General features: G+C 33.0%; 2 protein-coding genes and 2 pseudogenes across 2 annotated transcripts; 3 read left to right on the forward strand and 1 right to left on the reverse strand.

Annotated features, from left to right (window-relative positions):
- Nucleotides 1–5,182: 5,182 nt before the first annotated feature.
- On the reverse strand, nucleotides 5,183–9,489 carry LOC128174286 (uncharacterized; annotated as a pseudogene).
- A 7,317-nt stretch (nucleotides 9,490–16,806) lies between these two features.
- Nucleotides 16,807–35,471, forward strand: LOC128170609 (uncharacterized). The gene is made up of 5 exons (XM_052836388.1): nucleotides 16,807–16,844; nucleotides 18,627–18,722; nucleotides 23,758–24,351; nucleotides 26,408–26,446; nucleotides 32,795–35,471. The coding sequence occupies exons 3-5, from the start codon at nucleotides 23,781–23,783 to the stop codon at nucleotides 35,053–35,055; spliced, it is 2,871 nt and encodes a 956-aa protein (XP_052692348.1). The 5' UTR covers nucleotides 16,807–16,844; nucleotides 18,627–18,722; nucleotides 23,758–23,780; the 3' UTR covers nucleotides 35,056–35,471.
- A 17,801-nt stretch (nucleotides 35,472–53,272) lies between these two features.
- LOC128174287 (uncharacterized) lies at nucleotides 53,273–57,782 on the forward strand (annotated as a pseudogene).
- A 12,364-nt stretch (nucleotides 57,783–70,146) lies between these two features.
- Nucleotides 70,147–71,223, forward strand: LOC128170623 (P2Y purinoceptor 1-like). The gene has a single exon (XM_052836399.1). It carries the CDS (start codon nucleotides 70,282–70,284, stop codon nucleotides 71,221–71,223), a length of 942 nt encoding a protein of 313 aa, XP_052692359.1. The 5' UTR covers nucleotides 70,147–70,281.
- Nucleotides 71,224–72,089: the final 866 nt, after the last annotated feature.

The following is a 72,089-nucleotide window of genomic DNA, read 5'->3' on the forward strand; positions in this document are numbered from 1 at the left end:
AAGATATTCACAACAGTATAAATTTAACAATTTTACCAGAAAAAAAACATGACATCTATGACTAAATTCTAAAATGAAACGGTCTTACTTAAAATTATCAATAAAAAGAAATTAACTAAACTCCCAAATTGTGTTTCAAAATGTTATTAAGAAATTAGGCGTGAAGGAAATTTTAAATTTGAGCTTGAGTTTTAACACTAGGCATGGCCACGTGAGGTGATTGTAAAATGCTCTAAAATCCAAAGTCTAAAATTTGTCATTGACAAACACTTGTTTGTTTAAAAACGGGTATACAGATTAAAAGTCATGTAGCCACTTTTCATTTCACTCTTTCAGATATATATCTTAACATCTCATGTTAATAACAAACACGTTGGTTACAATCTGTTGAATACATCCTATGGTATCGATAATAAGCTGTTATCATAAAAATACGTTGTTTTTTTTATTCTAAATAAGTCGCCATTATTTAACTATATCTTTAAATAAAACGCAACTTACGTTCAGGGTTAAGTTTATCGGAATTCTAGGTCTGAAGGGAAGAGAATCTAAATTGTACAAGCAAGTCAAATGATATATTTCAATAAAAAAAAAACATTCAAAGGCATGAATGTTTTACGTGAGCTTATCGCTGCACTTTAAGACCTCTTGCGTGAGCCGACACTATAAGCCAAACTCGATTATTAAATTATTATACATTGATTTGTGTCAGGTGCATATGCTAGTTCTACACCTGACCAAAAAGGCCTTTAGTGTGAAAGCAGACCGATAAAATAAGTAAGAAATCTCGATTTCTTTATTAAATTAATAGCAATATAAATTCATGGTTTACGGTTCACAAGATTCGCATGCTGATTTAACTAATATGGTCCATGCATATTCATTTATTAGCCATGCCGAAACTTAAATTGAATTTACTGTAGCTTTTATGTTGATTAATATTTTACAACTTCACGTAAGGGACTGTAAATGGTGGAATAAAGTTGAGTTATAATTTCATGGTACACTCGATTAAAAGAAATTTAAAAAAAGATCAGATTGTTTAGATTTTCCTAACATTTTTCATTAAGAGTTTCTTTGCTTAAAATAAAGTATTATACGTTTCCTACATATGACATGAGATAAAAACTATTTGTTATTAATATACGTATAACTAGAAGCTCAAAAATTATAATTGAGTATTCAAATAAAAATAATGTATTTCCTTACCTCTGTTTTGAGTGTCAATTTCTTGCGAATTTGACATGTTAATTTTTTGGCTGATTCAGTTACATGTAAAGATATTTTTTGTCACTCGATATTTAACAGAAAATAGCAATGTGTACTTGTGACCTGCAGCTAATCCCTAATCAAGGAGATAAACAAAGTTTTACATCAAAGTATAGCGAACAAAAATATAAAATCAGTAAAGCACCGGAAAAAATATTGCAAAAACGAATAAAATTTGCATGTTTCATTACAATTTGCATAATTGCTGCGAAATGCGTCAACATACCTTTGTAAAAGAATAAACAGTGCATTCCTCATCAATAACAAACTTATTTATCCAACAATTATTTATATATAAAAAAGGAGACTGATTTTAAATGCCGAACTCAAACATAGCAATCTAACTGAAAGAATTCACAAGAAAATGTGTATCTCAATTTAATCACTGCTTTATTGAATTTGACTCCTTTGATGTGTTCTTCTATCCCTGGATCAGCGACCCTTCTGTAAAACACTTATCGCCTGAGATGAATCCAAATACTAATGTACTAGATGCAGTAAACAAATATGTTAGAAATAAATGCAATATTTTCATTCTGGATGACCCCGTGTCTACGTATGGAACAAATATCTTACTGTAAGAAAGGCTAAATATCCTATTTTTTTTTCTTTTCTAATTCTTCTTAGATGCTAGGGGCCCGTTTTACAAAAGTTCGTAACTCATTTACGGAATTGGTCGTAAGACTAAACCTGCGGTTAAGGGCGTTTTATAAAAAATTGAGACTTGCAGATTACGACGAAAATCGGTTGTAAGTCTACAGCCACACAGCAGCTACCCTGAGCCCCATGTTTTGTTTTAATCATTAAAAAAATCGTTGTTACTCTGGATTATAACATTATTTAACATGGGGCCTTTTCAATGTATTAAATGATAGAGAGAAAGAAAAAGCTAAACGAGTTTTTCGTGATAAAAAAAAATTCTTAGATAATCTTAACAATAGATACATTATTCTTCCTTAAAACTACGGCCAACCGGAAGTTACCATCAGTCCTAAGTTTTGTCCTAATCATTCAATGTCTCGTTGGTACAATTGATTATAAATTAAAACATAGGGTCTTCTTCTATTTTTAATGTATTCAAAAATAGAGTGAAACAAAACTGTGATACGAGTGTTTCGAGATAGGAACAATTTTAAGATTACCTTAAAAAGGAAAGATAATGAACGATACCGACTTCTAAGTCTTCTTTCACCTGTTTGCCCGAAATCTATCAACCTTTAATTTTTGCGAAAAATATTACAATCATATTATAGAGTATTAGGCTGTTCTTGAAAAGGTGCAAAACGATGATACGTAATAACTGTCCCATATTTGTTCAATTGCAAGATAGGTTAATAAATATGTGTTTATAGATAAACTAAAACAAGGTGGTTATTATAAATGTTTAATTAAAATAAAATAGAAAAAATATACCATGGTCTAAAGGCACTTTCAATTTGGGGCATTAAAATGGAAAAAAAAAAAAACCCACAACAATTTCACTCACTGCTCGTGTTCCAGCTAACACACGTTCCTGCTTTTTAAAAAAAACTGTTTCGGTTATTTTGTTCTCAACAATAAAACATGGATAACCTTTCAATCATACAATTGTTTTATTAAATTATTTTTAATGTTTAATTTCTAAATATTAACAAAGAAGAACAGATAGATCCAATATGAACAGGCAATGGTGGGGGGGGGGGGGGTAATTGCAGTGACTGTTACATGTACAACAACAACGACGACAACAACAACTCGTCCCTTTAAACTCTGTTCGTGTGTTTTCACAATCTCTTAACGTAAATAGACCTTTTCATAATTTCACGTTTCTTAATATGTGGATTTTCTCAGTTTTTTCATTAAGTTGCCAGAGCAAAATAAAATAATAAGACACATACATGTATATACCCCCTGCCATAGCGACTCTTTATTACGTGAAAGTGACATGATATATGATTAAAGATGGAGTTGAATGTTTTTCTTAAATATACAGTCAGTTTCTTAACTGTGTCAGTAGACATTTTTTAACATTTTATACATCATTTAAACGCTTTATGATCTTTATGGTCGCACCCTTCAGTAAGAACCTGTACACTATACACTACATTACTGTTCTGACTCCGCCCTATCTTCAAAATCCGAAAGGTAAAATTGCGTTATTATGAATTGAACACACGCACTTAATTATTTTATAGTTTTCTTTAGTTAACTGCTAAATAAGTTATCTTAAGTATTATGTTTTCCTAACTAGATATTTTACTTAGTTGAGGGGTACAATTATGACTTTAAGACAAAATATTGGAATTCTTAATTCTATTGACACGCACATAATAAATTCTCTGGAGATATGTACGGACAGAAATAAAAATGATTGAAGTTTGTACACATATTATACCAAATGTGTGATTTTCATTTTAAACATACTAGTAATATGGGTGTGGCCACTTGTGAGCAGATGCCTCGGCTTATTCCCAAAGGTTCTTTAAAATCTGATTTCCATCTGTGTTTATAACTTGTAAAGTAAAGACATGGGACAAATATACCATGAACATATTTAGCAAAATCCATCCAACCTCGCGATTTTTTTATGGAAACTAAAGTTCAGCTCAGTTTTAACCCTAATACATCTTTCTACATGGTCTCCGATGGAAATCCTTCCTTTGTTTCTATCCTTGTAAGCTTGATTCTCTCTCTTTTTCTTTGATAAAGCTGTCAAACTTAAGGATATGCCCCTGTTTCTCTTGGCGTCGCCATTGTTGTTGATAGACCTGTCTCATTATTTATTTAAGGTGAGGTTATTTAAATCGTTTAAATTTTGTTACAGCAAGTTAAAAAGATTTAGGTATTGTTTCCCTTGTATTTTTGTTATGCGATTGACTAAGATATATTCATTTATGTGGAATTCCTATATATCTTTAAATAGAGTAATGAAGAAATATATCAGATCTTGGTAATGTTATCCACTTAAAGTACCCCATGTTATCCTTAAAAGTAAATCCCTTATTTGCACACCTAGGAAGAGCTGGAAAGGGACGAACGCCTAAAAAGTATATTTATTAAGAACTTACAAATAACAAAGAACAAAATTCTTTAGGTCAATGTAAAAAGTTAAAAATCAATACACGGATGATAAAAAAAATAGTGCTAATAGACAATCTTCATTTACAGATTCAACGGATAAGATTCCCCAAAGTTTGATAATACAGTTATTAATTTAAAAAAAACAAAAAAACTTGTACATGTATTTGTCAAAAATATACCTTATAAGGTTTTACAAATCGGTAAACGTAAGCCCATGGCGGGACAATTTAATAAAACGATTTCAGTTACTATCACCTGGCTCTAGGTAAAAGTAAAAGTATTAGCGATAAAGCGACGCTGTTTTAGATGTAGTTAACAGTTATGCGACTTAAATGTAGTTCCTATTGAGCTAACAGTCAAACTAAATAGCAAAACAGTTAGGGTTTGACTTTTTTTAACGATTAATGATTGTTTCTATGAAACGGAATTTTAAAGATTAAATTTATGATTATTTTTTGTATTATAAGAGTGTTTTTGTAGACCAAATTTTTATAGACCAGAGAGAAAGCACAAGACTTATTTCGCTGAAAATCATCCTGAAGATGCCCTTTTATTCTATAATGAAAGTTCTTTAATAAGTAAACCTCTATAATTTAGTAGCGAGTCGATAAAATATGAAGTGTTTTATTGTGTTTTATATATAGGTCTTCAACAATAAAAAAAAAATGCAGCTATTTCATGACATTTATATTTACTGTAACTTTCCATTTTCACATGTTTTGAAAGATCGTGACATTTATTGTTCAATAGTACACGTATAACCTGACCAAGCCGTTTATTCCTAGGTAAACGTCACGCAATTTTGAACAAAAATTGATATTTAGGTATAAAATTAAAATTCTAAACTTAGTTCTTAACCTACAATCCAATCCACTTGGTAATTTTCTATGGTAGCCGAAAGTGACGAGTGTTCCCCAACCTTCCACCAAGCAGCCTGCTGGTTTCCGTTTGTTGACGTCAAAGTAAATTTCCAATAGGCAGGGGACTTAAACCGCCTCGGAATCCCCCCACTTCCGTTTTCATCGCCGATATACCTTACATACTGTACTGCGACTTCAGAGCTTGGAATGGATATGTTATCGGCCTCTATAATGCTTTAAGAATCTTCTTCTTCGTAAACTACTAAACGAAGCAAATATCCACGTTGTAGAGAAGAAATCAGGTTAGCTTTAGATCCATATGTAGCAATGCCAGAGCTAGAAGTGGTAAGTAGCTTTGACCAGGATCTAGATTCAACAATCCACGTGATGGATTCTTTGTCATTCGACGTCATTTTGTTAATAGTGCTTCCAATATTGTACCTCACTGTTTCGACATCACCTGTTGTTGATGCAATTTGCTAGACCCAATACACATCAGTTGGAAATCCATATGCAGCATTTTTTGAATATTGTCCTAAAAGTTGAGCAGAAACCTGACCATTCCTTACATAAAGATTATCTGCTTCCGTTATATACGAATTGATTTTAACTCGGACTCTTTTGCCTGCCAAAACAGCTTCATCAAGCAGGTCTAAAGAACCAGACATTTTTTGTCCAAATCTGTCATGACTATAAATCCGTGTCCAGCAACCATCCACAAGCCACTCCATGTTGTCACTATGGCCATAACTTACCCGGCGGCTACTGTGCTCCCCAACTAGCCATTCAGAATTTTGAATTTTGCCTGTATTTGACCATATCGTTAACAGCCAGAAAACATGTAGATTAAAACCTATTTTCAATTGTCCAAGACGCCATGGGAATTATCCGTATACAGACGAGCTATCACTTGACACTTCAGCTTTTGTAATTTTGGTTATAATTCCATCACTTAGGCATAAAATTTGAACACTAGCGCCATGGTATACTGCGTGCACCAACTCCTACTTTGCACACATATCTTCACGCCTGTATACTGTTTCTGACCGGTCTGTGATCTGGATTTAGATTTAAAACGTCAATGTTTTTAAATTCAAACTCCGATAGTGAAAAAGAAAATGCCATTAGAGTTTTCATTTTTTAAACATGCATAATATCGAAGTTTACCCTGATACGTACCTTACATACCATACGACATCAGATGTTGATGTTTCTCGGCCCTTATTGGTATGTTCACCACCAGACCATTTAGAAATATGGACGGTGCCAGTTGTACATACTTTCAAAAACTCCCAGTGTATATCGCTTTCGAAGTCGTCATATACACGACTAAGTTGGAAAATTGCTTGAACACAAACATTTTCATTTTCAGTCAAGGTGGCTGACTGTATCTATGTTAAATATTTATTATCGTTCAATGAAATTCTGATCTCATCTCCAGCTACAAGACGATCGACAAGGTCTCGTTTACTTCCAGATATTTCTGTTCCGTCAGCACCAGTTTTAGCGATGGCTGTCCATCCTCCATTGCATCCTATATTATTTTATCCCCGATTAGTAGTAATTTTTTGACATGTTTAAGGTGCATTGTTTTAATAAAAACATGTAAAAAGAAAATGCCTTTAAGACCCATTATTTTAGAGACCATCTGTATAAAAGAAAGCTAAGAACACGAACCAAGGATTGATATTTGACATACGTTCGTTTCGGCTGGGCGTGTTAATTTTAGAAAAATATTTCATTGTGAATAAGCTACGTAATATGATATCGTGTGCAACATAATAAAACATGTGGATGTCCCTGACCCTTCAGGCAGTCACGTTCCGGCAGCTTTTCGCAAAAAAAAAATATTTATACTGTTTTGCATTAGCAAAGCGTTGCTGTTTCAATGGTCTACATTCATTTGAATCACCTGATATATAACTCGGGAAAATATCTGAAAAATAATTGTCCTTTTCAAAAACATCATTCGTAACCTAAGAACAGCACACATGCCGTATATCAGGGGTTTTTTTCGCGTGTATTCAATTTCATCTTTGTTCGCAATGATTTCTGAATCGCGGAAAATTTGATGCAAAGGTTTGTTTTTATAATATAGTTCTTTCTTTCCTGATAAAGTAAACAGTTATGGAAGAGTACAATGATCTGTGTTCAGTTCGTTTAGAGTAGAAATTGCGGGATCGGAGGACAAGCAGCAAATAACAGGCATGTAAGCCTCGTATTTTAATTGACAAGGTAAATAAATCGGTCGCTTTTCTTGCGTCAACCGATGCCTTATTATACTTGAGCTACTGCTATATGTAACGGTACATTATTTATTTCTCTAAGACTGTTTGCGTCTTTAAAAATATTTATCGGTAATTTTGTTAGCATTAAGAAAATCGCGTGAATAGATTAATTGTCCGAATGTTTCATTATAAAGAGCGGCAATTAGATACTTTTACTATCTGACTTCAGAGGTTTAAACAATCTTCAATTATATTTTCAGTATGACAGTAGGTTTTTATGGACCAGAGGTAAACAAGTTTGATCTTTTTTCATCTTAATTGAAAGAAATGCAAGTATTTAAAAAAGCAAGAGAACTTATAAAAAGCGATACAATAAAGCATTAGTACTTCACTCCTTTTTCCATAACATGTTTTGTTGTCGAAAATCAAAGTCGATGATGTCTTATTTCATTCTAAAAATCGAACGGAAGACCTCTTCGTTGCTCGCAACGAGATCGTCTCTAGTTACTATCTATTATTATTCGAAACCCGTGATTTAAAAATATTATTGATCATAAATTCTGGGGAATGCAAAACATGTTAGAATTTTGCAGCGTCAGTTGACCAACAGATAAAAGGGGTTGCGTGACATTACATATACAGTATGCGTATACAGAATTTGGGTGGTTACCGTTGGGGTGGGTGACCTGCAGTGTGACTTGGGGTCACAAAGTATACAACGTTTACAAAATACATCAATGAAATTACCTCTTAATGACATCATTTACCCTCGATAAAAAATCAACTAACAAACAGACTATAACCAGGTATAGTCATGGAATGGGGATAGTAATTGAAAACACAGCTACAGTAGATTTTATACATACATCTAGTATTTTTGATTTTCAAATCGGTAAGAAAGTGATAGTTTAAATGAATTTAAATTTTAAATCATTATAGCAATGATATGAAGATAAAATTTGTGTGTTTGTGTGCATAGGTAAAAATCTTCTTTACGCGATATGTGACACATTAGTTATACCTCTACATGTAGCTATGTTTAAAACTAAGAACGTTGTGGTTTTCAAATTTCTTAGAATTTCATATATTTTGATTTTAAAATGTCACAAGTCAAATTTACAAGCACCGGTTGAGCTGAACCCAGCATACCCACTGAGCAAACTCCGAGCGGCATATTACATCAGACCCCGATTCCAGAAGCAGAAGCAGATTCCTATATTGCATCTAAAAATGATCAAACGACTCTACATGTGTATGTGAAATATAGAAGGGATAAGCTTAAGAGTGGTAAGAAAAAGATGGATGTGAAATACAGATTCAGAGCAGACGGTAACTTTACAAAAAAGAAACGGAACTCGGGCGTAACCATATTCTAATCTTCATTATTTTAATGTAAATCTGTCAGTAGACACACACACATGCTACATCATTTTATCCCCGATTTGTAATAATTATTTTTGAAATGTTCAAAGTGAATTCTTTTAATATAAATATGTAAAGAGAAAATGCCTTTAACGACCCATTATCTTAAAAACCATATGTATAAAAGAACACGAACAAAATATTTTTGACATACGTTTTGGCTGGGCGTGTTCATTATAGATAAAACATTTCATTGTGAATAGGCTACGTAATATGATATCGTGTGCAGCATAATAAAATATGTGGGTGCCCCTGACCCTTCAGGCAGCCACGTTCCGCCAGCTTTTTGCAAAAAAAAATGTTTTGTATTAGCAAGTCATTGATGTTTTAATAGTCTACATACCTTCGAATCAACTGATATATATCAGGGGAAAATATCTCAAAAATAGTTGTCCTTTTGAAAGACATCACTTGTAACCTAAGAACAGCACACAGTTTTTCCCGCGTGTATCCAATTTCCGCTTAGTTCGCGACGATTTCTGAGTCGCGGGAAATATATCAGCATGAATTTGATGCAAAGGTTTGTTTTTATAATATAGTTATTTCTTTCCTTATCAAGAAAACATACTTGGAAGAGTATAATGAACTGTGTTCAGTAAATTTAGAGTAGAAATTGCGGAATCGGAGGACAGGCGACAGATAACAGGCATGTTAGCCTCGTAGTTTGTTTAATTATCCATTGACAAGCTAATTACGACGGTCGCTTTTCTTGCGTAAACCGATGTCTAATTATACTTGAGCTTCTGGTATATCTAACGGTACATGATTTATTTCTCTAAGACTGTTTGCATCTTTAAAAAAAATTATCGGTAATTATTTAACATTAAGAAAATCGTGTAAATGGTTTAATTGTCCGAATGTTTCATTATAAAGAGCGGCAATTAGATAATTGTACCATCTTACTTCACAGGTTTAAACAATCTTGAATTATATTTTCACTATGACTTTGAAATAGTGAAAATTTGATTCGTGTACATTTTATATACCGTTCTAGGTTATGAATCGAGGAAAAAACCTGACGCGGAAAAACCCTATATTCGGTATGTATGCAAGGTCTGTGTCTGTATGCTTTTAAAAAATCAAAATAAATAAATAAATTAAAAAAATATAATAATATTGAATCAGTAACATGTACTCAAGGTCATATAAAAAAGAAATTACGACTATAAGTTTTGGTGAAAAGATAAGAGTATATACATTTTACATCATATGGAGCATTTGATTATTAATATTGATATTTTTAATATTGCAAGGCAAATTTAAACAAGCACTCGCCCAAACATCAAATAAGACTTGGTCATTAAAGGGGAGAATGATCACTGCCTAAATTCACAAAAGATAAATGTCAACTAGGAACAAACGGACTCCTCTTGAACTTAACTGCTATGTAGCTAAGTAAAAACTCTACCCAACCCAAAAGCTACACCGATGCATTTTTGAGGTCAAAAGCACCGTTTAAAAGGGAAGAAATACAACTCAAACCAGAACCAAAAGAGCCCGAGAAAGAATAGATATCAATTGAAAGCTAAATAAATAGGCATTATCCCGCATATTTCTCTTTCATCACCGGTATCCCTATAACTCCTATATAAGCCGCAAACCTCTTAAAACAGTTTTATGTATTTCGCTGTAGAGGTTTCAGCTGTGTTGACGCACATCTTGCTTCGCATTATTACTCCGTTGCCACGAAATTAACAAGTTTTATGCAATTTTCAAGCAAAGAGACTGCTTACTTAAAATGAGGTCATTATATTATATTAAAGAGGCATGGTCAAAATTAGGGTCAAAACATATTTTTTTCGATTTAAATGTCTTTAATGCTTCAGTAAGGCATATATTTTCTTGTGACCAAAAGCGCTAAAGCTCGCCCGAGCTCGAAAATTACGGTTAGAAAAGCGTCGTGATTTTTCAAGGTTTCTTTTAATATCTCTTTCCTCGATAGTATTTTGTTAAAATATTTAGAACAGATAATCTTTATAAAGTCAAGAGCTTTCCTGCGACCTCAAAGAAAAGGGGCTGATCCTTCAAATTAGGGGCTGAGGGGGCTCTTAAGTCTTTTAATGATAACTTTTTACCGTGAAATATTTTGTGATACGTTTATGAAGCAATTATGTTCATTTTAAAGTTATTCACCTACATATGACAATCATTTACTCCTATGTTACGTAATTAGGGATTTTAAGGGGCCAAAAGTCCAAAACTTTGATGCTCAATATCTCAAAATGCAGGAAAAGTTTGATAAGCAATATTAAACAAAAGATGGTCAAAATATTGAGCTTAACAATCTGCAACCATAATTTCTTTGTTATACGGTTCCTAACAGGAGTTACAGGGTTGGCCCCTAAAGCGACTCTCTCAAGATATTTCGAGAACGGTACAAAATTTGTAAACTCTTGTTGAATAAAATGTGTTTGAATTGACAAAAGCTTTCATTTGAAATCATGAAATAGGGGTAGCCCTTCAAATGAGGGGCTGAGCGGGGCCCTAAAGTCTTTTAATGATAACTTTTTACCGTGAAATATTTTGTGATACATTATAGAAGCAATTAGGTTCATTCTTACGTTATTCACCTATACATGGCAACTATTTACTCCTATGTTACGTAATTAGGGATTTTAAGGGGACAGAAGTCAAAAACTTTGATGCACAATATTTCAAAATGCAGGCAAATTTTGAAAAGCAATATTGAACAAAAGATGGTCAAAATATTGAGCTTAACAATCTGCAACCATATTCCATATTTTGTTTTTGTTATGCGGTCCTTAAAAGGAGTTACAGGGTCGGCCCCTCAAACAACCCTCTCCAGATATCTCGAGAACGGTACATAATTTGTAAACACTTGTTAAACAAAATGTGTTTGAATTGACAAGAACATTTTTATGACATCAAAAAGGGGCTGGCCCTTCCAATTAGAGGCTGAGGGGCTCTAAAGTCTTTAAGTGATAACTTTTTACCGTGAAATATTTTGTGATACGTTATAGAAGCAATTATGTTCATTCTAACGTTATTCACCTATACTAGACAATCATTTACTCCTATGTTACGTAATTAGGGATTTTAAGAGGCCAGAAGTCCAACACTTTCATCCTCAATATCTCAAATGGAGGACAATTCTTGTTTGGACCTAACCACAAATCATCACCGCTGACAAGACTTAGATCTTGAAAATAACAGATAAATTCGGTGCACTTTATGCTGAACCATTAATTTTCAAGGAAACGTATTCATAAATACCGTGAAAATAGTCAGATTTTAAATAGTACGAATAGTTAAGATATTTTTTGTAGTCGTATGTATTCCTACGCCAGAGTTCAATTAAGTCTACTTCAACCGAACGCTCGGCTCTTTCCGCAAATCTCAGACGAACAAAAAGTATCTCTTGGTAGTCAGAGATTCACGAAGACAGCCGAGCGTCTGGTTGAACGAGACTCATGTGTACAATTTTTAGAAATTTTTCGATTACTGATACATAGTTTGATGGAATTAATTCTACCTTTAAATATAACACAACATGATTCATATGGGGTTCTCTTGAAATTCTTGTCGTAAAAGTTCGAGAATTCATATTATAACATGTGCGTAATTCAAATGCATATTAGAAACTACTTACCATGCAAAAAAACATATCGTTGATTTTAAAATTAATAATAATCGATAAAATAAACTCCCGTCAGGCCAAAAGTCCAACATTTTGATCACCCATATCTCAGAAAGGAAAACTATTTTGAAATGCAGAGCAGACGAAAAGTTGTTCAAAATGATGTTTTTAACAATATACAACCTTCAAAATTTCGTCAAAAGGCCCCTCTTAAGAAATAAGGCATCGGCCCCTTAAACCTTCTTTCTTATATATCTCTAGAACAGTAACGAATTTCTAAACACGTGTTGACAAAATGTGTTCAGAATTAAATGTCCTTTCATTTGAATCCAAGAAAAAAGGACTGGCCCCTTAAATTAGGGGATCAAAGCGCTCTAAAATCTTTTATCTATAGCCCTTTAATGAAAGCCATTTTGTGAAAGGTTAGTAAAGCTATATTAGGTATGATACGTTTATATGTCCTAACAATATAATGATTTTCTCTTGCGTTACCAAATTATGGTTTTTAGGGACCAAAGGTAAACAAGTTTGATCTGTTTTCATCTTAATTGAAAGAAATGCAAGTATTTAAAAAAGTAAGAGAACTTATAAAAAGCGATACAATAACGCATTAGTACTTCACTCCTTTTTCCATAACATGTTTTGTTGTCGAAAATCAAAGTCGATGATGTCTTATTTCATTCTAAAAATCGAACGGAAGACCTCTTCGTTGCTCGCAACGAGATCGTCTCTAGTTACTATCTATTATTATTCGAAACCCGTGATTTAAAAATATTATTGATCATAAATTCTGGGGAATGCAAAACATGTTAGAATTTTGCAGCGTCAGTTGACCAACAGATAAAAGGGGTTGCGTGACATTACATATACAGTATGCGTATACAGAATTTGGGTGGTTACCGTTGGGGTGGGTGACCTGCAGTGTGACTTGGGGTCACAAAGTATACAACGTTTACAAAATACATCAATGAAATTACCTCTTAATGACATCATTTACCCTCGATAAAAAATCAATTAACAAACAGACTATAATCAGGTATAGTCATGGAATGGGGATAGTAATTGAAAACACGGCTACAGTAGATTTTATACATACATCTAGTATTTTTGCTTTTCAAATCGGTAAAAAAGTGATAGTTTAAATGAATTTAAATTTTAAATCATTATAGCCATGATATGAAGATAAGATTTGTGTGTTTGTGTGCATAAGTAAAAATCTTCTTTACGCGATATGTGACACATTAGTTATACCTCTACACGTAGCTATGTTTAAAACTAAGAACGTTGTGCTTTTCAAATTTCTTAGAATTTTATATATTTTGATTTTAAAATGTCACTATTCAAATTTACTAGCACCGGTTGAGCTGAACCCAGCATACCCACTGAGCAAACTCCGGGCGGGATATTACATCAGACCCCGATTCCAGAAGCAGATTCCTATATTGCATCTATAAATGATCAAACGTCTCAACATGTGTTTTTGAAATATAGAAGGGATAAGCTTAAGAGTGGGAAGAAAAAGATTGGTGTGAAATACAGATTCAGAGCAGACGCTAACTTTACAAAAAAGAAAGAGAACTCGGGCGTAACCATATTTTAATCTTCATTATTTTAATGTATATCTGTCGGTAGACACACAAACATGCTACATCATTTTATCCCCGATTTGTAATAATTATTTTTGAAATGTTCAAAATGCATTCTTTTAATATAAACATGTAAAGAGAAAACGCCTTTAACGACCCATTATCTTAAAAACCATCTGTATAGAAGAACACGAACAAAATATTTTTTGACACACGGTTGTTTTGGCTGGGCGTGATCATTTTAGATAAAACATTTCATTGTGAATAGGCTACGTAATATGATATCGTGTGCAGCATAAAAAAACATGTGGGTGCCCCTGTCCCTTCAGGCAGCCACGTTCCGCCAGCTTTTTGCAAAAAAAAAAATGTTTTGTATTAGCAAGTCATTGATGTTTTAATAGTCTACATACCTTCGAATCAACTGATATATATCAGGGGAAAATATCTCAAAAATAGTCCTTTTGAAAGACATCACTTGTAACCTAAGAACAGCACACAGTTTTTCCCGCGTGTATCCAATTTCCGCTTTGTTCGCGATGATTTCTGAGTCGCGGGAAATATATCAGCATAAATTTGATGCAAAGGTTTGTTTTTATAATATAGTTATTTCTTTCCTTATCAAGAAAACATACTTGGAAGAGTATAATGAACTGTGTTCAGTAAATTTAGAGTAGAAATTGCGGAATCGGAGGACAGGCGACAGATAACAGGCATGTTAGCCTCGTAGTTTGTTTAATTATCCATTGACAAGCTAATTAAAACGGTCGCTTTTCTTGCGTAAACCGATGTCTAATTATACTTGAGCTTCTGGTATATCTAACGGTACATGATTTATTTCTCTAAGACTGTTTGCGTCTTTAAAAACAAATATCGGTAATTATTTAACATTAAGAAAATCGTGTAAATGGTTTAATTGTCCGAATGTTTCATTATAAAGAGCGGCAATTAGATAATTTTACCATCTTACTTCACAGGTTTAAACAATCTTGAATTATATTTTCACTATGACTTTGAAATAGTGAAAATTTGATTCGTGTACATTTTATATACCGTTCTAGGTTATAAATCGAGGAAAAAACATGACGCAGAAAAACCCTACTGGCACTGTACCAGTTATCGGCTAAAATTTAACGTTTTCTTTTCGTAATTCCTCATTTCTTGATATTTTTGGATAAAACTTGACATACTTTCAAAAGTGAACTCCTTATTTATCAATATGTTAGTTTTATCATTATTTAGAACCCAAAACATCTTTTGTTTGTGCTTTTTAGCGCGCCCCGATTTTGCCGAGTTTTTACGATTTACTGTACCAGTTATCGGCTTCGTGATAATAACATATAGTAAAGTCCGTGTTCATGTCGATTTTATACTCTGCTAAATATAAGTTTGAATTATGCCCCTTGTGGGGTCAGACTAAAGTAGTCGGGGTCATGATACATTATAAACAAAACTCATAAAAATATTCGTTTATTACCAGACGGTAATACACAAAATCGTAGACTATTCAAAGCATAATTATGCAATCAGGCGTTCAATTGCGCTTCGAATCTCTCGGAAATTTGTGAATTCCTTTTGTTTATACATGTTAAATGTATTGATTTTATATGTGAAATCAAAGAAGGGATATAATAACGTATCACAAAGAGGTCATATGCAATTTTTAACTTATTTCGTCACTTTCCCCATAGCTGAAAGTGCAAAGATGTAAACTCAGCGGTAAACAATGATCGTTTAAGCTCATGTATAAAACAAATTCAAGAAAGTTTTCAAGCAAATTTATTTTTCTTTATTCGAATAAGGCGACTGAATTAAAATATATTGGATTGTTACGTGCTTTAAACCCGAACTCTCAGTTTAGCCGATAACTGGTCTTAGCCGATAACTGGTACAGTACCAGTATATTTGGTATGTATGCAAGGTCTGTGTCTGTATGCTTTTAAAAAATCAAAATAAATAAATAAATTTAAAAAAAAATAATATTGAATCAGTAACATGTACTCAAGGTCATATAAAAAAGAAATTACGACTATAAGTTTTGGTTAAAAGATGAGAGTATATAAATTTTACATCATATGGAGCATTTGATTATTAATATTGATATCTTTAATATCGCAAGGCAAATATAAACAAACACTCGCCCAAACATCAAATAAGACTTGGTCATTAAAGGGGAGAATGATCACTGCCTAAATTCACAAAAGATAAATGTCAACTAGGAACAAACGGACTCCTCTTGAACTTAACTGCTATGTAGCTAAGTAAAAACTCTACCCAACCCAAAAACTACACCGATGCATTTTTTAGGTCAAAAGCACCGTTTAAAAGGGAAGAAATACAACACAAACCAAAACCAAAAGAGCCTGAAAAAGAATAGATATCAATTAAAAGCTAAATAAATAGGCATTATCCGGCATATTTCTCTTTCATCACCGGTATCCCTATAACTCCTTTATAAGCCGCAAACCTCTTAAAACAGTTTTATGTATTTCGCTGTAGAGGTTTCAGCTGTGTTGACGCACATATTGCTTCGCATTATTACTCCGTTGCCACAAAATTAAAAAAAATTATGCAATTTTCAAGCAAAGAGACTGCTTACTTAAAATGAGGTCAATGCATTATTTTCAAACAGAATATGCACACAAAATAAAAAAACCCCATACAATTCAAAGACCACGAAGGTATAACAATGCGTCGGTTACAAGATTCAGTTGTGCAGTCAGGTGTAACGAATTCATAGGGTCTATATATATGTACCTGGGTTACGAGATGTGTTCAGCTTTAAGCCGGCATCCTATGTATATTGTTGTTATTTTCCAGCAAGGTACGTTTAGATTTGCTTAGAATTTTATTTAAAATGTTTGATTTTTATTTTTTATCAACATTTTTTCCTTCGTTCTTCCATCGTTTGTTGTTATCTTCAAGCAAATTACCTTTAGATACGTTCAGAATTTTATTCAAAATGTTTGATTTCATTTTTTTCAAATCAACAACTGTTGTTTTTCTTATCTAAACAAATAGTCAGATTTTAAATAGTACGAATAGTTTAGATATTTTTTGTAGTCGTACAGTGCTGCTATCCTGAAAGTTGACAAGGATAGGATAGGATGCAGGATGCACGATACATGATAGAAATATAAAAGTTAAGTTCTATCCTATCCTATCCTATCCTATCCTGCATCCTGTAGCCAATCAGATTCGAGTATAAATTCCAGAGTTATTTTGCGAAACGAAAATTGGCTAAACAATGTATTTTCAATGTCAATTTAATACGTTTTACAAGTTAAACCATTTAAGAATAATAATTATTTCAAGAACGCGGTGCATAATTAATGCGCGCTAAAATGTCGGCGCTACATCTTTGTCAATTCGTACGCAAGTACAGAGTTACTGCGAGAATTCGTTGCAACATTTGACAACGTCGGAAATAGATTTCTGTATTTACTTCATTTAAAGTATGTAAATTAAAAAAAGCTTGAATTTATAAACGACTAATTTGGCATTTTAAAAGATAAACATGTATACAAGAATCAGACATTGATTCACGTTTAATATAATTTCTTCGATGCCCAATAACAGGGACGCATATTTCTGTCCGATATTAACCTGAACATATCGAATTAATAAATGTTAGCAAGCTATAAATGCTTAAGAATTTATACTTTAAAAATAACTCAGAGTGGTTTAACTATAAACGATATAAACTTCCTAAAGGAATTATTATCGCCGAACGAATCGCTCGAATAATGAGAATTACGCTCAGTTATATGTGATAAGAAAATAATTTGATAAAAATATGTGACTAAACAGTTCCTCAATAAGTGCATCGAAGTTATTTATCTTTTTTTATGCATAAATATAATTAAATCAAAAATCGAATCGCTTACCTGTTTGTTTACGTTATGGTCTCCATCCCCCGTACGATTTAATTTTACCGTAGCACAGGTAAGTAAGTTATCCCGCTCGATGAATATTCGGTTTTAAGATTTAATTTTTCATTTTGAGTACTACATTAATTGATAAAATCATTTTATTTTTAAATTTCGTTTCATTTAACTTTCATTCCTATATTTTGAAAGTATGGGATAGGATAGGATAGGATAGAGCTTATTTGCAGGAAAGGATGCAGGATACAGGATATAGGATAGGATAGGATAGGATAGTTTTGTCAACTTTCACGATAGCAGCACTGTATGTATTCCTACGCCAGATTTCAATTTAGTCTCCTTCAACCAAACGCTCGGCTCTTTCGGCAAATCTCAGACGAACAAAAAGTATCTCTTGGTAGTCAGAGATTCACGAAGACAGCCGAGCGTCTGGTTGAACGAGACTCATGTGTACAATTTTTAGAAATATTTCGATTACTGATACATAGTTTGATGGAATTAATTCTACCTTTAAATATAACACAACATGATTCATATAGGGTTCTCTTGACATTCTTGTCGGAAAAGTTCGAGAATTCATATTATAACATGTGCGTAATTCAAATGCATATTAAAAACTACTTACCATGCAAAATAACATATCGTTGATTTTAAAATTAATAATAATCAATCGATAAAATAAACTCCCGCGATTAAAAAAAAACCTCCAAAATTTTCAGACGGAACCATACACACGACCGGGTGTACAGGCTTCAATAGGAACGATTGAAATCGACACCGTCACCGTGTGTACAAACACGCAAGACTCAATTACGGTAAGTGTACACAAGGCATATTTAAATTAATTTCACTTCATACAGTAAAGATAGATTTTGTTATTGTTCTTATGCTTCATAAGAGTCTACCTTTTTTTTTTTTTTTTTTTTTTTTTTTTTTTTTTTTTTTTTTTTTTTTTTACAAAGAATGAGGTAAAAGTGATGGTTATCTGATGAATACGAAAAACATCTTGATTTTTTTAATATTGTTAAAATGGCGACATGGAAAAAAACTTACAGGTCTTTCAAAAGTGATTTTGATTTTAAAAAATACGTTACAATGGACATACCCAAACCTCATAGATCTATATTAACACAATTGAGGTGTGGTGTTCTTCCTATCAGAATAGAAACAGGGCGATTTAGGGGGGGGGGGGGGGAGAAAGTAAACGATATGCAATGTTTTATATGTTCTGTAGAAGCAATAGAAGACGAATTTCATTTTTTATTACATTGTACATCTTATTCAAAACTTAGAATCGAATTCTTTACTAGTATTGGCTTTAATAATCGATCACTAAAGATGTCAGACTCAGACTGCACTGGTTTTCTCTTATTTAACTTTCCTAGACAAACGGCAAAATTTGTATATTCAGCTTTTATGTGCAGACAATTTATCCTGTATAAAAATAACAATGCGTAAACTTATTATTTGTATATTCATTTTTATAAAGTGACATATAGGTCCGATGGGCCGGGTGTTTATTCACTAAGGTATTATATCATATACATGTATCTTTATTTGTTTATAAAACACATGTCACTATAATAAATCATTTACTTACTTACTTACTTACATTATTTTAGAATGATACAATACACAATATTTTTTTTTTCTGTTACTATTATCGACACGCATAACATCTATTACTAATATTTGTTTGTCGTTTGGAGTTTACAACCAATATTCATTCAATTGGAGACAATTTATGTCTTGACCTAGAAAAAAAAATTAGGTCAACTTATGCACAAAACATTGCTCTGCTGCAATCAGACGCTAGGTACTTGTAAACTAAGTGATTGTCAATTATTTATGACAAATGTTGAAACTGTAATGAAGACATAAAGAAGAAAGGAAGAAGGTTAAACTTTTTACCTCATTTATTCTTGAACTGTTTCATACGAAGTATAAGAATATATAAAGTTAGCATTTTCTTATTTTGAAACAAATTTTACTGTGTCCTAAGTACATGTAATCATCAACGCTAACAAGTGTTTTGAAAAAAAATCATACTAACTGAAATATGACTGTCTATTTGGTAAAGAGAATCGAAAATAGAGCTTACTGTTGCCCAAAAGTATTACGGGGAAGAGCTGTTATAGAATTCAGTTCCGGTTACATTACGGGGAAACATAGATTAATGAATACTTTATAATGTGTCTTTAAATTTGTCTTTTAATTAATAGTCTTTTAATCAAAATTGATCTTTTCAATGAGTATGCACACACGACAACTGTCTTGCTATTTTGATAGACATTAGAAAGAAACGATTTTTTTTCCCAAAATGATATCTGTAAAAATGAAAATTGTAAACAATTATTTCTTATTTCTTTTTCTTTTCATTTTAAGGAAATAGCAAAACGCAAAAACAGTATCGATATACATGTATAAGTACATAATCCGTCATCATTTTTGCAATGGGTTTATATACATGACATTTTTTATTTCATTCAACCCACCAGCCCCCCCCCCCCCCCCCCCCCCAATGCAAGTACCTCATCTATTATTAGAACATATTTGTGTGTGAAAGCGGGGTTTATTCACAATTTACTATAATTAAAACAAACATATAATCCATCTCTGTCTTCAACTGTTGGATCATGCTATTCGTGGCGGTCAATGTTTGTTGTTCAAAATAATTTTAATAGATATTAAACAAACACTTGTATACGTTCGTGGGGGATATTAATTCATGTGCAAGGGTTACCAACGAAAATTGGTCCGCAACGAACAATGATGATTCCTCAGAACTAGATCTTTTTTTCTATTATACTCTGTCTCAAGATACCCTTGATTCACATTTTGCTTAATTACTCGATATTTATGAATATCTCATGGTTCAAACGATATTTATTTATAAGTATGAACAATTGCCAAGAATCTTCCATAAACACATATTGTAATACTCGGCTAAAAATGTGAGGTCTACGTGGATTTTGTATTGCAGTAGACCCGGATGATAACGTTGAAAAACTGTGCGAGTGTTCCAAGTGACTTCGGAATGGAGAAAAAATGTAAACATTTCCCATCATAATCCCTTTAAGAAATCTGTTTTGTTTCAGTAATTGTTTACGAGTAAAAAATGATACAGTGTCAATGAAGATATTATGGAAATTTTCCATAATATCGATCTTAATTGCACTTCTTTCACACACACACACACACACACACACACACACACACACACACACACACACACACACACACACAGAGGCACACAAACAGATATATATATATATATATATATATATATATATATATATATATATATATATATATATATATATTAGGGGCCAAGGCACTTGTAAACTCTATTACAAATAACTAAAAAACGATAAAGATTTTGTAATGCATTGTAGAAGCAAAGTTTTTGATCGAAACAATATCAGTTTGTAAAACTTATTGCCACACCCATTGATGACGTAATTAGAAATTTTAGGGGACTAAAATCTTTAATCTTTAATGTGCTGTATGTGAAAAAACAAAACTCTTTGTCCAGCATTTGAAAGGATAATAACAATCGTTTACATTATCTGAATGGGAGGGGTTGAGTGGAAATTCTGAAATTTCATTGATATTTTAATGGTATCGTTTAAAAATTGAACGGAAGACCTCCTCGTTACTCGTAACGAGATCGTATCTAGTTAGTTATCTGTTCCATTACAAATAAAATTCTATTTATTCTAAATACCTGATAAATCATCTAAAAATCGGTGTCATCGGGAACACATGCTACTTGTGTTTACATCAAATAAAGCGTCTTTTGAGCGCTTTATTTGCAGATTCACGACCATACAATTCGTTGTACATATATGAGAGATTCGTGGTTATATTTTTTTTTTGTAACGAAATATTAAATCAACCGTATTTTCTTGCTGAAACCCCTGTTTTTGGTTTATATTCCCCATATATCATTCCTTCATATCTCATTATCACTTCATTAACATATTAAAGCCATATGGTTAGCGCTAACTGTGTGAACAATTTTTACCGTTTTAATGGAGTCACTTTCTACTAGATAAACTGTATTATACTATAATTTGCTAAAACATGGCAATTAAAACATAAGCCGGTATCCTTAAACAAAATAAGGACCTTTTCTCATGGGTGCCATCTATTATATTCGTCAAAATATCACAGGTACTTGAGGACAGGATCGAACCCCCCCCCCCCCCCCCCCAGTACATAGACCCCCGGGACTTTATTTTTTTATTATTAAATTATCATCTTATGACATATTTCTAATCTAATTCATACATTCATTGCCCGAAATTACCGAAAACAAATATTTTTAAAAAATCAGACCCTCCACATATATAATACAAGAAGGTTGCTAACTTCGTCTGCCAGCCGAGAGGCACTGCCGATGATTATTTGTTGAAATGTACTATCAAACTACATCTACCAGTAAAAACGGTGACGTCATGTCGTTACCTGATAATTCCCTTCACTGAATATCTGCAAGTCATGCCTGTGTAAATACATTTTAAGGCAAAGAGGACAATTTTTACCGACTAGTTGCAAGTTTTAAACCGATCCATTTAAAATCAACGGAAGTGAGGTTTTCTTTCGCAAGGAAGATAACTCCGAGAGATTAACGAAATTGCATGGCAAACTCGAAAAACGTACAATCCATAAGAAGTATGAATTCTAGTCAAGCCGCGAAGAACTGAAACTTTTTTATCTTCTTGGGGACTGGACAATCTAAAAGAAGGCACTCATACTGAGTGAATTACAATAGAAGATATAAAAGAGAAAATAAAAAAAAATGTTACGAGTTATCTTCCTTGCGATAAACCTTTACTTCCGTTGGTTCTAGATGGACAAATTTAGCAACCTTTTTGTAATATATGTTCAGAAGGTCTCATTTTTTAAAAATGTTTGTTTTATGTTATTTTGGGCAATGGATGAATAAATTAGATTAGAAATATGTCATAAAAGGATAATTTAATAAAAAAAGAAAAATAGAGTCCTGGGGGTCTATATATTGGGGCGGGTTATGGGGGGTCGATCCTGTCCTAGGCACGTGTGAAAATATATATATTGGACCAGTTCCGATTAGACCCAACCTGACACCAAAATAAACCCAAACTATGCCCCGGGTTTACTTGGGGTTTATTGCTGGTCTGAAAATATGTGTTTACTTGTGGTTTACTTTAGGAATAAGAAATCATTCGTCAAGCCTAATAGGTGATAATTTTGGTTGGGGCGTGATTAAATCCAATTTTAAAGCTCGAAGGGCTTTAAAATAGATTTGATCACGCCCCACTGAACTTATCACATCATTATATTGAAAGAGTGATTCTTTCTTACTTAAAATTATATAATTTTAAACCATTGACGATTAAATATTTTGAATTTAATAAGCAAAGCCCGCTGGCGCCTCAATTTGGCGTCATTTTAAGCTATGGGTTATATAGTACAAAATCTGTACGTAGTGTTATCACAGGCAAATACACTGTATAATGTAAATATTTTTGGTTTACTCAGGGTTTAACCAGAATTTGTTTTTGGGGTCAGCTGTACCCACTGATGTGACGCAGACCAGTGTTTTATCTTACCATCTTACTGCCTGTAATTCCTGCGCCTTGTATATTCTTAATACACATGTAGTCTGTTTCATGGGTCTACTTCTGATCGGGGTTTACTCACTGGGTTTATTTTGGGTTTACTTGGGGTTTTCTCTGGACATGCTCTATAACAACAGAGTAAACCCCGAAAGTAAACCCAAAGTTCAGATCGGTACTGTATCTCTTAATCGGATTTTTCAATTAAAGAATGTATTGCTTATTTTTTTAAATTTTTTTTTTGTAGGTTCATATATATATTGACAGAAGATGTCTTTATCAAAATATGTATCGACCCGAGAGAAAACGAATTTCGCCCGCTTAGCCATGATTGTATTTGGTCCTTGCACTGATGTGCTGCGTGATGTACTAATGAAAGAGATACAGCCCACAGACTTGCGCAATAAACTAAAATTATTTATTTCCAATCACCCTAAAAACATGATACCACCTATCAACCAACAACAAGTGCAGCTAGTTTATACTTGCGATTATTCAACATTTGACATCACATTGTTATGCACGCTATTACGTAATGTATCTAGAATCCAATCGCATTCGACTAGACGGGGAAATAAACCAAGACGAGGATATAGCAGTGTATCAGCAAACATTGAACGCCTTCGTGAAATAAGAAACAAATACTGCGCCCATTCAGCGAATGGTTCTCTTTCAGACTTTGATTTTAATGAAATATACAACGAAATTCATCAAATAGTGCAGAAACTTGAGGATTACTTAGGAACCTCAACAATTCATCAAAACAAAGTGTCCAATCTTAGATATTGTGTATTGGACCCAGCTATTGAACAGGCAGTTGACAAACTGCAGGAGACTGTTTGTCATCTCGAAACTCAGACTCATGTTTTACAAGGTTTGTAAAATGCGTGTAATGAACATCTCAGAACATCGCATACCTATTTTTTTAAGCTCTTTTATTAATTTTTTTTTTCAAAGTGCGTTAAATTTTGGTCCAAATGAACGCACCTTTAATTTTTTTTTCAGAATGCATTATAAGTGTAGACCAATATTTTTTTTACATCATGAATCAACGCATTTTGAGAAAATATTTTTTTTTTAACATTTAGATGCATAGTTGTGTTTCTATATAAAATATTGATTGATATTTCTATTTCATTGAACCGACGCAGCAATATTCTTTCATCAAGGGAAATAATAGCGTCAGATGATATTGACAAGGACGTTTCTCATGCGCTAAGCTATACTATATGAGCTTTATTAGAGATCAGACACAAATGTATAGTTTTATGGAACAATTCTTTGAAGGGGATTATCGCACCTGCGTTGCCATTGAAAAGAAAAACAAAAAAGATTCAATAGGGCACAGATACAGTTCATATTTCTTCCCTTTTCCAACTGTTTGGGTTATAAAGCGATGATTGTTCAAATGAATTTAAAACCACGTAAAAATTTAAACAAAGAATTCTAGATTCGTTTTTTTTTTCTTAAGCAAGCTAGGAATGTATTAATAAACGTTAAAACGTTGATCTAACCAAGTTCATGAAGTCTAAATATAAGGTCGCTAGCTCTTGATTTAATTCAGTCGTTATCTAAATATTAGTTTTTATGTTGAGTAAAGAAGATCTTTTAGAATCAAATTATGAAAACAAAATTATAAAATGGATCTTTACAATAATGTATTCATCTTTGAAATCTCATTTGTTTTTTCAAAAAAGGTATTTTTATACACAACGAAAATAATTAACGAAGAAGGATATGCTTTATTGACATTCATATGTCCATGTTAAAATTTAAAGGCATTTGATTTAGATTTACCGCTTTAAAAAAATCGCATGCCTATACTTAAATACTTAGTCATGTGTCACATTATCTTCAAAGTAGGTAAATGGCAAATATCCATTCCTAAGGAATAAGGAATAATATTACTACCAATTTTATCTGAAAGTAAAAAAATGACATTTTTTTCAAAGTGCGTTTATGTCGTCGATAATTACGCATTTTTATTTTTTTTATTTTTTTCAAAGTGCGTTAAGATTGTCCTAGATTTAATTCACTTTGAATTTTTTTTTCAAAGTGCGTTGTAACATAACGTTACCCTTATTCAAACATAATTGTGACGTCAGAGTTCACGTCTGTTTTGTTTTGCCTTGCTCTTTAAAACCTGTCCTGATTATTAGAACTACGCATTTTTTAACATTATAATCACCTCGTTCTCGCAGTTATACATTTCATCTGGTTCTCAAAAGTTTAACTTTGATTTTTGCAATAATATGAGAACCCTATTTCCAATGCTTGGAAAAGCATTGTGGTTCGATATTTACTGTCGCCGAAAAGTTCTGACAGATCAATGTGCAAGAAAACCATTGTGACGTCACTCGAATGTATTGTTAAAGGGCGATAACTTATGTAATGGAATGTATATATCCGTGTACGTAATGGAATGTATATATCCGTGTACGTTTTGTTAGCAGTATATATTAAACATAGTTAGGAATTGTTTTTATTTTCAAATGTACAAAACTAGACCGTTTTAAAAGCATTACAATTTCGATAATCTGTTGTGTTGTTTTGATGTTGGGTTATTTTCAATATTGCATGAAATATGTTGGTTAATATTTTAGTAAATCTTGTGTTTCTGTTTCGGCAGTCAAGATTGTTTACAGACGGCAAATAACAAACGAGAAAATGAGATATTACAAATCTTGATAACTAATTCCCAAAGTATTGTAAATAATCATCAGTTAAACTCTTTATTAATAAACAGAAGAAAAGGGAATCTTTACGCCTGTATTATATTTTATATTATTTGTTGAATGTAAACGTATACATTGATTAAGTGGTATAAGGTAGTTTTGAATTGATATAATGAGCTTTGGTTATTATCATTTTTTTATTATTTATTTTAGGGAGAATAGTTGTGTTGGAAAAAACAACAGTGCCTTTACATTTGATAGGTAAGCTTTTCTATCGTTACAATTAATTTCTTTAAGAATTGTGAACAGAAAATCCAGGTGAGAAATACCATACACATGTATGGTGACACTGACAAAACTTTTAGACCAGCTGAATCATTCAGGTGACCTATTCAATGGGTATCAGCCTAGTCGTGTACGTCGTCATGTGTTGAAAATTGTAAATTCTGTATAGTTCATTCTAAATATCTGAAAGAAAAAGTGAAAACATGGTTCTGTAAATTATGAAGCTGTACTCCAAATATGTAAATTCCAGGGTAAGAACTTAATTACAATGGTTTTCTAGGTGTACTCGCTTTGCTGAGGTACCGGGGAATAAAGGATCTTCGGGGACTTCGAAATAAAACCAAAAAATAAAGTCAAAATATAATGTTTATTAACTTAAATTGCAAATGTCAAAATTCACAATAAAAACAGTTCTTAAAATTGACAAAGAAAAGAACATAAAATAAATATATATTTACCTTCGAAATAAAACCAAATATTAAAATAGGGCCGAAATATAATGTTTATCTATTTTCATTGCAAATGTCAAAAGGTGACAAATTGCGTTTGGCTTTTGATTTTATTTCGTCGATAATTACAAAGTCACGCCCATAAAGTTAATCCCTACACATAAAATATAATTGGTTATTTAAATACTTATTGGCGTGGATAAAAGTGAAACGTACAGGTAACAATCATTATAATTAGCGTTAATAACCACTGTTCAAATTATGTAATTAAAACGCTCACAGGTGCCAGGTAAGATGTCAAAACAGGTTGAATTATGTAATTAAAATACTAAGTGGTCCCGTGAACCTTATTTAAAGCTGCTTGGTCCGATTTTTTGTTATTACAGTATTATTTTTTTCCCATACAAACCAATTATCTTAGAAAGTTATGGACAATTTACACGAAAAGCTATTTACACGAACAAAATCGGTCTCCTTTCAAAGTTAAAAATATTCAAAGTAAATAAAAATAATTTCTTTTTAGGCAAACGAAAAAACAGACCAAAGTGCATCACGGGAATTTTTAGAAAAGGAAACCGTTTGGTTTCGTCCCCCTAATGATTGGGGTTATTCAACCCGCATGCTATGCATCGATTGTAAAGAAACTTAACATCAGAAATATTAGCATACAAAACGTATACATGTTTATTTGTAACTTGTCTGATTATTTCGACCTTTATTTAATGCGATGTCAAAGTCGTAATACAACCATACCTGTCTCGTCGTCAGGGGTAAAATTTAACATGAGGCGAAATAACGCGGTACCCCTTTATGTCGTTTGTTTGTTAGCAAATTTTGTACGTATTTTTCTTCATTGAAATTTGGCTTAATTGACTAGAAAAAACTACTGCAATGTCTATTATTTTACATATACTAGGCATAACCATCGTTTAAGAGCGTGCATAAAATTTGATATAAAATCAAGCAGCTTTATCAATTGACGTTAATTTGAGATTTTCAGAAATAAGTATTTAAAGATTTCGAAAAGTAATAATAGCTAATTATTAAGTAAAATCATTATTGCGACATTTGAATATTTTACTTTTTTTTCGAATCTTTTTCATTTTAAAAACGTATGTACGAAATAATTTATCTACAAATTTAGAACATACTCTATTAAAATAGCATTTGATATGAATGATATATACACAAAAATATAGGGTAAGTGATATAAAAGAATATAAACAAAATATAAATATATCCACGGAGCATACAATCCTGTGACAGTTGTGCAGTTTTAATGTACAGACAGTTGATAAATATGTTTGTCTGTTGAGTAAATACTTACTGCATATATAGGGGAAAAACCCAGATAACTGTTTATATAATGTCAAAATGTAGTTTATGGGATTAGATCATATATATTGTGCTCACTTCGTTATTACTTCACAATTCATTTAAGTTATCTTTTCCTGTACGTTTTAGGATTTGCGTTGGAAAAAAGGTATTGACATTAATAACATTAAATAATTTTAAAAGTAATTCTGACACATTTTTTAATCATTCATTAATCACCGTTTCAAGATGAACTACTGGAACTCCTTATACAGCCAATTCGTCGGACAAGGAAGAACTCAAAGACTAATTATCTAAGCAAATGGCATTCTAAACATTGGAGTTAAGGGGAATTTGTTCCATGATTTTATAATGAAACAACAATAGAAGAAACAATATTTAAGATTTTATAATAATTAGATGATATCCAACACAAGCGCGGGGATTAACACTTAACACATTAATATGATACAATGCTTAATATGTTGAACCATATTTTTAGCCTTGATAAATCCCTGAGACTGCTGTTCAAATTTGGATGATTTTAAAATTTACACACGTACATGATCGGTCATCAGAATAAGCATCGTAAAGCAAAGCTATGAGTAATGTATCAACTCCTTCGGCGCATTCCAAACGGCAGATATACCATTTACTGATTTAAGTACATCACTGGCTATCTAGTTACCAAAACATTTACAAAAGTCGCTTATACATACTATTATGTGTCGACATACCAACTATTTTCGTCCACGGTCGCCTCTCTTTGGATGGTTATGTCCAGTTGCATATTCCAGCGATCTCGCATGAAAACTAGATTTATTAGGGGTTTTTCTGCACAGTGAATAATATCACAAGCTATCGCATGTATTTTCCTTTCGTTTTCAATTCAGCAGGTTTTGATTTTAACTCACTATTTGTGTTTAATCCATTAACTTTAGCTTAATAGCTCTGCGTCAGCTGTAGGCGCATCCATTTTGAATATTGTTGCTGCTGTTTTCTTGTATTCATACGCACCGCTTCATTTACATTATTTACAAAAGTTTTTCGGTCATTTTTATCTTTGATGCGTCGATCAATAGAAAAATTGTTATCTTCATTTCTTAAATCAATATATTAAACTCCTAAGGCTACATGTGCAGAAAACACTAGTACTACAATTACATGTAGGTTGGGTATGTTCTGACCAGGGCCACGGAATAATAAAAAAATGGTAATTTTTTAAAACTTATTAGAAAAACATATTTCCGGGTAAATTATATAGTAAGTAAATTTTAATTCAAAATCAACGCAAACTCTCTCTCTTTCTCTCTATCTCATTATCATTTTGTTTTTATTTCTCAATATCTATATAACCTCCTACATCGATAGAAAACACATTTACATGTTCTGACCATGGCAGCGGATTTTTGTTCACTAGCAATTTATATTTACATCATCCAGTGTCTTTGTCTGTGATAACACTACGTATCGATTTTGCACTATATAACCCATTATACAAATGACGCCAAATTGAGGCGCCGACGGGGTTTGCTTATTTATAGTTAAAGATTTAATTGTACGATGGCTTAAAATTATATAAATATAAGAAATAAAAAGAATCATTCTTTGAATATTATGAGGTGATAATTTTGGTCGGGGCGTGATCAAATCTATCATAAAGCCCTTCGGGCTTTATTGGATTTGATCACGCCCCGACCAAAATTATCACCTCATAATACTCAAAGAATGATTCCTTATTCCTTATATAAAATTATCGTTCATATTCTCAACTTTGCAGTAAAAAGGGGTTATGAAAATCAGATATTACTGAAATTGATTATGAGAATAAATCATCAGTTTAAATTCAATTTAAGAGCCCACCCTTTTTAAACCTTTATTTTGCTATTAATGGGAAATTAAAAAAGGTATAACCAAGAACTGGGTTAAAAACAAAAACGTGCTCTATCATAACATGGCTGCTTATAAATTCTACATTTTGACTGATTTACTGGTTTAAGTGTACACCTATATGTTTAGATTTGTAAAAAATGCTTAACACCATGGACCACGTTTGATCTTAGTTTGTATTATATTGTTAGTTTTTTTTTTACTAAGAATCATACGATTCATATATTTAAGATAGAGTACATATATATGTAGACAATTTTACTCTATAAATCACTCTATATTGTATGTTTTATATCTGTTTTTGAAACATTAGGGGGTAGCGATGTTCCCTAACTCTAAAAGACTACATGCACTGAAGGCTTTCACAAAGAAAGTGTCCGCTCTCACCTGAGATTTACTACCCGGTGAATCTCGAGTCTTCAGTTGTTAGGATAATTATTTAAGTATCAATAAATTATTAACTAAAACACATGATTTCTAAAGTTACAATAACAGTGTGTCTTGAAATATAGCTCTGTTGAGTGGGAAAATTGACTTATAGTTCAAAATATAACACATTTGATTTCAATTGTCGAACTAAGAAAATAATATTGAACAAGGGCACCGCTTAGCGACATGAGTAATTGTGTGAGGCATGCACTTTTTAGGAATATAAAGTTATGTAAATAAGGAGACAACATTCTACCAACCCTCCATTACTACAAAAACTACTCTTCTTTACCAATACTAGATTTAAATCCAAAACAAAATATCAAGTTGTTGATTTTAACTGCTTACTTTCACTTTGGTTCCCTAGAAAAGAAGCGGAATAAGTAATTGTCAAGTCGTACATAAAATATGTTTAACTGTTTTTAACGAAAAAAGTGCTCAACTAATTGACTTGAAAATTAATAGGATCTGTCCTTTCACCATGACAAATAAGTGTACGAAGTTTTATGAATATCCGTGCAAGTGTTTTCTTTTAAACGTGCTTCCCAGCTGAACACACTGTATACACAAGCACACGCACAGCAGCGATGTTACAAGTTGCGCGATGAGATAAAAAACACCCAGTTAAATCTTACACAGGGGATTTTGGGGGCATACACAGGGGGGTACAGTGGCTTACAGGGCATGACAGGGGGTGACAGTGGCACACATGGGATGTGTACTAGGGCTGACAGGGGATTACATGGTGTACACGGGCTAACATTGGGTGCACAGGAGATGACAGGGAAAACACAGGGGGTGACAGGGGAAGACATTTTCATACGGACAGGTTTTTTTTTAGAGCCAGTAGTAGATTGTATATCAATTTTTTAAGCGAGTAACAGTTTATTAGCATTTTTTATCCAAAAATTTAAAAAAAAATATTTACAATTTTTGTTTTGATTTTCATATGGTTTTTTTTTTACCAAAACTATTACTAAGTTTATATGGGCATCTTTGAAATGTATTTATAGATAACTGATAATTGTATTATGCATAATTAATACCAAATACTTAGCCTGTTCAAAGCTTAAACGGTGTTTCTTGTTTCTATTAAAAAATAAAAAAATGATATAAAATAACTTTAACCGAACTGAACTGAATAACTATAGGTGTCATTTTTGTATAATCATTTCTCAAAAATGATTCTTCATCAATTCCTTAAATAGTGCAAAGGTGTGTCAAGCCACATTAACCCTTCTACAATTAATTCAAAAATTTATGGCTCAAGAGATAAACTAAATACACTGGTACGATATGAATAAAGCTTTCTACCTAACTTGTGAAAGTCATGGCTTGGTGAGGGGTTCAGCCGCTAGTCCTGGACTAATACGACCTTATAGTGAAAATGTATTAAATCTTAGAATATCTTGTTCTCTTTATCCACAACAGGGATTGATAAAGTACATGTATAGTCATGCGCGAATTTAGAGTGGGGGGGGGGGGGTCCGGACTCCCCTGTAAAATTTAAATTTCTTTCAATTAAATAAAAATAATAAAAATATGCCTCGGACACCCCCTGGCAAACTGAAATAACCGTCGGAATCCCCCGCCTCCTGGAACAATTTTCTGGATCCGCGCATGATGGTTAAAATATTCATAAAACCTTCTACCTAAATGGTGAAATCCATGACCACTGGCTCAGGGGTTCAGTGTGCATGTGGCCAATATGACCACAAAGTGAAATTACTGCATTTTTCAACAATTTTCTTTGCAATTTCACAGTCGTGCGAGATAAACTGTATTGTTATTTGTTCATATTAGAGTATTTGTTTACTGTTTTTAAATTGCACATGTATGATTAACTACTGACGAAGGTATAACAGTTTTTTTTTTATCAAACGGTCACAATGTTTGGTAGCTGAGGCGAGAATAAAACTATTTTATCTTCTTCCGATTCTTGCTCTTCGAATGCCCAAATATAGACCAATTGACAGGACGATTTAAGGGATGTGTTAATCAGGAGGCCGCCAGGGCATGTAGGCCTCTTATGTTATTCTTTACAACTTTTTTCAGACATGATCATATTCTATCTTGATTCATACAAACTCGTTACTCATGCGTTGCTACCAAAGCAACTGTTTGTCGTAACTATCAGAATAATCAAGAGTAAACTCATTCTGCCCTACATTGCTTTCTTTTTTATTAATTTTTCGGTAACCTTGCATTTCACCTTAAACATAAAAAAGTATATTATTTTTAGAGAATTGGAACAGGCAAATTTCTAAATGGAAAGATGACGACAAAATGTTTTTAAAAACGCATAACTTTACAGCAATGCTAAAAAAAGTTAGAGACCAGCCGTACGTGACATTCGTTGGAGCTCCGGGTTCAGGTAAAACGGCAACAGCTCGTCACATCGCCCTAATACTGCAACAGGAGGGGTACCAATGCTTACCAATAACCGAATCAAGCAAAATTGAGGAATATTGTGATCCAGAAAATCCACAAGTGTTTGTAATAGATGATGTGGTAGGCTTCTTGGGGTTTGATTGGAGTTCTTTTTCTACTTTGAGAAAATATAAAGAAACACTTATCAATCCGTCAATGCCAAAAACAAAAGTTCTTATGACGTGTCGAGAAGTCGTGTATAGAAATAAACAAGCATCAAACTCTTTTTTAACTAAAGAGGAAAATGTAGTTTTACTACAAAGTACGGAAAATGCCTTAAATGAAAACGATAAACGTGAATTACTGTCACGGTATCAGTTAGGAAAAGATATCATATGCAAAGTTGAGCTGGGATCAACATCACCTATGCTTCCATTGTTATGCAAGCTCTTTTCAAAAAAGGACAAGTCTAAAGGATACCGTCCATCATTTTTTACATCACCCGTCCCTTGTATTTTAGAAGCTTTAGATGAAATGAAAGCAACAAACGATGTCCATTATGCGTCATTGGTTTTGTTGATGGCCTGGCAAAGCCCACTCTCGATAGATTCGTTAGAAGATTCAAAAAGTTCTGAAAAAGAAGATTTTGAGGAGAAAAAAAGAGAATTTCTAAAGGCATGTAAAGTTAGCAGTTTGACAGAGAACTTTATATTCGTTGATGCTTTGTCAGAAATGGAAGGAACATACACCGTAAAGAATGACAAACAAATCAATTTTATTCACGATTCCATGTTTGAAATTATAGCATATCATTTCGGTCGAGATTTTCCAGAGGTGATATTGAAGAACTTGAATAATGATTATATTGCAAATTATATCCAGATAGACTCGAGCAACAGTAGAAAAAGGAAAAGAGATAGCGAAGAAGAAACAGATCAAACCGTTAAAGAAAACGATTCAGTTACGGAACAAAAATATGTTAATGATTTGTGTATAAAGTTGAAGGAGTCGCAATGCCCAATGCTTGCTGAACATTGGCATAGAGCCGCATTTGTGGGGGATTTGTTTGCAGCTTTTGGAAATGTATCGATGAAACACCCATATGTATTTCAGCCTTTCATAAGGATGATTGAAGACCATCCGTATGCCATGCTTGATTTAATATTTCTTGCGAGCTTGGAAAATGATAATTTTGTGTATATCACAGTATTTGGTTCCCTTTTAAAGAATTTGAAACCGAATCATGCACATGCTTTGTTAACTGGGTCCATGAGGATCAATAAAGGTGTTCTTTTCGGCGTTAAGGGGATCAGCTTTGTTATTTACTATGGACATCACCAAATTCTTCAGTGCATAATAGATCGAGTTATCAGAGAGAAAAAAAACCTCGATGATCTATTTGAAAATGAATATACAGAAGGATTTGAAATGGATGATAATGATGAAGATTGTGAAGATCCAGACAGTAACACAAATGTAACAGACAGAGATTGTGATACCGATAGCAATTTAGAAACTACCTTTTACTTGAAACAAGTTTCAATGGAACAAATCCGGCTGGTTTGTCTTGGATGTCATAGCGGTGATCTAACCACTGTGCAGATATTGCTAAGACATGTTGATATAAATGCACTAAACATTACAGACAATACATATAAAGAAAACAATCCATTGGCTATAGCAATAAAGCTTGGTCATTTGAAAATCGCAATGGAATTACTAAAAATTAAGGCTGATGTTGATTCGAACATTTTCGAATATTCACCACTTATTGGTGCTTGCAAATATGGACACATTAGTATAGTTGAGGAGTTGATAAAGAATGAAACTGATGTTAATTTAAAATGTAAGAGTCTGAACGGAGGTTGCATAACACCACTTATAATGGCATGTCAAAGAGGACAACTTCGTGTAGTTGAAGAGCTAATAAAATCAGGAGCCGATGTCAATCTAGCTGGAAAAGAAACACCTCTTACAGCCGCATGTCTGAACGGACATTTAGATATTGTTGAAATCCTTCTTGCAGCGAAAGCTGATATTAATTTAGGAAATGAAGAGAAGAAAACACCCCTTGAAATAGCGCGTGAAAGAGGACATTTAGACGTAATAAACAGGTTAACAATAGTTCACTAACTTACTCACGGGTAATTGTGTACATAATCGCAAATATTACCCGTTTATGTAAAGTTTTGTGATGTGCTATATTCAGACGCTAAAAGCAAATAATATCGAACTTAATGGACGATAAAATTTACAAGTCACGGTTACAAATAATGGGAATGAGACGTGATTCTATGAATGTAAGCTGTAGTTTAAGGAACTTTTTTTTTAACAAAGGTGTGTCTTGTTACGTAACTTTTCAAATGTACACGTTAAAAAACGTGGTAGGTTTAAGAACAAGCGTTATATTTTTAGTCAATAATGTATGTTCTGTTATATATATTAGCATTTTTTCGAACATGGAAATCTATTTTTGGTCAGATTTTGTTTCAAAAAAAAGAAACTTACCTGCACAACAATTTTTACATTATTTACATTCAATGTCTATTTAACCGGATTTTTCAACTGAAAAATTCGGTTATTAAAATGGCAGGCGGGCGGATAACTACACCTACAGTTTTCAAGAAAGAATGTTGTTCTTTTGCAGATATTTGTACACGTATCAATGTATAATTGTGCATATTCTAGGATTTAGATTTTTGATAATTTATAAAAAAAAAAAAAAAAAATACCAGCTTTTAAACTTTAAAAATATTTCATATACAGTACCTCTATTGTACGAATAACTCCTACAGTTTTCAAGATAGGAAGCTGTTCTTTTGCAGATCAATTGTACACATATAAGAGTTGTGCATATTGCTAGGATTTTTATTTCTGATAATTTATGTAAAATATACCAGCTGTTTAACTTAGTCGTTTTCTCGCAGAATATTACATATATGGTATCCATATTGTACGGATAACTCCTCCTACATTGTTTAAGATAGGAGAGTGTTGTTTTGCAAATCAAATGAACAAATATTACAAATGTGCATATTGCTATGATTTGTGATAATTCATGAAAAAAATACCAACTGTTGAACTTACTAATTTTTTGGCAAAATATTGCATACATGTTTATTTTAAGACAAAAGTTCATTTTCTATTATACAAATTAGCATTTCTTCAAACTTAGAAAATATATTTTTTGTGTCAAGTTTTATTAGAAAGAACCCCACATGCACAACAGTTTTTACATGTATTTACATTCAATATACCGTATATCAGATTTTTTCCGCGTCATGATTTTTCCGCGAGTCAGAGCCTAAAACGGTATATAACATTTACGCGAATCAAATATTCACTATTTCAAAGTCACATTGTAAATATAATTCAGAATTGTTTAAACCTGTGAGGTAAGAGGTGAAACGTATCTATATTGTCGCCTTTTGTAATAAAAAATTCGGACAATGAAACCATTTACACGATTTCCTTAATGTGAAATAATTACCGATAATTATTTTAAGAGACGCAAACGGTCATAAATAAATAGATCCTGTACCTTAAGATATACCTGTAGCTCAGATATAATTAGAGATCGGTTTACACAAGGAGAACGACCGTTTTAAATAGCTTGTCAATAGATTATTAAATAAACAACAAAGCTTACAAATCTATTACCTAGCGCTTGTCCTTCGATCCCGCAATTTGTACCTCTTACTAAACTAAACTAACTAAACATAGTTCACCTGACTTTTACTTACCTGTTTACTTTAACAGGAAAAAGAGAACTCTATTACATAAACAAAACTCTGTATCAAATTTACGCTGATTTATTTTCCGCGATTCGGAAATCGTCGCGTACAAAGCGGAAATTGGATACACGCGGAAAAAAAACTGATTTACGGTATTTTCAAATAATATTTTCACTGAAAATCTCGACGTTAAATGTTCAGTAAAACAAGTCATATTAAATCAGACGTATGAGTACATTATAAATTCATACAGCGATTATTATTGTTAGATTAAATCAGACCGTCAAATTAACCAACTGTTTAGATATGTATATTTAACAAACCATTATTTTATCTATTCTTTCCAGGCTGTGTTTGGACACTACATATTAAGCGGCACAAGCGCATTAGATAGCATATTGTATAGCTGTCCAAGCAACGAGGGTTATTCGGAAATTATTAAAACATTTACTTTTTACTTGAAATGTTACCAAATCAGAATGAACGTAAAGAAAGAAATATTTTGTGATATTACTTTGCTCAATTATTTGTTTAGGTTTCTTCAATGTTGATGCCAAGTTCTACGCAAACTTGTCAGTGAGAAAGAGAAATATTTGTGTTGTCGCAATAGTTTCTGAACAACCCTCGTAATATTCAAATCCATGACAAAGACAGTCTATGATCGCGTTTAAGCGACAATACAATAATACTCGATACTCATAAATGAATAAATATCCATTGATTGACTGTTTTTCGATATTAATGCTCAATATTTTTTTAATACACAGTCCGGTGTGTTAAAGAACAGACAGTATCCAAAAGATAAACAATTACTACCTAAATATATAATGACCATACCAGTTAATATATGTATACAATATGTTTTGAAATAGTTTCCAACATTGCAATTGCAGGTGGAAAAATTTCAAACGCATATTTTAAATTTAAAATAAATGACGTTATTCACATGCATTAACGTTACTTTAAAACTGTTTACTAACACTTAATAAACTACGATATAAGTTATATATCAACATATTTTTATATTCGAGAAAATAACTATGCTTATGAAATGCTATAGATAAGAAAAGAGGACACACATATAAAACTCAAAAAGAGATTGAACATTTTAATTTCACGTGTGTTTTGTTATTGTTTTATAATAATTGTTTATTGTGTGAACGATAGTCTTAGTTTTATTTTATCTTATTTTATCACAGTAGTTGAATTTTTGAAAACACTAAATGTATTTTTCTTATCATAATCTCTTGTTATTGTATGAAAATATTTTACTTAGTTATCTAAATCTGAACAGCTAAATGTCACTGCTCGTTAGAAGATTGTTTTATCTTTTAGAACCGTGAACTGTGTAAAATCAAATGACTTTTTCTCCTTCTTTTCAATTGTACATTCCAACGAATCATTATTACATCGCATATGACACAACTTATTGTAAAAATATACTTTATCATTAAATGCGAACATGAAGTGTTTATATTTACATATAAGCGATTGATTTTAAAAAGAGTGACAAATAAGATTTGTATAACTGTAAATGGATTTAAATCATACATTTATATTTACATATACTAAGTATTATTTTCTCTAAATCTTACGGAAACATATAGTTAATTCATAGCTCTATAGAAGCAGCCAAACTGAAATCTACTCGCCCCGTTTATCGATTGGTCGAAATCTACAACGGCTGAAACTGACAAGATACTGACAGGAATAAAATGGAAACGCCCTGTTTATCGATTAGTCGAAGCCACCAGCAACCTACGAAAAATCACGGACTGCACAAAATAATCATGATGATGTCAGACTCAAAGTGTCACAGGAGACAATTTGACTGTCTCTTTTAGCTAACGTACTTGTGTACATGAACAGTAATTAAGTGAACTTTACTAGCTTTTCATAATCAATTTATTACTTAGTTAAGAGAAAGATGTTAATATAAATAATAAAATGCTTTCTTTGATGATTCATGCAGGTTAAGGCCCTGTCACAAGCTGCGTCCCCACGGCGTGTTCACGGCGTTGTAAAATTCATGGAATCGCCGTAGGGTAGCAAGGAAAATTTAGAAAAAAATGTACAGTTTTATTGGAAAATTTTACAAGTGGAGATGTCACGGCGTCCTGACGGCGACCGAGGCGTTCTTACGGAGCTCCCACGGCGTGTAACTGCGTTTCCACGGAGTTCTACTTGGCGATTAACTGCGCTCTCGCTGAGTCTCCGCCGAGCGCTTATGACGTGCTAGGAGTTTTTTACCGCGCGTTCCCGGCGTGCTCTGTGCGCGCTCAAAAGATCGACGTTCTTTACTTCTTGATACGTTAATATTTTGTACAATTGTAGGAAAACAAACAAGAATTTACAAGTAGTAAATAAATTATTAAGAAATTGTTTTGATTTTATGAAAAGGTACATTGTAATTGAAACATAGTTACTTCTAAACAATTTTTGAAATACTGAATTAAACTCTTAGTAGTCAGGTCTACAAAAAAGATCCGTTGTTCATTAATTTAGTTGTTAGAAAACATAGAAAAAATGTGAAAACATCAGAACCAATTGGTGTGAATTCCATCTACGTCCATTGATTGGTCTTGGAATATTAGCAAATGCTACTTTTTACATAGTCATCTACATCCAGTTTGATAATCATTATATCGCTTGCTATTGTACATCAGCCATTTTTCGAGGTCTTGATGAGAACGCACTAGAAACGCCGTTGGAGCGCGGTATAAACGCAGAAGAAACGTCACGAGAGCGCGATAAACGCAGCAACAGCTCTTTGGGGTCGCTGTGTGAATGCAGCTAAATAAAAAAACAACTTGTTTAAACGTTGTGGATGCGCAGTGAGAGCGCGATGGAGACGAAGCGAGATCCCAAAGGACTCCGTGCAAGCGGAATTGACTTGTCACTGCGTCTACACTGCGTTCCTTGAGCGCACCGACGGAGCTCTCGTGGCGCTGTTGGAGATCTTACAGCGCTGTCATGGTGACCTCACTACGCTTTTAAGGCGTGTTTATCAGAACGCCGAGTCACGGCGCGTACTTTGTGCATAATCAAAGTGTGCACCGTCGCATGCCGTTCTTAAATGTTTAAGGCGATCCCATCGCTACTGACGAAGATGCCGTTGATTTGTTGCGGCGCTGTAGGAGACTCTTTTGCGTTTACCTTGGCGTTTTACATTATTTAAGGACGCAGCAGGATCGCCGTGAGAACGCAGCTCCGGTGTGACAGGGGTTTTAAGAAGGTAGCGATCATTGCAGAAAAAAAAATTCTGCAATGTCGCCACCCTCATATACCGAATGAATCCCCAAAGAAAGCATTTAATTGTTTAAATAGGTTTCCTAGATCTGATAATATATGATATAATCTTTGTTAACAAACTATGATGCAGAAATACACTATTTGTTCTTCTTTGTGATATATTCTTTTTGAAATATGTATTACACTTGCTTTTTAATCCTTATTAATTTACGGGAAAATATTTTTTGTGATTGTGTATCTATTAAATGAACTAATGTTCTTTAATCAATAAACGCAAAAAACATGTTTAGTTGCAGTTCGCTGTATATCTTAATTCGATGCATGCATTTTACAGGAGAAGAATGTGCATAGCAAAACCAAAGAAAGCAAGACTTAGTTCTTACATAATGACTTTCATTGCTAAAGGTGAATGGTCACGATTTTGGTCACCGTTTATTTTCTTTTCTATTATAGAAGCATTGTAAAACATTAAAAAACGAAACAGAAAACTATTGACCAAAATTGTGACCATGCCCTTTAAGCTGACATTAATTTACGAAATCAAGGCTCTCAATATTACTTCCAGTCACTCTTCAATCGCAACTGTTATAGGGTTAAACTGTATTAAAAAATAGAAATAGATGCATTCGGTTGTAGTAAAGTCAATCTATCAAAAACTCAAGAAAACTACTATGCATCTTATTACCATTGAAAAGAAAGGTATTATAATGTACAATATATATGTAAATGATATACATTTCTAAAATTGGCGGAAAATTATTTTTTGGAGTTAAAATCTATTTTAGAGTTAAAATCTATATTGAAGGATTTTTGGAGTAAAAGAGAGTTTTCATTTAAAAGATCACGGAATAAATTCTGGAAAAATTTTACAAAATGAATTCAAATGGTTGACAATTTATTATGATTTTTCCGTAAAGGATTGGATATATACAACTGATTAAAACACTTAAACAAGAAATATTGAAAAACAATTGATATAAAATAAAGTGTTTTTATTGAAAAATCGCGGACGACTGGAAACATGAAAGGGGCATGGTCACGATTTGGACTAAATTTTAATCTTCCGTTTTAATGGATAATAGTAATTTGCATAACAAAGTTATGATAAATGTCAACCCAAATTTGAATGTCAGTCGTTGTGGTTAGAGTGAGATTCAGTGTAAGCAATGTTTTGTTCACATTAAGGTTCCGGGATGAACATTAAAGTGACCAACAGTAGAAATTGCATTGTTGTGTACATAGTTATCAAGCAAATAGAAAAAAAAAATCTTATTTAAATGAATTTTTTACAACTATGCAACGGATGTACATATATAAATTACACAAAAGTTAATTCAGCTGTTCCAGATTTAAAGTCAGCACATGTACAGATTTACACAAAAACAATATTCTCGGGGTGGTAATGCAGTGTCTTTGCATATGAAGACCTTGCAGTAATCTGGTCATATGTTAGCCTATTGGATGGCCTGTGTAGCCGTCAAGACTGTCGTTTAGATAAATAGGTTCGATTTCCACTGTCATTGAACTTTAATCTATGACGTCACACCTTCTATTCCGGTTGTTTTTATCAGCATAGTATATTAACAAATTGTGATATTCGCTCTAAATAACAAGTTCTTGAAAATTTGAAAAAAATATCGATTTGAGACCGTTCTTTTACCTTTGACTTTCCACTAAATTACAATCTAACCTCAAACACAGCATGTATGCTGAAATTTTAAAGCGGAGGTTAGTGTCGGAGACGGTAGAATCTCCGCCAACATAAAAGCCAAGTACCGTAAGGAATGTCTGCAATAGTTATTTTGACATGGAAATTTCGACTTGAGATAGGGCGATCATAATTTGATTTTTAGTTTTACGGATTTTTTTCCAAGAAAAGTCAAGTCGGAGGACGAAAAAAAAAAAAAAAAAAAAAAGGCATGTCAGCTGCTGGCCCGAGTACTTTGAGGCAACTCTTGCTGCCATATATCACTACCACCTCCGATTGTGAGGACTCCAACTGTGCGCATTGCATGCAGACACTAGGTCTGAGGGTCTCTTGTTTTGCATTGTATGAATTGGTTTGTAAGTGTAATTTCAATGCAGGGACCAACCTAGAGCAAAATTTTTGGGAGACTTCAATTCTCTCTAACAGAAAAATAGAGAGAAGTTTGAGAAATCAGGGAGACTTCCATTACTTGACAATGGCATACCACTAATGATGATATACACAGATTCAACCTTTAATAATTTAAATTAGATTAGAAGCAAGTCAATAAAAAAAAAACTTTTAATAATTATGAATTTTTTTTTATTAATTTAATTTATTTGAGGCATTCATACATTAAATAGATGAAATGTGTTGCAATTGTGTTAGCTAAATGACAAATAATAATGACAGTTTATGTATTTCTGTGTATTTTGGGGGTATTAGAACAACCTTTTGACCCAATTACAACTGTTATGTAGAGGGTCTTTTTTTTTTTAAGATAACTGTAAACAGCCCTAGGGTTTTATGATTATTTAAGCATTAATTTAGCAGAGTTATTAATTAATTACAAGTTACCACCTAATTGTAGCATCAACACTAAAAGAAATAAACATCGGTTGCACAGTATGTGGTTGCATCATCCGTATATTACGCCTACCCCTAAAGATAAGACAGTCTCAGTAATTATCCTAATCACAACAGGGGTTAACTGAGGCTGTGAAAATGTCTTTAGAATAAGTAAAGTATCATTTTATTGCCTTTTGGGTTAATTTAGACGATTGTGAACTCATAATACAGGACGACTTCCAACTTCTCTTTTGGAGGAAATTCCGGTGAAGTTAACTATTTCGCCCAATTCGCCCCCTTTCACCACAACGAAACCAATCCAACGATGTTCTGCAACACCTTGACCTTCCTCCATCATTCTGAAAGCGTTTTTACATCCAGATTTAAATATCTCAGTGATTTATTATTATAAAACACGGGTTTGACTCGAGCAGCTTGAACTGAGCATGAAAATTTTCGATTTTTTTTTTTTTTTAAAAATGCAAATTTTTAGAGTCGGCGGATCCGTAAAACTAAAAATCAAATTATGATCGCCTAGAGTATTTGAACATCTCGATTAAAATTATTACATACTTATTTATTTAGCAAAAACTTGAATTGGAAAAAAATTTACTCGAGGCTATTTTCAACTTTGAAAGATAGGAGATTAACAGCTTTCACATATTTCATGAAAATGCAAATATTCATGAATACATGTATTAATCCTTTATATTGACGTGTGAATCTAAACATATATTAATTTTATTATTTGAGTAACAGAAAGGCACAAGTTAGCGTTAGCGTGAACCAAACCGGAATAGATAGTGTGACGTCAAAATAATAATTATTTTTTGGTTTTTAATACAAAAGAGTTCTACATCATGTCAGCCGTACATTAAAGCTTAATTATGTAGTTTATTTTTAAAACAGCATAAACACATGTGATAATTTAAACTACTTTATTAAACAAAGATTAAATATGTTAGACTTTTCTTCCCCTTTAAAAAGCTTTTTCTCATTGTCTGGTGCCAATTCATTCATCCAAGCAGAGAGGTCGTAACATACATAAATAGTAAAGGATATTTACTCCGCCAAAATATCAACACCGTCACAATTGGAGAGTTGTGAATATTACATTATAAATATTGTCACTATTAATGGTGAATCATTAAAGTCATCGATAGGAGAGATAGCTTAACTATTATTGATGTAGTTAATGAAATAGACGACAACGCTATTCAGTGTAATGCAGAGGGCCATGAAGCAATTGTTGACTCTATAAATTACCACGTCTTAAAAAACATTGGGTATGTATCATCTTTAAATATATATATTTTAAAAACACAGTCTGGTCAAAATGAAATTTGAGCTAAACACAAATATATTCATTAAGACGATTGAACTGTGCTGAGTAACATGACAGAGACAATTACAGTTATGACAGATACGAAGATTGAAAGTTATTTCAACTTTTGTCTTGAAATTAAATAAATTGTTGTAAATTAGTACATTTAAAAAAAAACAACATTTTTTGGGAATTTAACAGTTGTAAATCATTGGAAAAAATTACCTAAAACAAACATTTTGAAGAAAAAAAATATCCCCTTTATATATATATATATATATATATATATATATATATATATATATATATATATATATATATATATATAATACAACAATTGACTGTTCATGCGAACTCCATACATTAAACAGAGAAGGAATCCAAAACCATCCTCTATTTCTGTTGTCCTGATAATGGTTTGAAGCTTTGACTATTTTCCCCAATCGAGGTTTGTTATTCAAGATTCATATTTAAATATGTTTTTTTTAAATGAGCATGGGCATGCTAAGAAAAATAAATTCGATAAATAAATATATTGATACCAATATTGCATTGAACTTGTAAGCTGGATGTTGTTTATTCATTAACTTAACATGTTTTTATAATATGACTTTTTAAATGAATAACAAAAAAAACAAGTGGAGATTTACATCACAACAAGTGTCGTCACTTGGTACAAATGTAGTTTCAACAATGACAGAGGCCATTTGCTTCCCAGACCCATTTTGGGAAATCTAGAGAAATTAATGTATCCACTCTTTCATGCAGCAAGGTAAAGGAGGGTCTAGGGTGAACCTCTGCAATTGAGGTTGCATACTATGCAGGTTTGTAATTAAATTTTTTTGTGATAGATTATTCCTTCTGTGCCAATTGTAATCAAAATTGGAAAATTAATTACGAAAATGAGCAAAAGACAATGTATATTCCCCTGTTGATTAGTAAATATTCTGTTTACAGGTAAAACAATGGTCTTCGATTAAATGTGTGTGTTTTGCAGTGACACTGAAGTCTTTGAAACAGAGGATATATGTCAGTTACGGACGAAAAGACTGTTGTACTTCTACATTGATTCTTTTAGAGATTTTTTTCAATTAAAGAATCTGGGGTAATAAGCCGTTGCAAATGCCCACGACCTTCTCATACCTCTAATAAGAAGTAATAAACGTACGAGTTAACTGGGCATTTAAACGGTGGACAGTATTGTCCAAATGAAAATGTCCAAAAAGGCGTAACTGTGCTTACATTTTATAGTATTTACATATACTTTAAACTGGCAAATTTGAAATGACAATCATGTACTCATTTAAAGAGTTTAAATACAAAAATGTTGATTACTTTCTAAAAATATTTTATTTACCAATTTACCTCAGTCATCATATACAACCCCTAACACAGGCGGATCGACAAAGAGTATGGGGGAGTCGATTCCACCATTTGTAGTAGTCGATTTTTTCCGCTTCAGAAACAGGAGGAATTTAGGTAACACCTTTTGTAGGTATTTAAAACAAGTTTTTCCAAAAAAAAAATGAGTGGCGTCGGAATCAAATTAAAAAGGGGGGGGGGGGCAGACTTGTACAAAATATTGACAAGCAAAAAAAGGTATTTGGTATGTATAAATTTGCAAACAAAGTTAGCGCCCCCCCCCCCCCCCCCCCCCCCGGTTCCGACGTCTGTGCTATATACCACACGGAAGACAGCGGTAGTCAAACCACTAACGTATAACAAGGGAACTTGTTATTCGTCACTTGTCATACTTTGTGTTGGTCATTGGTCCGAGTGGTGTATGTGTCTTCTGGTACAACTACTATGCTTTTTTTCACAACAAAACACGCATTTGTAATGTGATTTTCCTGCCGATACAATTGGAAGTGAAAAACATGCCTAGATAATCGTTGAATTTTCATTAGGCGCACACTGTACGTTTGACTTAGCTTGTATTCTGCATTTTGAGCACAATTACATGCTTTTGTCCAGCATTTGTCCCTGTTGTGTTAACAAGATTCTCAAGGATTCAGAGATGGAACATTTTATCTTGCCATTTAATAGTTTCTTGCATGCACAACAACCATCTGTTTACAATATGAAATCGTGCAATCTTATAGAGAATAACATACATTTCATATTTTATAAAAGTAGTAGAAAACGCATATCAAATAATTTTGAGTTATTATTAGCAAATTTTTAAATATTAAGAAAAGAAAAATACATTTTAACAATGTATATTATTAAGTATAAAAAGAAAATTACATTTTAACAATGTTAACAAAAAGATAAGAAAAAAAAACCCAAAACACGTACGATTCGAACACCCGCTTTCACAGTGACATTTGTTCAAAGAACTCCTCGCTTACCACTACACCACCGATTCTCTTGTTTAGAGGGTATAATATAGCTGTTTGTATTGTTATCAGTATTACGCAAACAACTGGACTTAGCCATTCAAAGACCAATCTTAAAAATCAAAAGAAGAAAACTTACTTTTTATCATAGAGTGGGTTTTCGTACCATTTTTTGGAAAATCGAAAAAGATAGACATTAATATGTGTTATCAATATTCGTTCTTTAAAAAAATGTACGATGACCCATTCTATGAAAAAATATAATTTGAACATCCGATTTCTATATCATTTTGTTGCCAAATTAGCATATAACTATTTTGTTGTCTTAATAACAATTAAATGTGAAGTTACTTTTTGTGGGTTATGGCAGCACTGAATGTATATGATTACATATGTTTAATAAATGTAACAAAAGTGAAATTTGTTTTAAAAAAAAATGTTAGTTTTTTTAATGGACCTATGTGGTTTTTTGCCTCGGCTTATTCCCCCAGATTCGTTAGGTAACTAATAAAAAAAATCACCATAAATTTAAAATAACATTTTTGAACACAACCTTTTACACTATTTGTATTTCTCTGACCGACATAATGATTTTAAAACTTTTATTTTTATTTCGTCCCCCGACTCAATTAAAAAAATCTTTAAACTAGAAAAAAAATGTTTATGCTCCTTAAAACGACGTTCACATTTTCATTCCAAAACGATCTGATTTTCCAACTTGTTCTTATCGGGTAAGGTACGCAGCACGTACTTCTGCATACTACCCGCAAGGGAACGATCAGGTTCAACTGTTAAATCGAATATTGATCCGTATACAACTTTTTATTAAAACAGCTCATTCTTAAACTTTCTCCATTTATATTTGTGTAGTTTGTTTGGAAATCACAAACGAAGGATTAAGTCGTTGAATATTATTCAAGCAGCTTTTTTTACTTAATTTACTTAATTTATTTACAAATCGAAGGATGAAGTCGTAGAATATACTTTCAGCAAATTTATTTAGGAAACAGTAACGCATTGATGAAAATTTCTTTAATTTGTTCTTTGATATGTTCATAAAAACCATTTTCAAGTCACGAAATGTGAAGTGTCATTGAAAACAAATGTTAATAATGTAATTGAAGCGGCGCGTATGAATACACACCAATAGCAGCAACAATATTAAAACTGGATGTGTCTTCATCTGATGCCGAGCTAAACTAGATGAATTAAACAAGAATAGAAAGTTGAAATTAAACCGGCTGTATTGAAAACGAAAGGGAAATACATGCAATGACTTGTGATATTCACTGAGCAGCAAAATTTGTTAAATCTTGTTTCAATGTGAGTTAGATATGTGGACAAAAATAGTAGATATATCGACAAAAAATAGTACGTACGTGCGCCTTTTGCAAATGTTATGGTATCTAGGTCGCCAGCGAGTTACGTAAAGCTGACATGAATTTATAAATATGCATTATCTCCTTTTTACCTCCGACTACCGCCATATTACTAGGTCGATATCTATTGTTCTGTCCATTGCTACATGCCACTTTGTAACAACGAGAGCACTGTTCATGCTTCACCGCAATCAAGTATTTCATTCACCAAAACAGGTTACCTTGGACGAAAAGACGTGTAGAAACGCATTTTGAACAAAGATAATATGACAACCACTGTCAAGGAATATCCAATGAACGACGATACAAGACAGACTGAAATCCAGGCACAGATACTTTAAAATTCCTCGATAATTGTAGACCGTTTTGCTATCTTCGTTATAGCATCGCACATGCGCAAACAACACATTGTGGCAGATCGAGCAATGTCAACGATCGCATGAATTTTCGAGAGTGAGCGTTTTTGTCCAAACCGATGAAAATGATGTTACGTTGTTACTTTCTTGGATTAACTGTCATTGAGCTATTGTGTTCCATGTAGTGTCGTCGAGGTTTTCAAAAAGATGCAAACGCTATGCACTCTGTATTAACGACACACGTGTTCGATGTACATAAGTAAAGTGTGCGAAGTAAGGCACACTTTCTGTGCAAAATAATACGGATACCTTGTATTTTTCTTTTATAAAGAATAAATATATCTTGTATTTTATTTCCATTTACATTCTTCATTACAAACATTTGACAACAATGTGTAGTTTATGCATTTAGAAGTCCGTGCAACCTGAACATCTCGATCGGAAATCAACCGACTGTAACTTTCTTCGCACGATATATAGACCCCATTGGCAGTAGAGGAGCGATTGAAAATAATATTGCAACCAATTGCTTTTAAGAATTCATGTCATGCTTTACCTGTCGTTTGGAATTCCCTAGGAGCGATTGAAACTAATATGGCAACCAATTGCTTTTATGAATCCATGTCATGCTATACTTGTCGTTTGGAATTCCCTAGGAGCGATTGAAACTAATATTGCAACCACTTGCTTTTATGAATTCATGTCATGCTATACCTGTCGTTTGGAATTCCCTATAGGAGTGGATGCACTACCCATAGCTATGCTTTACGACGCGCTTTATTCCGATGATCAATCATGTGTATGTGTATATAAAGTAACTGATAGCAAATTTGAACCGCAGTCTTAAGGTGAGTGTATTAATAGGCATTTATGTTCATAGAGCCTAATTTTATTCCTAAAACAGCCAGCCTCGCCGTAAATGTTGATCGACGCTTTAAGCAGACGAAATCTTTGGAAATGTTTTAATTTATATTTTGTGAATTAGTTAATGTGTATTGTTTATTTTACAAGTTAAATTGTTATTTTTTTTTATATTGATAAAGTTTAGTTTCGTATGGTTACAATAATATAAACACAACATTTTGGCAACATTTTTTTATATGTCAGTCTATTTTTCATTTCTTTTTAATTTATCCATTTTCAATTCAATTCAACAATTAAAAAAAAGAATGGCAATACATGTTACACACAGACATATGAAGTACCTAATGACATTTCTTTGCTTGCATGGACTTTATTTGATGTCAACATTTTAAGAAATGGTGTCCTAAAATATATTAATCATATTTCAAAATTTTTGAATTGCGTACCATACAAATATGTAGCATAATAAAAGTGATAAAAAACAACATAATTTTTTTATAATTATACTGACTAACAGATGAATATGTTAATTAAAAAGTTGAAATATCGAATGGCTAATGGAATTTTAAAGCTGACATGAATTCATAAAGGCATTTGGTCGCCATATTAGTTTTGATCGCTCCTCTTCTGCCAGTGGGATATAAAAACCGGTTGAGAAAGTTATGGCCGGTTGCTTTCTGATCGAGACATTCAGGTTGCACGGACTTCTAAATGCATGGACTACACATTGTAGTAAAATGTTGTAATAAACAAAACAACAATCAATGAAACACACAATATGTTTATTCTTTGAAAGGATGTCGAGATATCCCTATTATTTTGCACAGACAGTGTTGCATTACTTCGCATGCACATCGAACACGTGTGTCGTTCATACAGAGAGCATAGCGTCTGCATCTTCTTGAAAACCCTGGCGGTACTTCATCCAATACAGTAGCTAAATGATAGTAAATCGAAGAAAATAACATCGTAACATCGTTTCCATCCGTTCCTACAAAACGCCCGACAGTGTGTTGTTTACGTATGTGCAATGTTATCATATACATAAAAAAAACGGTCTACAATTTTCAAGGAATTTTTGAAGTAGCTGCGTCTGGATTTCAGTCTCTCTCGTTTTGCCGTTTATTGGATATATCTTGCCTGTGCAGTGGTTGTCATATTATTATTCTTCAAAACGCGTTTTTACACGGCTTTTCGTCCAAGGTAACGTATTTAGGTGTACGAAATTCCTCAATGCGGTGAAGCATAAATAGTGCTTTCGGCCTTATATAGCAGGCACGTAGCATCGTTTTTGAAAGGGGGGGGGGCAGACTCATTCATAAATTCTTGACAAGCTAAAACAAAAACAAAAACAAGGAAATAAGACTTTCCCAAAATCTCCAAAATCCTAACCCGGGGGGGGGGGGGGGGGGGGGGGGGGGGGGCTGGCGTAGTATATACCTTCACTTTCAATCCTAATTTCCTTATTTTCATATGCAAAATTCCCGTAGACTTTTTATTTTGGATCTGTTTCGAAACCTGAAGCGGTAGAGGGGTCGTTTTAAGATTTTTTTTCATTTGATGACGGAAATCACAATAACCAGAGAGAAGTGACGTCAGATGGTTAAGGGAAAAAAAGTTCACCAACTTAAATCTTTTTCGTTCAACAAAAAGTCGGTGTTATTTTAAAGTTTAATAATGGGACCTGCCGATTTTAAAGCCGAAGGTATGTAGCTCCAGGTCTGCAAAGATTTTTTATGAAGGACATAGACGCTACTTTTGTTTCTTGTTAAAAAGTTGCGATTTACAACGCACTCATATTTGCGCTAATTTTTGACTGATTAAGCTTATTTCGACACGTACATTGCAACGTTTTAACCCGAATTTTAGCTCCAAGGTCATCTATTATCCATTTTTAGACTGCAAGCTACAGACCTACAGCTAGACATTTTACAGACTTAACAATATTGCACAATATATATTTTGTTATTCATAATTTATTTTACATTCATTTAAACTTAAGCTTGTGAAAGAGGAATAATGATGGAGTTTGACTGCGGTTTTTTAAAACCGCAATGTATTATTATGTGTAGTTGTAAGTAAAATCACATGTGTTTAAGGGTTTTTTGTTCTATGTCAGTTACGTTTTAATTGTCATTTTAACATTGTAAAGTTTATAAACGAATATCTTTTTTTCTTATTTCGATAATGGTCAGCTATTGTTGTTACATGTATAACATTATATATCAGTGTTTGATAAACCCATTGTCCTTTAGTTAACAGAGAACACAGAAAGACGAACATTTTTAAAACGAGGATATAAGTAATTTGCACTTAAACTTGTAAAATCGATTTTTGGTCTTATATGAAAAAAAAAATAATAAAAAAATACAACATCCTTAACTGGTTTCTAACCTGCAATCTTTGGATTTGCTTATCCATTACGCTATCCGTTCGCTACTTTAACTAGTATGCGCTCGAAATTCTATAAACTATGGGCACTATTTGTGAAACTATACCGGACTGCAACTGACTTGTGTATACTGAGGTCTATAATAGAATTTATAGCACAGTCATGTGACATCAATCGACCAATCATATGCTTGGGAAAAATACGATATTTTATATATATATATATATATATATATATATATATATATATATATATAAATTTTAGCTTTTAATGTTAAATGTCTGACTTTTATTAATAATGCTACCTACATTGGATATAACTGTGAAGCTTGTTAATGTATCTTAATTTATATTTAATTCAACGTTTTTTAAATAACCTTGATCAGTACGCATTACTTTTATTTCTCTTTAATTACTGTGGTGTCAATAAAAAACATTTATGGTTTATTTTGTTTTCTTCTTAAGGTAACTCCATACTCGTTAAAATTCTCTGATGAAGTTGAAAACAGAAATAATTTCAATTTAATATACTTAAATTTCATCAATTATAACCAAAAAAAAAAAATACACGTCATCACACCTTTTGAGATGTCAGATAAACATGAACTAAAGCATAATTTAGCATCAGAAAACCATACTTTTTTTTGCTAAAAGTGAAATATTTGTACACATCTTTGGCATAGTAAAAGGACAAACCCTATTGATTTTTAAGTCAATTGATTCAATACTTTTTAAATTATCGTAAAAAAGCGAAGTTAAAACATGAATTTTATGTACGACTTGACAAAAGACATTATCGGTAATCTTATGTTCGATTTATGTAAGTTTGGTTTTTTTTTATTACCTTTACTAGGTTAAAAACCTAAAAATATCAAATTGTTGATTTGAACTTCATACGGTAGCGATTTACTTACCTGCCAGTTCTCCCTATTGTTGTATTGTAAAGTTGAATGTGAACATGTTTGTATAAACCCTGTTGCTTTCAGGTAGTGCAATAAGTCCTGACTGATTTGTGCATTTGGAGAAACAGATAATTTGCATAAACAACAAAATATTCATCTAAAAATAAAAAGTAAATTACCGATCATATCAAACCTTACAGAAAGCGAACCCAAACCAAACCCTGGTCTGCTTTCTCTATCCGCTCAGGTTCTGCCTCTGGTCTGCTTTGGAGGACCCGGAGCTGACCTCAGGCTGACCCAGGGCGTACAGAGAAAGCAGACCCCGGTTTGAGAAGCAGACCCTCAAATTGCAATTGAAAAATGACCAAATGTCTGAATTATTTGAAGCAGATCACGACGAAAGCAAAACCGAGATCAGCTTTTCGGTTGTGCGTTGGTGATACACGTAAGTCTTGTCTGTTTGGTGCTGTAAAATTCCGTGTTAATCAATCAAAAATGAATTAAAATTAGTGCATGGGGTTGCATTGAGTGGAGTTTTCTGAATTTTACGTAGACAAATATTATTTGTGTAAAATATTCATTCCATAATGCATCATTCCCAGAAAAATAAATACAAATTGGTGCGGAGGATTGCAATGAAATATAATCACTGGATTTTTAAATTAATATTGTTGCGTAAATTATTTATTTCATGACGTATTATTCCAAGTATGAAATAAACATACAGTAAACCAATCTAAATAAATTATAAATTCTTCTGGGGACTGCATTAAGTGAATTCTCTGAAGGATACTTGAACATATATCATTATGTGTAAAATATTCATATTTATTGCACCATTTCCAGTATAAATTAAATATATAGTAAATCAATCTTACCAGAAACTTCAGGGGAGTGCAATTAAAGAATTCGCTAGATTTAAAGTAAAATACTGTGTTCTCAGTATACAAATCTGTAAATCAATCGAAAAAACCACATATCGTGCAAATGACTGTCAATAAAGAAATATCGGAGTTTTAAACTAATTGAAATGCTCCCTTTTTTGTAAAATATTAGTACCACTTATAATTAAAATAATTCTGTAGGTTGATATTTTTGATTTCTTTTTTTTTAATTTGATGGTTCCTAATATAATGAATAAAGGTAGAAACATTATTAATAGCTTCGCGGTTTATAATGCGTAAACTGCCTTAACCCATTTTACAGATTCATACTAGTATAAAAGAATTTTATAAATGTACCTGTAGTTGTTAGTAATTGAAATATTTCAATTATGGAAGGTAAATCGTTGTTAGAACCATTTCATGGTTTTGAATTGTACATTTTGTTTAGTTTTTTAGCTCTAAACTTTATCATTATCTGTTAATGCAAATATTTACGAAAACGGTTATTAAAATGTTTACATATAATAATAGTCAAGGTTAACATAATTGAAACTTTAATTAACATCATTTAAACTTTACTTACTTGATTCTGCTTGTAATGCGCTTTCCAACTAGCTAACAAAGTTATTTTATTACGATTTAACTAATCAGAGTTAAATCCATTTATTAAAGGGAAATCCTGCTTAGATTTCATCATATTAACATTTTATTTTATTATCAACTCGTAAATCTAGGCACGTATTTCACGACTATTATTCCCACAATAATCTGCCCCTCCTGGTATTAACCTAACCATCGGCCTTAAATATCGGGCTCTTAGCCAAACCCGTGACGTCATTTTGTACTTGCATTAGTCATCCTTCAAAAAATTCAAGAGGTAAGACGTGTTTTTGTTTCAGATTCTGTCAACCATTTTGTAATGTTTTGGTTATGCCGTCGTTTTGTGTAAATTATTTTGTTACGACGAATTCTTATTACAAATTCTTAATTCTCTCAAACCTTTCAATCGCCGATGACAATTTAAAGCTTGATTTTTTATGCTTCAAAATAAAACGCTGCACATGTAGCAATTGCTCGATCGTGGACGTGTTTTCAAAACATCCGACGATTCTTTGTTTTATCTTACAAATTTGTATGTGTTGATTTATTCTTTTTATTTTTAATGAGTAAACTATGCCAAAAGAGGAAGTCCTGTACCACGTGCAAAGCCGCGCGACCGGAAGCGGGTCGCAACAGACAGCTCTGGCTCTGATGGTCTCCAGCATAGTGCAATCTGGTTGATTTCTCCACCTCACCTAACCTAAATAGGAAAACCATGTCGACCCAAAAGCAACCACCAGCGCTGAACAGGGAGCAGTTGGACGAGGTGACACGGGCAATGATGGCCGCCATGTCTTGTAGGGCAGTTACCTCTCATCCCCAGAATGAGATGACGCAGGATGCATCCACAGAGTATCCAGGTACTGACATTCTACCTACACTAGCCATAAGTAACAATCAAAAGTCACTTGTGCAAATTTACCATAATGACCTTGGGCACAATGTTTCCAATAACCTTAAGCTAAAATAGCTAACGGCGAGTACGTAATGAATCTGATCCTAATGACGATACAAAATACTTCAGTATGCAAGGTGGCAACATTACCTAATCATCCAAATACAAACCAAAGGTTATTACAGATATTCAGGTATGGACTGATGCATTTCTGGTCTATGCCTCTATATATGTCCTATACACCCTGAGTGCAGTACAGCTTTATTAAAATATATGCATACTATCAGGCTAGGGGCTAGTCGTGCAAAAGCTCTCGACTGGAGAGATTATGACATATAATTCCGTTTGAAAAAAAAATGTAATCGAAATATGTCATTTGTTGTTGTTGACCAAGAGTTGTGGCTTTTATATATGTACAGCCCTCTGGCTGTTCAAGGGTCTGTGACACAAAACATCCCCCATAGATGTTATGAATTCAATTATAATGGTCAAAGCACCAAAAGTGTATGTCAATACAAGCATAAGTGCATTTTGTGTTCTTTAAATCTTCCCTATATCAAATGCAGACGCGGTTCAGGTTCTGATTCAACTTACAGGCCAAACAGCGTTTCAACACCCTGTCGACCTCAGTTACTTAGAATGCAGTCAACCACGTCCACCTATGCTAAACCTGCCCTACCTCAGCGTCCTCAGAGCCCCCCAAGCAACCCACCATTTTAGACTTTAGCAGCATTGCTCACTCTCCGGTTAATGTCCTAAACTTAAGTAAATATCTCGCTCACTATCCAGATCAACTAGCTGCTTTTGAATTATTACAGGGATTTACATATGGGGTTAAGCTTGGTTACCAGGGTCCACGGGTTGCATCAGACGCTAAAAACCTTAAATATTTGTACTGTTTGCAGCGGGAAGCTATGCAGGATGTCAACAATGAACTAATTTTGGGGAGGGTTGCGGGCCCCTTTGTGTTTTCACCAATTCCTAATCTAAGGTTGTCACCGGCATGGTACCTAAAAAAAAGGCTCATTTCGACTCAATCACCATCTATCATACCCATATGGATCTAGTGTTAATGACTTTATTGACAAAACTTTGTGTTTAATCAAATATTCCTCTTTTGATGAAGCCCTTTGTGTGTTAGTTAATCTTGGTCCCGGGGCACAAATAGCTCGCCTTGATATTAAAAGTACCTTTAAATTGCTACCGATTCACAAGTCTGAATTAGAGTTGTTAGATTTTAAGATACAGGACATGATTTTGATTGACAAGTGTTTACCATTTTGCTGCTCTGTTAGCTGTGTTAAGTTCGAGAAATTTTCAACATTTTTAGAATGGGTATTTAGGGACAGATCAAGTTGTGACAACATAGTGTATTATTTGGTTGGTTTTTTACTAGCGGGAAAAGCTGGATCACAGGACTGTGCCTTTCTGATGGGTGTTTTTAGAGAATTTGTGCAGAGTTAGGAGTCCCATTAGCTGAAGACAAAACTCTTGGTCCCGCAGACTGTCTAGTGTATCTTGGCTTAGAAATTAACACAGCTAGTATGACTGTTAAGATCCCCTAGGTAAACTTTAGCAGTTAAAGTTCAATGTGTTGCATATTTTACAAAAACACAAAGTTACTTTACCAGAACTTCAAGAATTAACTAGGTTTCTGAACTTCTGTATTCGTGCTATCCCAGCTGGTAGGGCATCTGTTAGAAGGTTGTATGATGCATCATGTGGGCTGTCGCGTCCTTATCACAGGCGTAGGTTTACTGAAGAAATGAGAAGGGATATTGACACTTGGTTCATGTTTTTGGAAAATTCCAATGGAGTTACATCATATAGATTGGTCAATTGGTCAAATGGTTTTGATCTCCAGTTAGTGCAGGTAATGCTGATTTAGGATGCGGGGCGGTTTTTGGTCATCATTGGGCATACTTGGGTTGGCCGGACCATTGGAAGGCATCATATATCTTCTCGGACATAACATTTTGGGAGCTAGTTCCTATAACTATGGCTTTTGCAATTTGGGGCAGCAATCTGTCTGGTAAACGGCTAATAATTCTTACCGATAATGAAGCCTTAGTTTCAATTCTCAATTGTAATACCTCAAAGTCAAAAAGAGTTATGTATTTGCTTAGGCAATTAGTTTTGCAAAGTCTGATGCTTAATATTCAGTTCAAAGCTAAGCATATAGCAGGGATATACATTGTTAAAGCAGATTCTCTTTCCCGACAGCAATGGAATCGATTCAAGGCCAGTTTTCCAGGAGCAAACAGCCAGCCATTAGCAATTCCTGCATCATTTCTGCACATGATTTACAGCTTAGATCCCAGGAGCTTCTGAGTTATGCTTTGTCAAACAATACATGCAAACTATATGATACTGCAGTAAATGCATTCCATTTGTTTTGTCGAGTCTATCTAAGTCGGACAGTTTTGCCTCCATCTCAGTCAGATTTAGTCAATTTTGTGTCGTATCTATCACTGCGGAAATTTTCAGCCAACACAATTAAAACATATATTGCAGGTATTTCTTACCACTGTAAATTACATTGCTTCCCAGACAGGACCAAAGATTTTTTACTTAAAAAAGTTTTGCTGGGACTGAGCCGCAGCAATTCCCACCATGACACTAGAAAACCAATTACCTTGCAGATTTTAACCACCATGGTCCAGACCTTCCCAAGCAACTGCCATTCATATTATGAATCTACACTTTTTACAACTATATTTGTTACAGCATTCTTTGGGTTTTTTCAGAATGGGCGAGTTAGTACAAAACACAAAACAGGATGTGGGATATGCTTTCCAAGTGCTAAATGTATCATATTCATCACTGGACAACACAATTAAAATTGTACTTCATCACTCAAGGACTGATCAGGCGGGTAGGTAGCTGCTATTCAACTTAAGTCTACACATAAGATTGTTTGTCCTGTGTCCTGTATTAGGTTATATTTACAGTTGAGGCCGAAGTGTAGGGGGTCATTGTTTTGTCATATTTCAGGAAGTCCGGTGACAAGATACCAGGTAGTATCAGTTTTCAACGTTACTAGAGAAATTCGTATTGGTGCAGCATCTAATGCTTGGGCGCCAGGAGCAAGTCAGCAGTCTATTGCAATTGAGGGTAGATGGAAATCTTCTTGCTTGCTTAATTATTTAAGACAGTAGCACCTCTCAAAAATGTTAAGGTATTGAAGATGACAACCTTCTCTCATGTTTTTATTTACATGTATGTACTTTTTTTAAGATCATACAAGAATCTGGATTGTTGGGTCATCCATCATTAAACATGCTTTTTGTCATGCAAGAAAGTCTTGCCGGGGCACTGATTTACAGACAGATAGACACCATTGCAGGACAAGCTGGTTCGTTGTGACTTTGTATTTGTTGGCCTCCAATCGTCATGGCTGCTGAAAGAAATCCCACGCACTTCCAACAGTGGGCGGCATTCTGGCTTACCATTAGTGCTTATGTCAACAATATTAATTGACAGTTATTATACCCCCGCTCCGAAGGAGAGGGGGTATACTGTTTTACCCTTGTGTGTCTGTCTGTCTGTCCGTCCGTCTGTCCGTCCGTCTGTCTGTCTGTCTGTCCGTCCGTAACAAAAATTTATGTCGCATTTATCTCGGCAACTGTTTATCGCAGATGCTTGAAATTTTAACACAGTGTTTGTTAAGGCATGCCATATCGTGGGATATATTTTTGTACCAATCGGACGTCAACTTCCTGTTAAATGACAACTTTGCTTATTTTTTAACCAAAATTTTCAAACAAATTTTCGTCAAAGATTTCTCAGCAACTGTTTATCGCAGATGCTTGAAATTTTTACACAGTATTTGTATAGGCATGCTATATCGTGGGATGTATTTTTGTACCAATCAAACGTCAACTTCCTGTTAAATGACGACTTCGTTTATTTTTTGCGAAAATTTTCAAACAAATTTCCGTCAAAGATTTCTCAGCAGCTATTTATCGCAGATGCTTGAAATTTAAATACACTATTTGTTTAGGCATGCCATATTGTGGGATATATTTTTGTATCAATCGGACGTCAACTTCCTGTTAAATGACGACTTTGCTTATTTTTTAACCAAAATTTTCAAACAAATTTTCGTCAAAGATTTCTCAGCAACTGTTTATCGCAGATGCTTGAAATGTTTACAGAGTGTTTGTTCAGGCATGCCATATCGTGGGATATATTTTTGTACCAATCGGACGTCAACTTCCTGTTAAATGACGACTTTGCTTATTTTTTAACCAAAATTTTCAAACAAATTTTCGTCAAAGATTTCTCAGCATCTGTTTATCGCAGATGCTTGAAATTTTTACACAGTATTTGTATAGGCATGCTATATCGTGGGATGTATTTTTGTACCAATCAAACGTCAACTTCCTGTTAAATGACGACTTCGTTTATTTTTAGCCAAAATTTTCAAACAAATTTTCGTCAAAGATTTCTCAGCAGCTAGTTTTCGCAGATGCTTGAAATTTTAACACACTATTTGTTTTGGCATGCCATATCGTGGGATATATTTTTGTATCTATCAGACGTCAACATCCTGTTAAATAATGACTTTGTTTATTTTTTGCCAAAATTTTCAAACAAATTTTCGTCAAAGATTTCTCAGCAGCTATTTATCGGAGATGCTTGAAATTTTAATACACTATTTGTTAAGGCATGCCATATTGTGGGATATATTTTTGTACCAATCGGACGTCATCTTCCTGTTAAATGAGTACTTTGTTTATTTTAGCCAAAATTTTCAAACAAATTTTCGTCAAAGATTTCTCAGCATCTGTTTATCGCAGATGCTTGAAATTTTAACAAACTATTTGTTTAGGCATGCCATATTGTTGGATATATTTCTGTACCAATCGGATGCAAGCTTTCTGTTAAATGTCGACTTTGCTTATTTTGCATATTCACATCAGAGCGGGGGTATCACTAGTGAGCATTGGCTCACATATCTTGTTTGCATTTGTATAGTTATTATGGACTAGGTGAGCAAGCAGTTGAGCATCTGTTCCCAGGGCTCAAGCTTTTGCTTTGCTTGTTTGTTAGGGATACCCTATAAGGCAAGAATTGATGCCTGGCTCCCACATTTATAAGCAGCCATGGCCAATCATCGCCAAATAAAACTTAAAATAAAATACTGTGTAGTTGTTTTTCATTGGGCGATTCCCCAAACTTGTTTTGTTTTCTGTATTTCATTTTTGATAAATCGTATAAATATAACCAGAAAATGATGCCTTCTTCGTAATCAAAGTTTTCTACTAAATCATTTAATGAATTTGTGATCCCCTTTAAGGAATTGTAATAGGGGGTGAAAATTTAAAAAAAGGTCAATAATTACCTTTAGTCTGTTTATTGTGTTGTATTTTCAAATTCATACAAATAATTTAAGTTCAATTTTGAGAACAGTATTGTATATCTCATGTAAAAATTACATGTAACCTATACTAGTATCTTTTGTGTTTCACTAGGTTTTACATATTACTAGTACATGCATGCAATAATTTGTGATTTGAAGTTTTAAGGGGGTTTTTTGGCCTTTAATTTCAATAATATAAAATCTACTCCAGAGAAAAAGAAGTCAACCTAACTAATATAAAAATGACATAAGGTAATAACTAGAGTCGATGCTTGATCAAATAAATACATATACAAAGATGTATTTATTGCCTGACGTCATGACGTCAGGCATATCACAGGTTTAAAAGTTACATTCTCCGAAACAGTGCAGACAATGGGATCAAGCAATATCATTTTTTACGAAAAAGATTAACCGATGCATGTTTAAGGTGTCAGCATTTACCTTCACAATTGATGGAAACGTTATATTGCATGTAATATAACAACATCAAGAAAGAGTGTTCAAGTAAAAGGGATGCACACCATGCAATGCACGTGTGCAATCCTGATTTAAAAATAGATCAGCACTCCACCATATTAGAACGGTGAAAAAGGGGGAGAGGGTCATCGCAACAAGTTGTGACATATTGCCTATTACGATTCAATGTAAAAAATAATTGGTGTTGGATTATCATTATTACAAGTGTTTTATCAGTCTGGATTAAAACAAATATATATTTATACAGCAAGAATAATTACTGGAGGAACTTAATCACCAAAGCGGGTTGTGACCCGATTTTCGTTTAGTTGGGCGATTTCATTAATCTTGAAAAGGGATTATAACTCGCTGGTCTTACTAAATGTACATTACTACATTTAACAACTACTAATCAAGTGTGTTTAATAATTCGATAGATCTCTTCCAAAACACCCGATCCAAAGTATAATATACATGGATGTAGCTGTTACAAAACAAATGTCGAAAATTCATCTGACGCCCCCCCCCCCCCCCCCCTGGATCTCTGCCAATGGATGAGTTCATCAAGCAGGACTTCGCACCATAATGTCTCATTCATAGTTTTTGCGCGCCGATTAGTGGACGAGTCCGTTGGGGTCATGCGAATACCACAGAGCACACCGTGCTCTGTAAATATCACAGGCACGTAGCATCGGGGGTTGGGATGGGGGTATGGGACTGCTTTCCCCCTCCCCACTTTTTTTGCAGCAGGCACTTTTCTTTACTTTTATATAATACATTTAAATATCATAGATTTTCCCCCCTTTCACTTTTGTAGGAGCATGTAATAAATGAAATTGCAAATAAGAAATTAAATTGAAGTTAAAGTTAGGTTTTTTCATGAATTTGAGAATTCACCCTTTTTTAATTGCTTGTCAAGATGATTTTGATGAAGCTTCCCCACACACATTCAAAAACAAAACGTGTTTGTATACCCTTTCATTTTTATATGGTTAATATAACAAATACAATTTTTAAAAAAAATCACTATTTAATCTCCAGCTTTCAAGCTGCATTTATATGTTATGTGTACATTCCTTTAAAAAAAATAATAAAACAATTGGATTTTTATGCGATACTAGTATATATGTACATGTTCTAGATCGAAAAAAAAACCTGACATTTCGTCTTAAATTTGCACGTTTCGTTTATAAATCTATGATCAGCAGCGAAAATTAAAATTCATCACTGATAAGATAGCCTAATTGATACATGCATGCTTCAATTAGTCAGGCAAGCTTTTTGGAAAGCTATTACTTGTTTAATTCTAAACAAATGTACGACTAAGTGATATAAGGTTGACATTTTTACGTTATCGATTTTTCCTATAATTATTATGTCCCATTGCGTCCAACAGTATACGTTATAAATTTGAATCGTGATGTTATCACAGAAAAAGGCACTTGAAAAATGTCAATATTTAAACATATCAATGTGAATAGGGCAAACATTTACTGACTGATTGGTCCTGAAGGATAAAGGAATGTACTTCGGGATATGATCAAAGTTTAACTCAGAATATAGTTGAAACGTGGTTATGTATAAAAGACCTAAAACAATGAAAAGAATCTAAAATGAATTCCTGGGCAGCGGTCTTTCATTTACATGGTTTTATGATAGTACATTCTTCTGAACAATTCTTCATTAAACGAGGCTATGTTTTGAAAACTACGGATCAAAGTGTTTTTGCTGTCCATACCCTGGAAATCAAATTTATTGTAGTCTATTGTAGGATGTGCATTGCATTGTGCCATGGATGTACTTTGTAACGCTTTCGACCTTTGCCTTCTTGACGATACACTTGTCGATTTCGCAGTGGACACGCAAACCTTTCCAATGCCACTACACAATGCGAACATTTTGAAATCATAGCTGTAAGTATTATTCTCTTATTCAGACCTTAATCTTGGAACAAATGTAGATGATATTGAGATGGAGTTCATTTCACCTTATTATTTGAACTTGGCCTTATATTGTGTATCAAATTATATGTAGACCGTACCTCAAAGACTTAAATTTGACAGCACGGATAAGTCATACCGAGTTAGGATGAAATGCCGATGAACTGGAATTCTTTACCTCTAGAAAAAAGACAATCAAGTACTGTTAGTTTGTTTAGAGCGAATTTACTTGTACTTGTCCGCATGGCGAACGTTGTTAGAATGTATTCCATACTGGTCTTTATCAAATTGTGCTCTGTAAAGATACATTATATTATGGTGTTTATAATAGGGTATTACTATATTCAGTTACAGATCCGCTCCTGAGTTTTCATGGGATGACGTAAATAAAATCGATGAAGGTCAACTGCATTTTCTTCGACCTTTCTGGTTTTTGGTTTTTTATGATCACCCCAATTTATAAATCAAGAAGGGATATTCATGATAGTCTTATAGTGATATAAAAAATAGAAGTATGTTCGCATTTTGAGTTTTGAATTAAATTCAAAATTTGGCCAAAATAAACCACAGAAGAGACAATGAAGACTAGGAAATGTTTGTATTTCATATATATGATATTCAGCGCTGCCAATATGAAATGATGAAGTAGTACATGAAAGGCGGTGGAGAATTTATGTAAATGGGCGAGCGATCGAAATAATTTGAAACAAATTTTTGGTTCTTCTTAAACTCATAAATATTCCTACTGTACAATCAAATTCAATCAGATGTAATTTTTCATCAAATATTGCACATTTCTATATGACTTAAATATCTTTTTATCCATTATGATATTTATCATAACCAGGTAATTTTCTGCTGATTTGAAAATATTTCAAGGTGTAATGAGCCACCTTAATATTAACCCACTTGTTTTGCATAATGCCTTCATTTCAACCTTAGTAACCGGTTGAAAAAATTGTAGTAAAATATTTCTCTAAATCTTTAGTAAAACAGTTTGTTTTTTGTATAAAACATTATTTCATAAACAACCATTCCCTGTATATCAATAAAATTAAATAACTCATAAATAAGTCATAATGTCCCTGAATGGTAAATGAAGCTATCACATTTCTTTATTGACTATTAACCATTACGTGTACATAAATCAAAATACATCTCACATTTTGCTAACATGTATGTGTTTGTCTTTATAAAGCAATGATTTTATTAATGAACATTCCATGTATATCAAAATTATTAGAGGTTTGCTTTAAAGGGGCATGGTTAGGATTTTTTTTCTTTTTTTTTATTGTTTACAATACTTTAGAAATCTATTTCTAAAGATACACCAAAGTTTGAGAGTCAGCCGTAAAGTAAGATGCAAGATACAGAGCTAATAATTATTTGTTAAGTAAAAAAGGCGTGTGCCATTGTTGTTCCTCTAATTGCAAAACAAAACAAAAATATGAGCCGAGCTTTGTTAACATAACACAGAACTGTGAGCTCTGTATCTTGCTTATATACGACAGTCAAATTTGAGACGACTACAAGGTTTCTTTAAACACCTTACTGAATCATTGTAAACAGTAAAAAAAAAAATAATAATATTAATAAATTTTAACCAAAAACGTGAAAATGGCCCATTCAAGTTTTGTTCAGAATTTTCTGAAATTGTTTGACTATCAAATATTCATTTTTAATTCATTATACAATTCCTTGAAGACCAATCGAAATAGATTAGGGGAAATGCAATGAAAAAAAAATAATTAGAATTTCATTTTCAACAACACGTTTTTTAAGATGAAATATTTATTTCATGATATAACATTTACTGCTAATGAATAAAATAACTCAATTAAAATGCAGATAACTGCAATGAAAGGATTATCTGGATGTTAGAAAAAAATACTACACGAATTGAGTCTTAAACCTTACACTTGCCGTAGCATCCTGAAAATCAAAATCACTCTTTTATTTGAAGATAGTTATGAGTCATTTAATAAGTTTAATCGACCATGCAAGTTTCAATATGGACCATTATTTGATGCAGTTTTTTTTCACTTACAACTTCACAACTTTGAAAGCTTCTTTAAACGAAAGATTAGAAAGGTAAAGGTCTGCATACGGACATACACACGATTTTAGATCAGAATTTTAGTCTTTTTTAATGTTTAAAATGTAATAAAATGGTTTACATGCACAATTTAAAAAGATGACCAAAATTTTAATGCCCCCCCCCCCCCCCCCCCCGGATTAAGATTTTGAAAATTTTTGAAAACTTTAAATTTCCCTAGTGGTTTGTTTTTTTTTGGATGAGTCTGCCCCCCCCCTACTTTAAAAAAAGATGCTACGTGCTTGTCTAAGACCTTTTAATATTATATTATATTATATTTTACTTTGTTAGATTTGTTACATTTATTCAATTGTTAAAAAAAATATTCTTATAGTCGATAAGATTTTAAAGTATACGTGTATCAATTAATCATCATTACAAAATAACGATGTGTTTAAAAAATTCGAGGCTGTATGTGTGTATGAACCAGAAGAAATCAATATATCAGTGATGCTTTTTTTTCATAATCAGAGTTTTCAACAAGATACATGTAATTCAAAGAATATGTGACCCCGCTTCAAGAAAAAAGAAGTCTAGAAAACTGGAAAAGCCTATATGTAACCTTTCGTTTTTAATAAGTTCACTACAATACATTTATATGTAACATGTAATCTGTTTATTATGCGTCTATTTTTCATTAACTTGTACATAGACATTTTCAATTTAGGTTTAGGATTGATTTTTTAAACCAGAAATCAAAATTAAGTCGATGTACCATCCCTTATTTATCAACATATTATTATGTTTGAGCTAATGTAGTCAATGCAAAGCTATGACATTATTGTTTTCGTACTGTTTATTATAATTAAGGTTTTCCGTTTCCAGCGAAAGACCTTGTTGTTTTCAAACTGTTTATTCTTTTTCACCCAAATTTTGTGCACGCGATTTCTCGAAAACTATCCAATTGATCTCAACGTTTTCTTTTACCACAGATGATTAGACATGATCTTATTCTTTTATGTTTTTGAAATTTTTGACGTCATCACTTCCGGTACCGATTTATCGGTGATTTTGTAATTTTTCACAACTCATTTTGTGCACACAAAACTCGAAAACAATTAGAAATATGATTACGAAATTTTCAGGATAAATAGACCATAGTTTAAAGTTGAGCCTATTGTATTTGTTTAACGCCAGTGGCGCCAATTCTTGGAGCTCTCCAATGCCCTAAAAAAGATGGGTTCGTATTTTGAATCAAAACTGTCATACGTTTTGATCTGTATCTTTTTATCAGTTGATATTTTGTTAAGACATATATAACAAAAGTGGTAGAGTATAATAAGTTCTTTCCAACGAAATCAAAAAAGGGGCTGACCCCATTAATTAGGGGCCAAGAGACTCGTAAAGGTTATTACAAATAACCTAAAAACGATCAAGATTTTTAAAAGCATTATAGAAGCAAAGTCTTTGATCGTAACAATATGTGTTTGAAAAACTCATTGCCACAGTCATTTTGACGTTATTAGGGATTTTTAGGGACAAAGTCCTGAACTTTTGACGCAATATATCCAGAGAAGGAGACATATTTTGTTAAGCATTGTAGTAGAGAAAATGTCTGCATTGATGATTCTTATCGATTCCACCAATCGAAACACCGATGTCTGTCCCGATTAAGAATCTACAGGGCTGGCCCCAAAAATATTCAATCATTTTTATCTCAAAATTGAACAACATTTTAGATAGATGTAAAAACAAAAAAAATTAGTATTTGCGAGACCTTTCGTATAAAATCAGTAATAAGGGGCTGGTCCTTTTTCTAGGGACCAAGACACTCGTAAAGTCGATTACAAATAACTTAAAACCGATCAAGATTTTGTAATACATTATAGAAGCAAAGTTGTTGATCATAACAATATCCGTGTGAAAAAAAAATTGCCTTGCCCATTGATGACCTATTTAGGGATTTTTTTTTCATTATCTGAAAGTGAAAAGGGGGGGGGGGGTAATTCTGAAATTGTATCGGTATTTCATCGTATCATTTTAACAAAATCAGACGGAAGACCTACTTGTTACTCGTAACGAGATAATATCTAGTTATTATTTTTTTCCCACAAATATTTTGCACGCGATTTCTCGGAAACTATCCAACCGGTTTCAACCATGTTTTTACAGATGATCGAAAGTGATCTGAATTTATTTTGTTTTTAATATTTTTGCCGTCGTCAATTCCAGCACCGATTTATCACTGATTTTGTATATTTTACGATTCACTTGATCTCGACAAGTATAAGAGATATGAATATGAAATTTTTAGGATAGGTCATGTAGACCATGGTCTGAAGTTGTGCTATTGCTTTTTTACGCCAGTGGCGCCATTCTCTAGAGCTCGCGATGGCTAAAAAATTGGGTACGAATTTTGATTTCTTTTCCCCTTTTTTGTCCACAAAATTGCTCAGAGATGGCGCGATAGATTTTCATAAAATTTGCAGGAATGATAGGGAAAAAAAATATCTCGAGGAGTTTCTTTCATTTGTTCCAAAATTCATTTCCTGTCATCCGTTTCCTGTCCCGCGACAAAAAGCTTGTGACATCGAAATCCTTAAAATGATTAGGATTTGAGCATTCAGACTTTGTAGGATTATAGACCTATAGTTATAGATGTCTTTAAACTATATTGTTTTGTTCCTCATAACTTCCGGTCGTCACCGTAAGCACTTCAATTTTTGTTTCGCCTTTAATTTATTTCACATAGAATTGAAATATAAATATTAATCCTAACATATGTCGTATATCCGATATTAAATAAACAAAATATTCTAATTCCGGTGAGACATCTTAATTATCCCATACAGCCTTTTTTTAACAAATGTTTTACCCACGAGATCTCAGAAAGTGCAAATGATCAGGACACGAAACTTACATGGAAGATAGACATTTGATAGAAAATGCGTTTAATTGCTTTCATTTTGTCACCGTCACTTCCGATCCTCACCGGAAGGGTTCAAACAAATCAAGTTGTTTGAAAGTTTAACTGTTTTTCTTTGACAATTTTAGTAAAATTGATAAACAATAAAAGTAAAGTTGTCTAATGTTCAAGAAATGCTAACTTTCATTTTCACTGAGCATTTCTGTTTGTCCGTTTCCTGTCAAGAAACAAAAAATTGACTACACGATATCTCAAAAACGGTGACGACCTAAACAACCAAACTTTGTTGGATGATAGCCCTAAGTATGTATCTGTGTTTACATTATTTTGTTTGATACGTCGTAACTTCCGGTGGTCACCGGAAGCACCTAAAAATCATCATTATTTTCGTATTGTATTTAGTTTACATGGAATGAATATATCAGTAAAAATCCTATTTATGTTAACTATACAATGTAAAATAAGCAAAAATATTCTACTTCCGATGAAATATATCAAATATCTTAAGTAGCTTTCCTTTTTACAAATTTGATACCAGCGAGATTTTAGTCACTGTAAGTGATTGAGACACGAAACTTTTATGAATGATAGTCAATTGATTGAAGATGTGTTTAACGGTTTTTGTTGTTTTTTTTTTTTTGTCTACCGTTACTTTCGGTACTTACGGAAGGGTTAAAAAACAATTCATGTTTTTAACAGACTTTCTTTTGTGTTTCATCTAGCCTGATAAACAATGATGTACAGTAGGCAAATGTACAAGAAATACCAGCTTTTATTTTCATTAATCATTTTCGTTCGTCGGTTTTCGGTCCCGAGACAAAAAACCTAGTTTCAACAGGATCTCAGATTTGGCAGAGAGTATCGGTATTACATCGTATCATATAAAACAAATCGGACGGAAGAATTACTCGTTACTCGTAACGATATTTAGTTTCTTTTTCTTTTTCTAAGTATTCTGCACACAGCAGTGAATTTTCTCTCCTCTCCCTGTAGTGTCTTTGCTTTTGCAGCTGCCGATTAAGTCAGCAAAATAAATTCAAATGAATTTCTTCCTGAGAGAGAGACAGACAGACAGACAGACAGACAGTTGTATTTAATTTCTGAGGTATGTTATCGTATTTGTCCACTCTGTTACCAAAACGTGTTTAATAGTTTTGAAATGTGGATCAATTTATAAATATTTTAAGGACTTTACCTTGTTACAAATTTTTAGAACTATCATTATAAATATATGGATATATTTTAAAATTCTGAAAGATGCATCGCTGTCACGTTTGTTGAGTAGTTTGTCCACTATGTTGCATTCTTCGTATACACTGTTACCAAAAGTACATTTTCATAGGAAATAGTTCAAATTCCAGCATATAACAACAAAATTTACATGCTTTAATAACTTACAAATTAAACTTTCAAAACTTAATTAATATTTTTGTTGGACATAAAAAAGTGTTTTCATATTAAAGTCTCGACTTTCCGTCCTGTTACTTAATATGTAACTACTGTTACAAATTTACTGGTACAGTCATTTCATGCATATCTTTTACAATTTTATGCTATGCTATGGTATGCGGTTTTAATTGTATGCTATGAGATTTGTATGCTATGCTATGAGAAATTGAAATGAAGGGCTTAATGATTTCGTATGCTATGCTATGCTATGGTATGCTATGATATTTGAACAAAAACGCCTCCATACACAGGAGAGTTCCACACTTTTAGAAGTAAAATGATAATAAGCCAAAGTTTACCAAAAATCTATTATGTGAACATTTATTTTTTCAAATAAAAACATTTAAAACCGAGTTAAAATAATGTTGTATGCTATGCTATGGTATGCTATGATATGATATAACGAATGCGATTCTATGAGATTGTATGCTATGGTATGAGATTCCAATGCTATGCTATGAGATTTCAATGCTATGCTATGCTATGGTATATGTTGTAAAAGATATGCTTGAACCGACTGTAACATGAGTGACAGTAACAGGATGGACATATTTGATATAAACACCCCTGATCTAATATAATAGCCTCTTCTGGTGACATCATTAGATTGAAATCTTTTATGTGAATCCTAATTCATATTTTTGTTGAGTCAAATAATGGAAATAAACAATAGTATGAATATAAAGAAGGTAGCATATAGGACATATGTATATCATACACCTCCAGTGAGACAAACTTACCCACCTTTTTGTCTGTTTTCTTCATCAAAATCATGGCGCTTCAGAATTTGAGACATTAGGAAATGATGTAACATTGAGGGTTATTGGAAGAGTTCCAGGAACGGGCGATTAACTGTTATTTTTGTATTTTCATTTTGGTAACAGAAGTGACGAGAACTAATAGGACATACCTTTACCTTTATTTTATTCGGACAATAAAAATAATTGACTAAAGACATAAGGGTTGAATAATGATTGCATTACTCTAAAGATGTATTAAATTAATACGAAATAAAGAATTGGGCCATTTTTACACCGATTTTATTTCTGTGTGTCTGTTTTAAGTAAGCTCCAAACACATTTTGTTATTGTGACATGACTTGCCTGTTAGAATTTAATCAGACTACATGCAGTATTTCTTTCAAAACGCCAAGATAAATTATTTTAGGGTTGACTTATTATAGTATAATCTGCAACATCACTGGCAGAAATGTTATCCTTTTCCAGTTAAAAGACAGAAAAAACAGACATTTTTTGAGAATGACCAATATAAAGGATACTAGCCCTGCTATAATAACCCACAACATCCCCACTCCTGTCAATAACCACCCTCAAGTCTGAGTATTAACCTTATATTACTGTACTTTTGTTTTTAAAGTGGCAAAATAATTTTAATGACGTTGGGTCCTGGTCATATAAATTGATAAAGGTTTCAGCAGAATATAACAGTGAGTCGGTATATTCATATCTTTAGTTACATTGTTTTTTTAAATTTACAATTGAAGTTCAAGGTGCAACTTATATTGGTCAAATGTTAAATAGGTGAAATGTTATTTTTCATCTGTTATCAATCATATTTATATTACAATATATTATGTCTTGATAAAAATTAATGAATAAAATTAACTTTCATTTTTAATTTACAGACGACGACGTAGACAACTTATTTACCAGTAGTAGCAACAGTGCACAAATAGTTTAAACGGAAAAAAAAATCGATATTCATTTTAATGAAATTGTGCATCGGGACAAAACGCGGTAAAATGGCGAATACATATGTTGTTATTGCTGCATCAATTTTCTTCTGCATTGGATTTATTGGAAATTCTTTCACCGTGTGTTTTGTTATTTTCTCTAAACAGCTGCACACTCCGACTTACTTCATGATTGGATGCCTAGCATTGTCTGACCTGCTCGCCTCTGTGACGCAATATGTTAGAATATTACCTGATCCATTTAAATCTTTTTTTAATGATCATTATCATGAAAATATATATAATATAGTCTCCTTTTTATTCATCCACTCGGCATTTTTCCATATGGTATTAGTATCATATGTACGTTTTGTATTCATTACAAACCCCCTGCGAAGTTTGAAATTGACCTGTAAAACAATTTTGTGGATGTCCTGTGTCGTTTGGATAAGCTCTATTATCGTTTCCATCGGATACGGAGCAGTTATAGTGCTACTTTTAAAGAACATAATATCTGTCGAAACGCTTGGTTTGAATGCACTTGGGTTTGCTTTGTATGTTGGTGGATTACCATTTATTATTGTAGTTGTTTTTAATGTTCGAAAGCTGTATTATCTGTATAACCAAACAGCTTTGATTCGACGAACCAGAATAGCAAATTCGATGTCGTTCATGTTTTGGATTATTATCGTGATTTATCTCCTAAGCACAATATATCCTTTATTTTACATAATCGACTTTGCAGTGTTAAAAGACAGACCACTTCTAAATAGAAGTTTAAACCTAGTCCATGAAATGTTTAATTTTTCATTGCTTGTTAATAGTTGTTTGAATCCTTTAATATATTTCATGTTTTCACCCCCTGTTGTAAGACTCCTTTCCCGATTAAGAACATATTGTAATCATGGGTCAGATCCACGTATGAGCAATTCTGGGGATCTATTCACAATAAGTCGTACGTCCACGAGTACACTTTAAACTTACGACAAGCGTACGTTTACGTTTTAGGGGTTATTCACCAGACGGAACCCCCACCCCCCTCCCCCCTCACTAGATCCGTACATAATATGTAGTACGCTTATTACATTACATACTGATATTAAATCAGGTATGCCTATGTTTTACTGATTTAATGCATTTGTAGGAATAAAAGAAAACGCCTTTATTATAAAATAATTTTCGTTTACTAATTCGACATACCCGGAATTGATGGCGCATGATATATCTCTATTCCTATAGGTAAGGTTTGTAATGATGATAATTTTGCTTCATATAAGATTAAGAAAAATAAATTCCAGCAACCATTAATATATTTTGCAACACGGGATACAGAAGGAGCTCTGGCACTGTCTTTTCATGGTACACCATAGCGCGTTATCGAATAGGAGCTTCTTCTCTTTATTTTGCTTATGAAAAAAATAAGGTAAAACCGCCATAATTCAACTAAAACATATCAGTTATAGACTAACGTCAAGCTGTCGTAAGATAATAACGTTGTTGTACGTCTGTTACAGTCGTAAGTGCGTCTAAGTTCTTGGTTACCGACAATCCTCATGCGCAGTAGGCATTGTGGAGAAATGACGTCACGCTGTAATTTCGCGGATTTACATTATCGCAAGTTTTTAGCGCCTTTGAGCACATCCATATATAACGAAGTTACTTCTTTTCTTCGTATGCACCCATTCTTATGTATGTGTGTTTGCAATTGTCGACAGAAAGAAAATCCACATGTGCCTGACGTTAAAAATATTTCGTATTATTATAATATAATCTCATGTTTTATAAAAGCATTATTATATTTTACTGGGAATAATCTTGTTATTAAAAGAAATATTTTTAACGTC

This window comes from Crassostrea angulata, chromosome 2 (genome assembly GCF_025612915.1).
Source record: "Crassostrea angulata isolate pt1a10 chromosome 2, ASM2561291v2, whole genome shotgun sequence".
Classification (NCBI taxonomy): domain Eukaryota; kingdom Metazoa; phylum Mollusca; class Bivalvia; order Ostreida; family Ostreidae; genus Magallana; species Magallana angulata.

Coding starts and splice junctions, on each gene's coding strand:
- LOC128170609 (XM_052836388.1), top strand. CDS start 23,781: ATGTCTTTATCAAAATATGTATCGACCCGAGAGAAAACGAATTTCGCC. Junction 24,352..26,407: donor CAAACTGCAGGAGACTGTTT/GTCATCTCGAAA, acceptor TAGGGAGAATAG/TTGTGTTGGAAAAAACAACA. Junction 26,447..32,794: donor AGTGCCTTTACATTTGATAG/GTAAGCTTTTCT, acceptor TATTATTTTTAG/AGAATTGGAACAGGCAAATT.
- LOC128170623 (XM_052836399.1), top strand. CDS start 70,282: ATGAAATTGTGCATCGGGACAAAACGCGGTAAAATGGCGAATACATAT.